Source organism: Chenopodium album, chromosome 14 (assembly GCF_948465745.1).
Source record: "Chenopodium album chromosome 14, dcCheAlbu1.1, whole genome shotgun sequence".
Lineage (NCBI taxonomy): Eukaryota > Viridiplantae > Streptophyta > Magnoliopsida > Caryophyllales > Amaranthaceae > Chenopodium > Chenopodium album.
The window spans coordinates 31806635-31878723 of record NC_137847.1 but is presented as its reverse complement, the minus strand read 5'-3'; the positions used below and the strand labels follow the sequence as shown (position 1 = coordinate 31878723).

The window sequence follows — 72089 nt, the reverse complement described above, 5'->3', positions numbered from 1 at the left end:
TGTTTTCCATGCTTCGGCCAGCAAGCCACGCATTGCTTGCGGGCTGCTAGGCCGAGGCCCAGCTTGCTAGGCAGCACGCAATGGCCCAGCCATGCTGCTGCGGGCTGGCGCGCCTAGCGTGCTAGCTGCTGCGCCATGGCTGCTAGCCAATGCACGCACAAGACAGCGCCCAGCAATGCGATGCTAGCATTGGTGCGCTAGCACGCACCAGCCAGCCTAGGCTCGGCTTGGTGCGCATGCTAGCCACCATGCTAGGCCATATGCCCCTAGCACTCGGTTTTCTAGGGGCATTCCGATGCTAGGGGTATTTTGTTCTTTTTTGATTTATTATTATTTTCACGTCTCGTCTTTGACTATTTTCGACTCGACTTCCGACGCTCGGTTTCGACGCTCCAAGCTCGAATTTCCGACGTCTAAATATTAATTACTCGGTCGACTTATTAATTAATTCTTAATTAATTCGTCGCTTCGGCTCGTTAGTTGCTTGGGTGTGACCCAAAGGGTTCAGTCAAGATTAAGCTGTAATATTAATTATGCATTAATATTACTGATCTGAAGCGGCCGATCACTTGACCTCACTGAAAAATCAGCTTTCTAATAATTTCGAACCCTCTATCGGAAAAATACACTTGTTCGAAGGACACTATTCCTTTCAGTCTCCCACTTGTCCTTCCGGACAAGTGTGCTTTTAGTGTATAGCCCTTTTCCTATGTCACTTAATGCCTCTTCATGAACTATAAGGTAAGATTAATTCGTCATCCTTATTACGTCCAGAAGTGTTTCTCGATTCCGAGTCCGACTGTCAATAAACAGATGATTTCTAAAATCCATCCGAGCACGGCCATACATTTTACAGTCTCGCTCTACGAGAGGCCTTGTAAACAACAAAGACATCTTCCCTATATTTAATAGGAGGACATTTCCAGTCATGTAATGTAGCTTCTCTTACTGAGAGGACCTAGCCGCCTGAGTGATGCCGTTATAATCCCCTGTTACAGCAGACGTTTGACAATCATCAAAGCGGACTAGTACTCAAACAAGAAAGCTCACAATACTCATGGTCGAGGAAAAAGGTTCCGATAGCAATAATGAGAAGTATACTTATGACGATTTTTAATCTCTTAAAGTATTCTCATAGGTCGATCCAGTATGGTTCTAAACCAATACCTGTGCAAATGATTCATGGCGATCATGTCCTTGTAGCACAAGAAGCGGTGCTATAAATCAAACTACACACTAATCTCAAATGGTCATTAATCGTCCATCGTTTAAATGACCTTGATTAGGGATAATTTTCGATTATAATATTCAATGTTCACTTAATAGGTGTTTCCTTACCCAGACTGGTCTTGATACCCTATTGTGAATATTCCAAGAATCAAATGGACTCGTTATTTAATTCTAAACCACAATTAAATAGCCAATGGAGTGATTTAAATCGCATGAAAAATTTAATTACTCCAAAACTGAATGGTTCATCATAGTGCTTTACATTAAAATTATCCAAAATTGATTAAAACACTAAAATAAGGAAATCAAAGACAATCTTCGATGTGCCTGATTCCCATTGCCTCAACGTGCTTGTTGTGCTTCACTTGAGGCAAAGGTTTAGTCAGTGGATCGACTACATTGTCATCCGTTCCAACTTTACAAATTCTGATTTTGCCTTCTGATTTCCATTCCCGAATCATGTGAAACCGCCGCTTGACATGTTTGACCTTCTGATGTTCTCTTGGCTCTCTGGCCTGAGCAATAGCTCCATTGTTGTCACAATAGAGGTCTATTGGTCCCTCGATGAAGGGTACAACACCAAGTTCGCCAATGAACTTGCGAATCCAAACTACCTCCTTAGCTGCCTCAAATGCTGCCAAGTATTCGGCTTCAGTTGTAGAATCTGCAGTTGTGCTTTGCTTAGCACTCTTCCAACTAAACGCTCCTCCATTGAGACAGAATATGTACCCAGACTGTGACTTGCAGTCGTCTCTGTCTGTCTGGAAGCTTCCGTCGGTATAACCCTCAACAACTAATTCATCACTGCCACCATAGACCAGGAATTTATCCTTGTTCCTTTTCAGGTACTTTAGGATATTCTTGGTCGCAGTCCAATGCGCCACTCCTAGGTCTAATTGGTATCGGCTCGTAGCGCTCACGGCATACGACACATCTGGCCTAGTACATATCATGGCATACATGATCGATCCAATTAACGAAGCATATGGAATCTAATTCATCCTTTCTCGCTCATCTGGTGTCTTAGGACACTGCTTCTTGCTTAGGGTTATGCCATGTGACATGGGTAGGTGACCTCTCTTAGCCCCTTCCATGCCGAATCGAGTTAGTACCTTATCAATATAAGTACTTTGACTCAATCCTATCATCCTTTTCGATCTATCCCTATAGATCTTGATGCCTAGTGTGTACTGAGCCTCTCCCAAGTCTTTCATTAAAAAACATTTTCCGAGCCAAGCCTTTACAGACTCTAATAACGGAATACTATTTCCAATGAGTAATATGTCATCGACATATAAGACTAGGAAGGCGATGTCACTCGCACTGACCTTCTTGTAAACACAAGATTCATCTGGATTCTTGATAAAACCAAACTTACTAATGGCTTCATCGAATCGCAGATTCCAACTTCTACTTGCTTGCTTTAATCCATTAATGGACTTCTTAAGCTTACATACCTTTCCAGCGTTGTTTTGATTGACAAAACCTTCAGGCTGTGTCATATACACATTTTCTTCCAAAATACCATTTAGGAAGGCGGTTTTGACGTCCATCTGCCATATTTCATAGTTGTAATATGCAGCAATCGCTAGGAGGATCCGAACGGATTTAAGCATTGCGACTTGAGAAAAGGTTTCATCGTAATCAATATAATGAACTTGTCTATAACCTTTTGCTACCAATCTAGCTTTGTAAATGAATACATTTCCATCTTTGTCGGTTTTCAACTTGAAAATCCACTTAAATCTGATAGGTGTGTAACCTTCGGGTAAGTCAACCAAGTCCCAGACTTGATTTTCAAACATGGAATCCATTTCAGATCTCATGGCCTCTTTCTATTTAGCAGAGTCGGTGCTTGCCATCGCTTGCTTGTAGGTTGCCGGTTCATCTCCATCCATGATCAGGATGTCCTGATTCTCGGTTAATACTAAACCAAGATATCTATCAGGTTGAGATCTCGGCCTTTGAGACCTACGTAGGGTAATGCACTAAGCATTTGCATTGTCGGTTCGACTTTGCATATTTTTATCACTTTGACCTTCGTCAACAGATGTTGTTTGAGCACTTTGACTGTCATTCTGATTTTGTTGCTCATCCACACGAACTTCGTCAAGTTTGATTTTCCTCCCACTTGTCATTATGGAAAGGTGTTCCTTCTCCAAAAAGTCACCATCGCGAGCAACAAACACTTTGTTCTCCGATTTGTTGTAGAAGTAATACCCTTTGGTTTCTTTTGGGTAGCCCACAAAGTAAACCTTATCAGATTTGGGATGAAGTTTGTCAGAAATCAATTTCTTGACATATGCTTCGCATCCCTATATCTTTAGAAAAGACAACCTAGTAGGTTTCTTTGTCCATAACTCGTATGGAGTCTTTTCAACAGCTTTCGATGGAGCACGGTTCAGTGTTAATGCCGCAGTTAAAAGTGCGTGTCCCCAGAAAGTGATAGGAAGATCACTAAGACCCGTGGTTGATCGTACCATGTCTAACAAGGTTCGATTTCTCCGTTCGGATACTCTGTTCCATTGTGGAGTTCCCAGAGGTGTCAGTTCTGAAAGTATGCCATGATCTTTCAGATGGTCATCGAATTCTTGGCTCAAGTATTCTCCAACTCGATCTGATCGAATTCTTGGCTCAAGTATTCTCCACCTCGATCAGATCGAAGGGCTTTGATTTTCTTGCCAAGCTGATTTCCCACTTCGCTCTGAAATTCTTTGAACTTGTCAAATGATTCAGATTTATGCGACATGAGGTAGACATAGCCATATCTACTATAATCGTCTGTGAAGGTGATGAAATATCAATGTCCATTTCTTGTGGCGGAGCTCATTGGTCCACATACATCGGTATGTATTAGACCCAATAAGTCACCGGCCCTTTCTCCCAACTTGGAGAATGGCTGCTTTATCATCTTGCCTAATAAACATCCTTCGCAATTCTCAAAAGATTCTAAATCGAAATAGTCAAGAACACCTTCTTGTAAAAGCTTCTTGATGCGTTTGATGTTAATGTGGCCAAGACGACAATGCCACAAGTAAGTTTGATTTGACTCCATGGTCTTAGCTCTTTTTGGTATCATAATAAACGATTTTGTCTAAACACACAAAAGTGTCATTTTCATAAATATGAACAAGACATGAAACAAAAGTCTTGTGATCAAGGTTAAAATGACGTCCAACGTCATGAGATCAAAGTATGATAGATAAAACTCAACAAGTTTTAGAATTTAGACAAAACACATGAGTTTACAAGCTTTCTTTGGGTAGATTATCTTCATCTTCCCCTTGTGTACTCATGTCCACTTGAAAAAGCACTGCTCACTTTGTTCCTGAAACAGGAACTTAAAGTGAGTCAATTTTCCGGTATCTAATACCTTATAAACTGCTTGTATTCAAGTGTTAAGATGATACCTGAGATTGAGGCTGCTTTTCCTCTTGGCTCATCTTCCAGATACTCGCTACATTCTCTTTTGTAGTGACCTTGCTTACTAAAATAGAAGCAGCGCATCTTAGCCTTGTTCTTGAACTCCTTCTTCTTGGGCCTTAGAGCAACCTTAGCCGCCTTGAAAGAATAGGTTTTTTGGAGCTCTTGGACAACTTCCTTGTAGGATAGTTTATCCCGATTGTTGGTAAGTTGCATCTTAATTGCAATGTACCCCGAGTGGAGTGAGCTTAAAAGCATAAGAGCCGCTTGCTCATCCTCCGCCGGCCTACCAATCAGTTCCAGATGGTTAAATAACCTTGTCATCTTTTGCACATGGGCTTGAAGCGGCATCCCGGGTCGAAATCTTGCACTATAGACCCTAGCCCATACTTCTTGCCTCTCTTTGCTGAGACAACCATCTTGCGGTGGCTTGATCCTCATGTTAGACAGTGACCTAGTCACTTCTTCCACAAGTCCATCATAGTTGCCCCTGTCGCTCTTTGTGACCCTCAGATTGACCACATCTTCTAGAGCCTTGAGGAGTACATCCGGAACATAGTTAAAAAATTTCTTCTTCCACTGTTCTGGGATAGAGTTTGCCATGAGTCACGAGACTCTCTTGCAATCATAACTCCACTCCTCATGAGCCTTATCGCTCATAACCCCTTTTGAGTAGAAACTCGGGATGGGTGTGTCCAAGATATGCTCTAGGTAGCAATTGCGGAGGGTCATACGGAGTTCTTCCTCCCATTCCTTGAAGTTCACCAAATTCAAGCTAAATGGTAACTTCTCGGGAAGATCTAGGATTATTAGATTGTTATTGATAGTTGAAGACATGATTCTACAATTGAAAGAATTTTAATGAAAAACCATTCATGATACTTAAATAAGATTGAATTTAATTCATGCATATTTCAAACTTATTTGACGTCTTATTTACACATAAAATTGTCCCTATTTTTGTGAAAATAAGTCGATTCCAAGATCCAAGGAAACAAAGAGTGACTAAGCATGCTTTGGCTTGTCTTAGCACTCAATCTCCCAAGGTAAGCAACGCTTTGCTAATGGCTCCAAGCCACTCTTGGTTGAATAAATCGTCGCATCTACTGCTCTCTCAACAATTTATTCACTTTGCCACGACATGTTAGGACTCCATCACTCATATCGTTAAGTACAACCAAAACCAACTTGCATACCCGGTATGCCTTATGAGTCTAGGGAGTAGTAGTGATGCCTTGCTTTGGCGTAGCCCATCACTACTCTCAATAGGTCAATAAGTGTTGATTTGGAATGGCAATTTTTACTCAATATTTTAGGGACCTAGGGTTTCTATGTTGGTTGATTTAACTGAACTTAATTAATCATCACAACATTCGAAATCCTAAACATGCATCTAACATATAATTCATAAATATGTAAAGCATAAGCATTTGATGCATATTTGGCAACTAGCATGACCCCTTGAATTCTTCAAGTCTTCAAAAGGTCTTCTTTTGCAACTTCATGGCTTTGTCTTCCAAGAACCTCCATCTTCAAGACTTGACCAAATTATGCAACTACTAGTATCTACGATTAGGACTAATCTAAATATTAAGGTACAAAAATACTCAACGGTACGTAGACCGTATTTAGATTTACAAAAATGCAGCACGGATTGCAGTCCGTATTTTCTATCCTAATCGGGCCCCACTAGTTGCCATTTTATTAAACCTATGAGAGAACATATATTCCATTCATCCATTAACTATTTGTGAATGGCCCATGCATTTTACAACGATAAAACAAGTAACAATGCATAAACACACGATGACTAGTAACTAATCCAGGTGGTTAATCCAATTAACACGCCTAATTAAAACTAGTCAAAGTTTTTTTAACCGATTATGTAAATAAGCGCAATTAATATTTGAAGCTCCCACTAAATTCCGCATCCAACTTAAATAATCCAATTAATTAAGCCTAAAATTTGCCAAAATTAAATTTTTCCAACGCCGCTCAAAACCGAGGCCTAGCCTCCAAAATTTTTAATTAAAATACACAAGATTAATTAAAATAAATAAACGGCTAAAATGCAAAATAACAATGCCTTAAAACCGGGGTATATGTGCTAATTAAGGGGAGGTGCGCAAAGCCGTGACCCACGCTAAGCGTCACACCCATAGCTTAGAATACCGCATACGCGTCGACTCTTCTACGGGGCGTGCAAGAACACAAGCCACGAGGCCGCACAAGCTTGCTAGTTATGCGCACCATGCCGCAAGCTCGCAGTACAGCCCACACGCACACACCTGTCGCACTAAGCCACACACTCGAAATGCTCGCACACCCTTCCGCACCACATCAGACATGTGATGCGCTACGGCAGCAGCACGCACGCACGTAGCACAGCCGCAGCATGCTGCTGCTTGGCTGGTGCTGCTGCGTTGCTACTGTGGCTGGGCGCGCATGCCACGCACAAGGCTGCACACAACCATCGAGAAGCCCCTTTGGTAGCCACATGCGGGCTGTTATGCAGCCCGGCTAGCCAAGAGAGGCTTTGCCTCGATTTGCGTGCCATAGCCTCGGGATTTCAATCCCAAATCTCGCGTGACAATTTATTAATTCTGAATTAATTTTAGAAGTAATTTTAATGAGCAAAAATTGAAAATTAAACAAGTCTAACTCAAATAAAATTCATCCAAGTGCATTTAACCAAAATTATTTCCAAGAACTATTCTTTAATAAAATTGGTTTAACTTGGTGTAACAAAATAAGGCAATTTCTCACTATTAATTTAATCAATTTAAATTAATCTTGAGATTTTGACAAGGTTAAAGGGAGTTTGGAAAAATGAACATAAGTTCAATAAAGATTCCAACTTTAATACTTGTGAATCCTTGAAAATTATATCTTCCAATATGAAGATAAACAAATTTCTATCACAAGTTTAAAACTTTATGATTCCAATCAATTTAAAATGATTAAATCAAAAATTCAACAAAAATTAATGGACTATAGTAACTTTAAAGTTTCAATCACTTAACATAATTAAAGATTGGATCTTTAGTACTTAGAAGCCTCAAAGAACAACAATTTCACACTTAATGCAATTAATTTGCAATTGTGTGAAAAAATGAAACCAAGCTTTCAAACACAAATTACTACCAAGTAATCATTACTAAAGAGGTTTAAAATTGCATATAAAATATGTATTGAACCAATTACATAATCACCATAAATATGCAATTAATTTTCAAGGTTAGAAAGACTTAAAATTTTTCGTCAAAACGAAAAATCCCTCGAAAAGTGCACTTCTGGTCGTTTTTTGGCTAAAAACAGAGTTTTAAAAGGGTAAAACCATTTCCAGAACGCCTTTTCCACCCAAAATTCACTATTTTTGGTCGAAATCTAGGTTCGGGAGCTGAAGTCAGCTCTAATACGAGGTTAAAATGGATAAAACGAGCTACTAATCTAATTAGCAACATAAAACCAGAAAAACTAAGCCATAAAACACCTTAAAAAATAATATGATTTTAAAATAAACGAGCGAGGCTCCGATACCGCTGTTGGGGTTTGGTGAGTCCGACTCACCGGGGAAACAAACCCAAAACCAAGACCGCACTCGCAATAAATAAAACCATAAACATAATTAACTTAATGACAAGATTAAGATAATAATTATACCTTTGACGCGTGCTTCGCCCGACCTCGAGGGGCTCTTACTTCGAAAGCTAGCCTCGAAAATACGACGACCTCCAACGAAAGTCCACCCACAACTCGAACACCGACTAGGTCCAATGCCTTGGAGTTAGCAAGGCCCGACCGAAACCCTAGTAATTGAGTTCAAAGGTTTTCACAATGGTGATGCCTTTTTCAACTCTTGAGTTCAAAGGTTTTCACTACTAGTGATGCCTTTTTCAACTCTTACTCAAGCGATTTTTCCAATACCCCAACTTGGGTATTTATAGGGAAAATCATGAGTGTGAAAAGCTCTCCCATCAATGTGGGAGAATTTGATTTTCCCATTTTATTTTAAAGTTAAAATAAAATTAATAATCAAACTAGTAATAAATCAACAAGTGGTAAGCTCATATGAGAGGTTAGGTTAGGACCATTTGGAAGAGGGGGAGACCAAACTTGCTCCCCACTCCCTCTCCCAAAACCTCACTACCCTTTCACCTTGCGCCACATGGCACCCACACTTGGGCATCAAGGCACCCAAGGTGGGCTGCCTTGCGATGCTGTCTATGCTTCGGCCAGCAAGCCACACATTGCTTGCGAGCTGCTAGGCCGAGGCCCAGCTTGCTAGGCAGCACGCAATGGCCCAGCCATGCTGCTGCTAGCTTCTGCGGGCTGGCGCGCCTAGCGTGCTAGCTGCTGCGGCATGGCTGCTAGCCAATGCACGCACAAGGCAGCGCCCAGAAATGCGATGCTAGCATTGGTGCGCTAGCACGCACTAGCCAGCCTAGGCTCGGCTTAGTGCGCATGCTAGCCACCATGCTAGGCCATATGCCCCTAGCACTCGGTTTGCTTGGGGCATTCCGATGCTAGGGGTATTTTGGTCTTTGTTGATTTATTATTATTTTAACGTCTCGTCTTTTACTATTTTCAACTCGACTTCCGACGCTCGGTTTCGACGCTCCAAGCTCGAATTTCCGACATTTAATATTAATTACTCGATCGACTTATTAATTAATTCCTAATTAATTCGTCGCTTCAGCTCGTTAGTTGCTTGGGTGTGACCCAAAGGGTTCAGTCAAGATTAAGCTGTAATATTAATTATGCATTAATATTACTGATCGGAAGCGTCCTCCACCCAGGCATTCCGATCACCTGACCTCACTGAAAAATTAGCTTTCTAATAATTCCGAACCCCCTATCGGAATAATACACTTGTTCGAAGGACACTATTCCTTTCATATGCTAATTTATAGATCACTCAATCGATTCAACATCACAAGGGACAAACAATAGTTGCAATCAAAGGAATCCAAAAGCTATCCCTATAAGCCAAGCTAGGGTTCACTATGAATGGCTAACAAGGAAAATCACAATCAAATTCAATCAATTAAAGCAATTCTCAAATCAAGGGTTCATGTCATTGAAATTTGCAATGCAATCTAGATTAATCTTATAGGTTGATCACTCCTAGTTTAATTAATCACATGCGCAACTATGTAAATCAATTTAATTGCAACATTCAAATCAATTTAGCATCATCAACTAGCAAAAATCATCAATCAAGCATGCTTCCCCTTCTCCCTAGCAACTAATCTACTCACTAATCATGGCGAAATTAAGGAACAAAAAAAAATCAATCAAATTCATATTCATTTAAAGCTTAATCAAAAGAAAATCAATCAATCAACAAATTCTAGAGCAAGGAAAGTAATCTCAAACAAAATTCAAGAAACTAGAAAGAATTGCATTAAAAGTAAATCAAAGAAAAGAAATCTTACTAACTTTCATTGAATTGAAGAAGGAATTTCAAGATCCAATTGAAATCTAAGATCAAATTCAAGTACAAACAAGTAAATCTTAAGCTTCTCTCTCTACTTTCCCTCTCTACTATTTCTGGAAAATTATATCTCAAGTTCAAAAGTTAAGTCGTCATAAAAAAGAAAGTCAAAAGATATAAATAGAAAAATCGAGCAAAGGGGGCTGCACAGGGCCGTGCGCACGCACAGACCAGCCACGCGCGCACAGCTGGGTCTGCGCGCACGCACCCCAGTGCCGCGCACGCACCCCTGTGTGGTGCACGAGGCCTTGGCTGCTTCGCTTGCTTGAACAAACTCCGCGCTCCCGAGCATCTTTATCATCAGTGCACTCGAGATGATGCCCGCGAGCAAGGCAGTCCCAAAATGAGCAAATTGACTTGATTATTCACCTACAAAACACAAATAAAACAAAGAGAAAAAGCATAACAAAATAAAACTAAAACTAAAACTATGAATTATCAACTAAAAATATGAAAAACTCGTAAAAACTAATCGAGAACCAAAGTGAATTATAAAAATGGAAAATCAAATAAAACTAAGAGAATTATATGAAAATGATGAAAGAAAATAAAGAAAATGAATCTAAATCTTATTCTTTTAAGCTCCATAAACGACGCTCATCTGAAAGTTCCTTTAGGTCCCTCCTGAATTATTATTCTGGTTGTTCCCATTAGAATTTTTGGAGAAACACTCGTACTCCCTATGCCCCAGCTTATTACAAGCACGACAAGTAACCAGATTGCCTTCACAATCCCTTCCAGGGTGGTTATTCTTGCACCTCTTGCAAAAATAACGCCTCTCATTCTTGTTATTCCCTTGGTTATGGTTTCTAGCCCCTCCATTGAAGTTTCGCCCTCCTTGACGATTGTTACCTTGGGAATTATTGTTGTTGTGGAAGTTGTTGTTATAGTGGTATTTCTGCTTCTTAAAGTTGTTCTGGTTACCCTGTTGGTTTCCAGAACTTTACCCCACCTCTTTTCTCTTCTCCTTCCCTTCCATCTCAGCTAGTTCTTTCTTCTTCTTCACCTCTAGTATATACAAGTGTGCGGCTCTCCCATACACTTAATCCAAAGTTTCAAACACTTGCCCACACAACTTCAACTGCAAATCAGTAGTCAAACCACTCTCAAACTTTCTAGCCTTTGCCTTCTTTGTAGCAACAGACTCTTCAGCAAAATGAGACAGCTCAATAAACTTTGTGTAGTATTCTATGACTGACATCTCCTCCATCTTCTGTAAGGTTTGAGAACTCAGCAACCTTCTACTTCTGTAAGAAGCTAGGGTAAAACTTATCTCTCACTTTCTCTTGGAACTTAGTCCAATTAAATTCAGGTAATGCCCTAATGGTAGCTTCATTTTGTTGCCACCAAAGGTCAGCTTCACCCCTCAGATAATAAGTAGCACAGCCCACCTTAGAATTTTCTAGGCATCCAACTGCCCCAAACAGCTTCTCAAACTCCCTTAACCAATTTTCCAGTATGGAAGGGCCAAGCTCTCCCTGATAGGTTGGTGGTTTGCTTTGGGCCACCTTTTTGAAAATCTCTCCTTGAGCATCCCCATTATTAGTTGAATTCCTTGCCAACTATTGGGCAACAACTACCAATTGCCTCACAACTTCACTCAGATCACCCCCATCATTATTGTTATTACTTCCCCCTACCATCTTTCTTCTCCTTAATTAAGAACAAGGGTCTATATTAGATATGGTCTTGGCTAGCTCTCAAGGCATACACTCATCTATTAATTAACACCCTTGAAACATTCGCAGTTAATTTGAAACTAACAAATTAGGATAGCAAAAGCTAAAATTCCTTAAATTTGTAGCTTTGTCAATCAATTATTGATTGCTAACCAACCATACAATTAATAAATCATCACATAGATAAATAAAAATAATTCCCATAAATTCCCATAGCTTAGAAATAATTTGTTGGAATGCTTTTGATTGAAGTTTGGCTCATTGGAATAGTGATATGAAATGAATTATTTTTGGGAAGGGAAATGAATTATTTGTCAATAATATAAATTAATTGCAAGGAAATAAATAGAATTTTTATTAATTATAAGGAAATAAAATAGAATTACTGAAATAAAAAAAAAAATGAGTTCTAAAAACTTATGCATTACATAAGCTCACTGACTCACTATGGTCATGCCACTTATTACCTTGAAAACTGAAAGAAATGATAAACTAAAAATAAAACTAAGAATCCTTAATGAAAAGAAACCATAGAAGTCTAATCCTTTCGAACGTTATCTCTCTTGTCGGCGGACTATTTGTAGCTACTAGGATCGAACTCAGGATCATCTATCTCCTCCATGGGTTCAGGTGACTCTGGTTCAGGCTCTACTAGCACGAACTCTCCTTCTTCCTCCTCATCAGATGAAATATCTATTATAATTGGAGTTGGAGGTGGATTTGGGTTAGAAATTTCCATGAGGAAACTTTCTCCCTCTCCCTGCTCTCCATTCTCTGCTTGGTCGCCTTGAGAAAAAGAAGAAGAAGAACTTCCTGACTCGTGACTAGAAGAAGGGGATTATTATTGACATAATAGTATTCAAGGTATGGAATGTGCAAACGTTGACAATAGGCTTTCTCGACCCTAATGAGATAAGTAATGAAAAATCTGTAGTCTGGGTACCATTGTCCAAAATAATCCTTATGCTTGTGGTAGTTTGGGATGTCCCCTGGAAGATAAAAGTCAGAAAATTTTGCTTTAACGTCGAGATAAGGAGGCTCATCCGGAAGGCAATGAACAATCATAGCTGAAATATGGTCAAGATTATCATAAACCCTGGCCCTTAGGACATTGCTCATGTAGGAACAGAAATAGCGAATCTTTTCTACGTAATAGTAGGGGTGTTCATTGTTTTTCTTAATGAGAGTACCCAATTGGGTGAATTTGCTAGGGAGAATCGGCATCCTATAAAGGAAAAGACTTAGAAAAGAATTCTCTTTCCCAAAGAAAACAAAATAATACAGTTCTTGCATGAATCAAGTTCAATGTTCAATCAAACAATTTTTCTTATTTCTAATCACATAATTACATGCTCACAAGCAATCCATTCACATGATTAAACATTCACAACCTAAATATTAATGCATACAAGAACATGATTATTTCTAACTTATATGCCCAATTCTTTCCTACCCAATCTCACCAACATGTTTTAAAAAGCTTTTAACACATAATACTTACCTCAATCCTTGCTTTCCTGCAAAATGAACAAATTTAAAAATATGTTTTTGACTTCTTTTAAATAAAATTTTCGAAATTAAGAATCAAATAGACCAAAAATTTTCGGACACTTTTTAAAAATTAAAAAAAAAAAATTCGGACCTTCCTTTTTAAAAAAAAAAAATTCGGACCTTGACATAAAAAAAAAATAAAAAATTTCGGGTTTTTAATTTAATCAAATAAAATATTTGATCTTCTCAAAATAAAATTAAATAAAATAACTCTCTTTAGAAATCCACAAATAAATAAGTACTTGGCCAAGTTTCAAATTAAAACACGATTTTGGTTTTAGTGGTAATAAAATCTCAATCTAAGCTCCCAGATACCACTTTGTAACACCCTAGAAATTCCTTTCTTTAAAAATACTTGTTTTGCTCTATTTAAAACTCAAATTAGGAAAATCTAAGACATTACCGCCACCGTGAAAACGGCTAAGGCAACTATCAAAGACACACAGCGGAAGACTCTGATCTCCTTTAAAATATTTAAAACGACTCAACTTAAAAAGTCAACCAACGAAAGTAAAGTCAAACTAAAATAAAATAAATCAACCTACAACTTGGAACTATTGTAGGCCCTTAACAAAACCGAACCGAATTCAAAACTTTCACGTTAGTCTCACAAACATTAGTATCATAAAATAATTAAAGCGATAAACATATCATAAACTTATGGAAACTAGCATGAATCGCTCTTCACTCAATGCCCATTATGAATATGCTTCATCACCTGAAAAGCTTCTCTCTACTTAATTCCACTACTCTCCATTAAACATGGGTCATCATAGGGCCAAGGTAAAGACAAGGCCAACAAACACACAAACACACAATCAGCAAAGCTGAGTACATAAGCGTAGTTAAACACACTAACATGCTTTTTACCTATCAACACACAACTTACCTTGTTCACCTGTTTACAAGCACACAACACACCACAAAACTTCTCAACTAAGTAACTAAATAATTTATTTAGTATTGATTACGCATCGAACGGGTTTCTCCCCTAACCTGCCCCAATAAAGGGGTACTTACACAGGAGCTAAATGTGCCAGTATAAAAGAACCACTCGTAAGTGGCGGAATTCCTGCGCATAATAATAAAAGGAAAATACAGTGTCCTATACTCCCAATAGAAGTTATGGTCAAATATAAAGTCGCATTACTCCCCCCATATGTTCATACTCAAGGTATATACGTTCCAAGTGTTTTGTTGCGTAATCTCTTTCACTTTACGTTATTTACATATTATTGAACTTGGTGATGACTCTCAAACCATAACGAAATCAATCATTATAACTATTCAAACAATTAAACATTCCAATTTAATTCTTGAATAATTAGTGACCACATAATATTTAATGTTGAACCCTTTTTAAATCTACCTTAGTGTCAAAGACACCTTAAACGCATAATGCGCCACAAGTCCTATTCCTCGGTGTTAAAAACACCTTAAGTGCACTAAGGCACCAACATACAATTTATTCCTCGTGTTCATAAACACTTACATAGCTCCTTCCTCATGTTTATAGCATCAATAAAAATTATATGAACCATAATAAAATTCCTTTTCAATATTCCAAACCAAATTAAACATTTAGTTTAATTAAACATTCTTTCTACCATGCCATAAATAAAAGTGTGGTTCATATTCAACATGCCAATCGATTATTTTCAAATCAATAATCCATCACAAATAAATCGTGCTTCATAATTCAATCACCAATATCAACCAAATCACAATTTCCAATCATAATCTAGCATGATACTACTTAGAATTAATTAATCATATCTAGCATGCTACTACATCATCAAAAATATGTTAATTACGCGAACGTACCTTGAATACAATCTTAAAATCGCCACGACTAATAGAAATCACTCACTTCAAAGTCTCCTACAAACCAAAATCATAATACGATATTAAAATCTACTCTACACAAATTTCCAGCAATATATACTCTTATTAAACCACTCATAATTTAATTAAAAACAAGCTGAAATTTTATTTAAAACCTCATACTTTAATCTTAATTAATGGGTAATTAAAATTCTTTCAAGAAACTTGATTTTAGCATACTACCAAAAATTCCAGCAATATATATTAATAAAAACTTGTTGTAATTATGCTTTAAAACCCTTAACTTAAAGGTTTAAACCACCCTAAATCATAATCCTTCAATAATCAATTATTTATGAATCTAAGGTTTCAAAATTGGGGCTTTTAATTAGAATTAAAATCTGAAAATTAATTTGCACCATACTTAATATCAATCATCATAAAATTAACACAAAACCCATAATTTATAATTAGATTTAGGATTTACACAAAAGAAAAACAAAAAGATTAATTTTTTTTCTTTTTTCAAAAAGAAGGTGGCCGGACAGTAGGCCGGCACCACAGCCGGCTGCTGCCAGCCTGCTGGTGGCGCCGCCGCTGCTGTCAGCTGGTGCTGGTGGTGGCCGGCGGCCCACCGGTGGTGGTGGTGGCTGGCGGTGGTGAACCGAAAAGGGGAAGAGGAAAAAGAAAGAAAAAGAGAAAAAAATAAAAGAGAAGGGAGAGAATATTTACCTTGGGTATTCTCCACTCTGGGCAAAGTTTAATTTGTCCAAGTGCTGAATATTTATACCCCTTTCTCTAGAAACCCTTCTTACCTAAACTTTCCCTTTTTAATCTTTCTTAATCCCTTTCCAAATTAAACTTTAATAAAATAAAACTTTCCTAAATTAAATTCCAACTTAATAAAATAATTAATTAAATAAAACTTTCCTTTTATAAAATATTTCCATACTTGTTTAAAATAAATAATTAAAATATAATAAGTAATTCATTTCAAATTATTTAACGGCTATTCCACCAAATGCCACTGAGTAATTTAAAAATTCACCAAATGTCATCGGACTTTTCAGAATTCACCAAATGCCACCCAGTTTTTAAAAAATTCACCGAGTGCCATTAATGACCAACGGCCGTTAACTCCGTTAGTCATTAGGGGTTAATCATGACACATGTCATGATATAATTGGTAAATTTATCTTAATTCATAAAAATTAAAAAAAAAACAAAAAATTAAAAAAAAAAACAAAAAATTAAAAAATAAAAAAACAAAACCCCAAAATTTTCCCAGCCACCCTCACCACCACCAAACCCTAGCCCCACCCTTATCTCGCCGGAAAACGGCCGGCCACCACCTTAACCATCAAAAATCGGTCGGCCGTTTTCCAGCGAGATAAGGGTGGGGCTAGGGTTTGGTTGGGTGTGGGTGGCTGGGAAAATTTTGGGGTTTTGTTTTTTTTTTTTTTTAATTTTTTGTTTTTTTTTTAATTTTTATGAATTAAGATAAATTGACCAATTATATCATGACATGTGTCATGATTAACCCCTAATGACTAACGGAGTTAACGGTCGTTGGTCATTAATGGCACTCGGTGAATTTTTTTAAAACTGGGTGGCATTTGGTGAATTCTGAAAAGTCCGATGGCATTTGGTGAATTTTTAAATTACTCAGTGGCATTTGGTGAAATAGCCGATTATTTAAATACCCCACAAAATACTTATTTTAAATAAAATACGGGGTATTACATTGGGGCAAGTTGCCAAACACCCAGTTGGTATCCATCTAAGATCTTCTCCAAGGCCAGATGGAGAGGGAATCTAAGACCTACTTGGATGGCTTCCTCATAGCAGCCAAAACATTCGTCATGGTAGCTAGACCCTTCTGGCCACACCACCATATCAATAGCGTCCGGGATGCTGAGAAGAAAGCCATGTCCCATGACATGGTTAGAGATAAATTTCCCAAGTTTATCTTTCATTGTTGTCGTCTCCCTTGGGGAACATGCTGATAGTAGGCGGCGAACTCCATTCTATACGAGGCAGACGGCTCAGCCCAGCCTTCGCCCCTCTCAACTGACATGGACTCTCTTGCTGTATCCAACTTAAAGTGCGCCTCCTCCAAATCTATGGAGGCGCTATCAAAATTAGATGATTCAGAGTCGTCGTCGGAGCTCTCGGACTCTGAGTCTGAATCGGGGGACTGATGGCTAGGGCCAGCAGTGTCCTCCTCCATCTCCTCATCCGAAGCTAAATCAATCGGCTCGAAGACATTTTGTTGCAGCTCATTCTTAGACTCCTACAAAATCGAAGAGCCCGGGGTACTAAGAGGAATGGGCGGATGGTTAGAAATTTCATCAACAGGCTCCCTAATGGAGCCGTCTAAATAGACTGTAGAACTTTCCGAATGGTATCAGGAACCATTCGGATTATACTTCCTACTTGTCTGCTTTGTTTTGGCCATGGTGTCCAGCACAGACACACAGATACGGTCGGATTCGGAGTAGTTCGCAAAAGGGAGTCCAAGAATGAGCAGTCGGCACTCCTAATTCTAGATTCAGCCGTCCTCCGTGACCGGCTAATTGCTAACCTTGGTCGTGTCGCACGCGTATGGGAAACCATTTTCAAAAGAAAAGAGAAAAAAGTAAAAACAAAAAGAAGGGAAAACACACGGTTACCTTACGTGTGAAGGTACAAGGAGCCGCTTGAAAGTCTTGGACGTCTGCTGAAACAGGCAAACTAGGTCATGAGTGGTGGATGCTTTCCCAGAATAGGACAAGTTCTCAAAGTCAAAGATTCTCTCTCAAAGTTTTTTCGTAAACGAGTGAAAATGAGGGGGAGTCAACTCCTATTTATAGAAAGGGTGAAAAATTTAGGGTTAAATACCCTAAATTTTTCATATGATAAATAGTAAAAAGCCGAACCAATTCCTAGCTGACTCTTGTCACAGGCGTCACATGGCATGCCACGTCACCCCCGTGAGGGGCAAATGATTTGGGTATTTTTACCCTGCCACATGGCCCAATGAAAGCGTAACACGTGTCACCTGAAAAGGTCTCCAAGTGGACCTTCCAGGGGCTGATACGTGTCAAGCAAATAAGCCCTCAGGAATTGGCGACCTTCAAGGCCCAACTCCCGAGGTAGCCTCAAAACAGCGCAGCCCAAGAACCTAGGTCCTCAAACTCTAGGACAAGGCACACATTTCTAGGACCTTATAAGTATGGAGATTCCCCCATTTATTGAGACACCTTACAATCATTATATCATTTATTATTCTCGAAAACAGAGAAAACACCTGATCTCGGAATCCGAGAAGATATTTACTTTCCACACGTTTTTACTCCGATCCCGTACTAACTTAACCATCGGAGGCGAACCTCCGAACATCCACAGTTCCGTTATTTTGCAGGTACAAGCGGCTTGAATCCAATTTGTGAGTTGTAATTCTCCCAAGGGACATAAAAAACCCCCTAAAACACAATCCACTTCTCTCCTTCCACTTAAACTGCCATTTTCTTTTTACTTCATCTTCTTCCAAAAAAAACTGCCATTGTCACTTTCTAATATTTTATTCCTTTTCAACTCATTTTCTCTCTCATATTTCATCAACACCTTAAGTTTTCTGCATTTTCGACTGCATTTTTCACTTTCATTCTTCTTGTTTCTTCCATTTTAAGAAATATCTTTCAGTGTTACATCATCGTAAATCCAAAACAATGAAATCAAAAATTGCTAATCAATCGTCGGCTAATAGTACTAAAAATTCCAATGTTCAACTCAGAACTTCAACATCTAACTCCGAATTTCACATCTAGGTATATACATTATACTCATTTCTTATGTTTTTTTAATTTTTTTTTTCGACTTAGGTTTTTCAATATGTTTATAGTGTAATTCAGTACATATATTATGGTTTTCCAAATTAGATTTATCAAATTTTGATTGTTAATGATTTTTTATATGGTAAAATTGGTATAAATCACCTTTTTTATCCAATTTTTTTTGAAAAAACCACCTTTTATGTTTTTTTATTTACTAAACCATCTTTTAAGTACCTAAATTTTTTGTTGCGCCACTCCTATTTCAAATCTAACAGATTGCATCTCAACCATTCACTTCCAAATCATCAACCATAGCAAAACTTTCCCTTCTATCTCAACCATCACTTCAATTACCTCAATTTAGGGTTTGAGAATAAACAAATACTACAATTTAATTTTTGTAGCAAAATTAGGTTTGGTATTTTTAGAGCTTTACTCAATTTAGTCATGCATTTATATAGAGGAAAGGGTCAAATGTTTTTGGGGTGAAAAAATACATGATTTAGGAGCGAAAGACACAAGTTGTGGGCCTTTTTGACATCTCAGTTAAATTTTTTGTCAAAATTTAAAATAGGGGTGATGCAATCAAGAATTTTGGTACTTAAAAGGTGGTTTAGTAAATAAAAAAACATAAAAGGTGGTTTTTCAAAAAAGTTGGATAAAAAAGATGGTTTATACCAATTTTGTCTTTTTATATTTGAAATTTCATTATCTCATATAAGAGTTGAATATATCGTTGTTGAGACAAATATTGTTTTTTACCAACAAGTCAAATACCTATCTTGTTCTATAGTATTAGGGGGCTGCCCCTCGAGTTACCAGTTTCAAAGATTAATAACCTTGCTAACATAACAAAACAAACAATAAGTAAGCTTTCCTAAATAAAGTAAAACAAGTTAGATGAAACGAGTGGATAAACATACGACAAAAGATTACAAATGCATTCCATTAAATAAAGAATAAAGTCAGGTCTACAATTGTATAAGCTAAAGAAGAGGTTATCTCCATAGACATACAATTAGAAAAAAACGAACGATCTTCGATACACGTGAAGAAAAACTACGCCTGGGCCTTTGGATAATATCAGCCTAGTTTCATTTACCCTTGTTTGTTGAGCTTGAAACCAATCATTGACTCTAAGGTCCAATTTACTTGGTCAATCAGGTCAAATCAAGAAAAAGGTTAATAAAAGTCAAAAATTTGATTTTTTGGTGTAACAATCGTTATCGTAATAGAGATATGTTTTATGTGTTTGATGGAGTTTTTTTATTTGATTGTTGATTATTTTATATTTTTGACATTTCATTTACTTAGGGTTGTAAAGATATCTTTACTGTAATAGATCATATGTTTTATGATTTTGATGAAATAATTTATCGATTTTTGGACTTAAAATTTTGATTGTTGATTATTTTATATTTTTGAAATTTCATTTTTCTTACTTAAGGTTTGAAGATATCGTCACTATAATAGAGGATATGTTTTAGGAGTTTGCCGAAATCATTTGTCCACTTATGATTTTTGAATTCTTTGTGAATATATGTTCCCTGTAATAGAGGTTATACTTCAGCGTTTAGATGACTTGATATTCCCTATAATAGAGGATGTATTTTTAATTTCTCAACTATCTGCACTTTCTGAAGCCAGAAAAGTTACTACAAAACGAAAATCAAATTCAAAATCTTGGCTTGTTTTTAACTTTCAATGAAACTTACTATTGTTTAAATGATGTCTTCTATTCCTTTATACAAAAATAAATAAATGACGTCTTTTATTCAATAGATGATATACTTCGTATATCATGATATATATCATCCTGCTGTAGGCTGATATAATCCTTTTATGGATTATATTATCATGTTGGTAGAGGAAATCAATCTGATATTATTCAGGTGTTGGATGATATCAGTCATCTGTTGACTGATATCGTTTTTTTTATTTGTTTTCCTCATATTTTTTCCTACTATTTCAGTAAATCTGCAAAGAATTCTCCTAGTGTGAAAACTACTAGTAGTGTGCCCAAGGTTGGGGAAAAAATTGTAGAAAGAACGTTTTGATTTGAAGTATTAGATTTTTAATTTTGTGTATTTTTTATTAACTAGAGACTAGTGATGTTCTGTTTCTATACTATTTTTTCCGTTTTAATATTTATTTGCTGTAAGATTACCTCAGATGATATGCCAGGTGTTGTAATTGCTAGTCAGTCAAGTGCTCCTTCAATGACCTATTTTGTTAATCTTTTAACAGAAAAACAAGTCTGATGTTCAAGAAATGGGACTTAATTTGGTGGATTACTGAAGATGTATTTGTCTAAAGATCTAAATAGATCGTGTACCTTGCTCTCAATTACCATCCTACTGCACTGATTTCGGTAGTTGGAGATCAAAAAGATCTCATTCAATAGTATTAATCTGCATAATGTGGTTGAGATTATTTCTCACACTTAAACTCCTATCATTTGAGCTGTCTAGAATGAAGTCTTCTAATTCTAATCCAAATAAGCATATAATGAAGAAATGGAGATATTATAATGGGTTAGGTCCTACTGAGGAACCAAAGATATTACGCACTGGAAAAAGAAGTTCAGTTTTGCATTTGGATTAACTAACTGATTCAGTAGTTTTTCGCTATCACATGTAATGGAAGAATAGTGTCTTTTTTGGTTAATAAAATTAGATTCACTTCTTTACCAATTAAGAGCAGAAAAATATCGAAGTTCAAATCAGCTAACATAAGAGGCTAACAATTGCTCTCCAAAAAACAAGGCTGCTGTAGAGTTTCAGATGTACAATAGCTTCAATAGTAGACTTGCCTATTCACATAATAAGAGGAAGAGCTACTTTCAAGAGTTGGATGTGCCCCAAAAAAGGTAAAGGAATCAGCTCATGACATACAATCCTTTGGGCCCTAAACTACACATACATGGCAGGTCAATGTGGTGCTTGGATGAGCTGATCGTTCAGCTGCTGTGCAGCATCATCAGCCTGTGGAACAACAGCATGTCTACGTTGCCACTCACGAAGGTAAAGAACCGCCAGCAGGCAAGCAAAAAGAGTAAGTATTGTTGCATTTCCTTCCTCCATGATGATATTTTCAACCCATGCTTCAAGTTTTGGATAGACTTCTGGCAGAGAATCAATTGTGTGCACCTGTAATAAACTACTACATTAGTGTTGCTGCCAACTATTATAATAACAAGGGCTTACATGGTATGATTAAGTAATCAAGGATTAGATTTAAACGGGAGAACAATACCAGGGAGCTAAATCAGGGGGACAATTGTTTATGGCTATTGTTTATTTTATGAGGTTGTAATAAAAAATAATACACTGGTTATTTAATCTGTTACAAAATTTTGAAGGAACTTTGATGGGAGAACATTACCAGCTTGACATTTATCACCTCATATGCGGATTTAATTCAAATGTATCATTTGCATCTTGATAAATTCAATTTAAATGTATCATTTAATTAATGACTTGTGGATAGTATTTCAGTGAAAGCAAGCAACTGATTAAACTCACCAGAAAACTGTTGGCGTAATTTTTCCGAACCCATAGGCTTGTAAGTGCAAGGGTGACAGGTAATTTTGCTGCAGAATCAATCTCCAGAGCTTGATCATAGTAGCGTTTTGCAAGATGAAGATCATAAGGAAGTCCTTGACCATGCTCATGCATGTACCCAAGATTAAATATTGCCTGTGGATTAGACTGAGATTTTGCATGCATATATGCCTCAGCAGCACGTTCATAATCTCTGTCCGTACCCTAAAAAGAAATCAAGATAACAATGATCAGCAATGAAAATTTTCAAACATAGACAACCTCCCAAAATTTAAAACTAAAAATTCACTCTTCCAATGCACAGAAAAATAGATTTACTCAGAGATACATACCCTACCATAATAGTATGCATCTCCTATCAACAACGCCGCATGTTCATTACCCTGCTCAGAAGCCTGCCACCATAAAGAGTGTGCACGTTGATGCCTTTCAGCATCTATGCATAGCCCAGATGCTCCAATACACATGCTACGTTCCCCAAATTTATCAAGAATCCATGCAGCATTACTTTGTGCTACCTCATAACCCAGTTCTGCCATCCTGGAGTACAAGAGTAATGCTTTACCTACATCACCTTTCAAGTATGCCTCTAATGCCCACCTAGATAAGGAATTCCATGGTCCCCGTTCAGCAACTACCTTGTACAATGCAGTGGCCTGAAAATCAAATTAACCCAACATTAAACCAAAGTAAGTTAAAATTATTTTAAGTGCAACCTGCACCTAAAATTATGCAGAAAAGAATATCGTAGAAACCAAAATGTACACAATACAGTTTTAGTAGGCAAAATTAGGCATAGAAGTCAATATTCTTTACTATCCTAAGAAATACATGTGGAAATAATCCTAATTGAAGTACAATTTCATCAGAATTCTGACAGACATTGAAACTAATTGGACCTCTGTAAATTTGAAACTCCCTATGTCTTATATAGATATGCCCGTATTTTTCAGGTGTCCCAAAAAATTGTGCTCATTTGTGAATTATTTCATTTTTGGGGTGTGGTTAGGACAATTTTTCGATTTTGCACCATTTCACATTTTCCCATTCATTCATACCATGAGTAATGCGTTAATATTGCAATTGCATAAAAATTAATACTATATTAACCAGATCTTGCCACCTTCACCTCATGAGAATATTCATCTACATCATGAGCTTATGAATCATAATCATACTAACAGAATTAATGGTGATCAAGTATTTTGATGGACGGATCAATTACAAGATCCACTTACCTGTAACCCTACTCTCACAACTCTCACTAGCTCACTTAACATTGGCAGAGGCACCTTTAACATGGACTAAGACAAGGGGCCCTCACAGCCCACAGCAGGTGGTTGCAGTAAAGAGGCTGAGGGGGAGGGCAAGAGAAAGAGAGAGAGAAAAAAAAAAAAGGTGAAGTACCAGTAAACGAATCAAGGTAACTAAAGTTGAGCAGTGATGTGGTTGGAGACAGCAGGAAGGAGTGGTTGGAGTGGGGAGAACAGAGTGTCAGTAGAAGCAGGAGAGGAGGAGAGAATAGGGAGGCGGTTTATTAAAAAAAAAAAAAAAAAAAGGAAATATGGGAAGAACTGAAGGATTGGATGAAAGTGACTAATAAGCCAAACCCTTGAATTTAGAAATAGAGTTCTAGAGCCAATGATTCCATCTCCCTTTATGACACTTTGCATGATAACAAAAACTCATACCACCTCTCAAATAGAACCAAACACAGATCGAAGTGTGATGGAAAGTGACGAAGAGAATAGCTGAAAAAGTCATGTCATGTCAGCAATTAAGAAAGCAAGCTAAATCAGCTTACCATTTGAAGATTCCTCTTCAGACCCACACCAGTATGAAACATCTTTGCTAACTGATAAAAAGCCTTTGGTTGACCAGCATTTGAAGCCATTATAAAATATTTGCAAGCCAGCTTCACATCTTTCTTTAGCCCCATTCCTTTGAGATACAATACCCCAAGATTATAGAAGCCACCAGAGTCATCATTATCAGCCGCTTTTTCAAATAACTCCTTTGCCTGTCAAGAGAAAGCCTTTGCCTAAGACAACTGAAATTCTTAATATAAAAACAGAACAAATAAATACCAACACTATCTAAGCAAAATCATCAGAATTAGAAAAGAGATGCAGGTTCCTGGCAAATTTTTACACTTGCAAATAAATAAATTGTTAAGATCATTAAAACTTACTCAACAAATTTATATAGCTTTCATAATTTAAATCCCTAATCCCAAATGCAGAAACTAATTGCTGAAACATCTTTCACATGACCAGCCCAAGTAGGATGGGAATTCTCATTCTGTCTCCCTTTCTTTCTTTCTTTTTTCTTTCTCTCTTTTTTTTTTTTTTTTTTTTTGGTGTTATTCTGGGCTTTGATATGGTTACTTGAGTAGTTTTCGCACGAAATAGTTACCGAGCAGTTTTGGTTTCTACTTTCAAATATAGAGGCCTTGAAAGGACCATAAGGTGTCTAGGCTCTGGAGATTTAGGTTACCTATAAGGCTATAATGAATCTAGGCACATAATGGCAGCTTATAGTGGCCTAGAAATGTTCTAATAGTCAAGCACTGCTGGATGGTAGGGATGGCAATGGGTCAGATTCGGATTTTGCATCCAATCCGAATCCGACCCTACAAGCTGTCAGATATTTAATCTGCCTCTAACTCCGATATCCAACTCCGAGAATCTGCTCTGATTTGACTAAAAACCTAGCATCCAACTCCGACCGGACTTTCAATTTTATTTTGACCCAATTATCAATAGCAACAAAATATATAATCAATGCCAAAGACCTATAAATCCATAAATAGAATAATCAAAATATATAAGTACAAGTACATATAAAAGTCGGAGTGTCGGGTCAGATAAGTTGGAGTCGGAGTCGGAGTCGGATTTTTTAAAACAGAGAAGGATTCGGATTTTTTTAAAACGGAGTCGGATTATTATATTTCAGATTCATCTCGGATTTTTTTCTTCGAACAGATCGGATAAGGGTCAGATCCAGAGTTCCATACTATATTGCCATCTTTACTGGACGGTAGTTGCGGGAATGCAATTGCTCAATGGCTAGCTAAAAAAACCACAAAATAAAAGCTACTTGACACCATACACAGCTAGAGCTATCGTGCACACATGAACATGCATGTTATGCCCCAGTGGCAGTTCTCTTTTGCACTCACGTCTGTTAACTATACTTTAAGGTACTCAATATAATCCAAATAAGATCGGGGGGGGGGGGGGGGGGGGGGTGTGGGCTGTGGAAGAAAATTCAACCATGCTGGTATGGATTATATAGAGACCTTCAACTATGGACACATACAGATAACTCTCAGCTAGTAAGATAAAAAAAAGCTAATGTGAGTGAATTTGGGTTGTCTACAACTCAACAGACACTGTACGCACTTTTCCAACCACATATACTCTGATCTAAAACAATTGAGCCACTAAATGCAATTAATTTAAATGGACTGACAGCTCAGAATAAAAAACCAGTTAGCAGCAAAGTTAAAAACCAAAAGTAGGTTCATGACAACACGCAGCTCATGGCAAGAAGATCTTACCTTCGTATAATTCTTCTTCTCCACCCCATAACCTTTGACATACAAATATCCAATGCCATTATAAGCTGAGTAAAGCTGTTGTTTAGCTGCAAGAGTAAGCCATTCCAGAGCTTTCGTATAATTCCTGTCCACCCCACTTCCCCTTACATATATCTCCCCAAGAAGCTCCATGGACCTGGGTTCTCCTTTCTCGGCTGATTTCAAGAACCAGGATAATGCCTTGGGAATATCACGACGCAATCCCCTGAGTCCAAAATAATAGAATATGCCAATCTTGTACATTGCCGCAGCATTGCCCTTTTGTGCCTGGTATTCCAATATCTGAAAATCTTCATCATCTTCCCCTCGCGACTTCCTTAAGGCTTCCTTGTTTTCCTCGGCTCCAACATGAATCCTTACTGACTCAACAACAGGCGAATCCTTAGATATCAAAAAACTATTCACCGCCACTTCAGCTAATTCACCATATAGTTTAGCTGCTTTGTCATACATCTGCAGCAACGAGACTACAATTAATCACTAGACAATACGAAAGACATGCAAATTCAACCATATACAAGCAAACAACTCCATACAAGTTACTCACCACATATTATAATAATATCAGAAACATGAAAATTGACTCCAACATATAAACATTTGATAATACCCAAATTAAACACAAAATTCAACATTCTATAGTGTTACATGTAGTTGCTCTAAACGAAACTATAACCCATGTTTCCCCAATGAACTATGAACATTTTCTTTGTAATAGAAACAACAAAGCATTGTAACATAAGCAACCAAATTTCAAAATCATCATAAAAACAATATACTACCTTCGTTTCTTATTAGTCGCCACAAAGGGTATTATTTGTGAGACACAAAAAATTCATTTGTCGCAACTAAAATCACAGATTAAGCAAGAAAAACCCTTACATCTTGACGAGCATAGAAATTAGCAAGAGCCATCTTAGACTGCAAATTACCCCCATTAGCAGCAAAATAATGGTACAAAAACGCCTTAGCTTTATTCCTCTCTCTACCAATACCCATATGATACAAAAACCCAAGAACAGACCTAGCATGAGGATCACCACTCTTAGCAGCAGCCTCAATTTCCGATGAAGCTTCCTCCATCAATCTCAATTCACCCGAACTTGCAGCACCCACCATCTTCGAAACCCCTGAGTAATACAATGATACATCTTGATGTCTCCCCACTTCGTCTTGTTCAAGAATAAATCGCCATGATCCAGAATCGAGCTCGTCTTCGGATTTTGGTTCAATTCCACCAAACTCGTCCCAGTCGGATGAGTCGGGATCGGAGTCAAGATTGGGGTGTTCTTCGGTGGGATTGTTGACGGATTCTTTGAGATCATCTTGAGTGAGAACGAGGACGTAAGGCCGGCAAAGGTAACTCAGAGGGAGGAGAGAGAAAATCACAATGAAGATCAGGTGCCTGAATCGTTGCCGCATTTTTTGCCGTCGATAGGTGGTTGAATTTGTTTTTCAATTCTTTGATTTTGATTAGTTTTGTAATGCGTGAGTTCATCCTGTTATGTTACCGATACTGCTATAATGCTGAATCTTTTCTTTTTTTTTTTTTTTTTTTTTTTTTTGGGGTTGTTCGTTATTGTTCTTTGTACAATGGCGATTTGGCGTGGCATATCCAACCAATTTTTGACACGATAGCTAACAAACAAAACTATTACTTCCTATAGAACTTCCTTCATTTCATAATAATCGCAACGCTATCATTTTACATATGTTTCATACTACCTTCGTATTTTAATAAGTGTTACAATTTGATTGGTATATAATTTTAGGTATATATGACTTAAATAAAATAAGAGATAAGTAGGGTAATTGGACCATTAAAAAAATTATAAAGAAAAATAATGAGGTTAATAATTCATTGAAAGCAAAACTTTTGTGTAGAACGGACTCACGTGAGTCCGGACTTGAGAACAATGCTGCTTCTTCTTCATCCTCATCCTTTGGGTCGATTCATTCACGCACCTTCGAAACTTTCATTATCTCTATCCTGTTTCGATTTTGGGAGAAATTCATCACAAATTCCATCAATTTGGTCCGAAAAAGAGGGAGAAATCATCACAATTTCCATTGATTTAGAATCATGAACAGATCTAGAATCCAATTTAGCTAAATCATTTATCATCCCACCTCTTGCTTCGATGGGGCTTAGATTGCTTCATCAACCCATATAGAACTTCAGAGACCTCAATTTCAATGGCGTCTTGTGTTGACGACGACGATTTCGGGGGCCGTTGTTGTTTCGGTCCATTAGCCGCCTTCTACACCGGAATAGAATAGAGTTAAATCCACAGAAAGACATACAAACATCACTGGAGAACAAGGGGATGAATAGAACACTAACAATAGGCGGTGTGAATCACATGGGTAAGGTATTAGATGTTCATTGTCATATGTTAGATTAGTATTATCAGACATTAGATTAGTATTGCCAGGTATTAGATTAATATTAACTGGTTTAACATTTGTCAGGAATTAGAAATTTTTAGTCAGGAATAAGATAATTTTTATCAAAAATAAGACTATTTTAGTCAAGAATAAGATAATTTTTATCAGAAATAAGACTATTTTAGTCAGGAATAAGATAATTTTTATCAGGAATAAGACAACATTATCGATTTTTTGTTGCTGAGTCCGGTCTCACGTGAGTCTGTTCTACGCAAAACCTTCTCTTATTGAAAAGTAATAAATATGAGAGGCAATAAAAGTAAGTACTCCCTCGGTTTTTAAATACTTGCTCCACTTTTCTTTTTCGCCCGTTTTTAAATACTTGCTCCATTTCCTTATTTGGAAAGGTTTTACAATATTTAATTAATTTCTCACACCAAGTGGATCCAACAATATTATTTTCATATTCTCTCTCCTTCAATTCTCTCTACTACTTTTGGTTTATTTTTTATTCTTCCACCAACCCCATTACCTCCATATTTTATTACTTTCTCTAATTTCTCCTAAAACTCCGTGCATGGAGAAATGAGCAAGTATTTAAAACCGAATGGAGTAATAAATAAAAAAAAGTAGTAGTGGGTTTGGTGGGGACCATGAAAGGATAAGATTTTTAATTTTTTTTTTTTTTTTTGGAATTTAGAGAGCCACGAGGGCAGGTGATGAGAATCGATCCCAGGATCACCTGGAATCGAGAGGGGAAGCTCTAACCACTTGAGCTATCCCTCACTCTCCCGAAGAAGATTTAATATTAAAATGTAACTTCTTTTGTAAAAAAAAATAAAAAAATAAAAAAATAAAAAAAAAAAGAAGGAAGTGTAACACTTATTAAAATACGGCCGCATTTGGTAAGTGTAACACTATTAAAAACAGAGAGAGTAATAATAGCAACACCCCTATAAATGGAAATGACCTATTATTATTTTATTATTTCTTTTTCTCACCAACCTCACTTTACTAGTACTTTCTCCGTTTTTTAATATGCAACACAATTTTTCACAGTATTTAAGAAATTAGGTCTCACATAATTTTTTTTTTTTTAAAAAAAATAGGGCTTGTTTCGGGTATTTTTGTGTCCCTTGGGAGAGTTACAACTCGAAGACTAGATCCAACAAAGCCGCCTGTACCTGCAAAACAACGAAGCTCCGGATGTTTGGAGGTCCGCCTCCGAAGGTTAAGTTAGTACGGGTTCAGAGTAAAAACGTGCGGAAAGTAAATATCTTCTCAGATTCCGAGATCAGGTGTTCTCTGTTTTCGAGCGTAATAAATGATGTAATGATTAGGACGTGCCCCAATAAATGAGGAAATCTCCCTATTTATAGGGTCCTAGAAAGGTGTGCCCTGTCCTAGGGTTTGATGACCTAGGATTTAGGGCTGCACCGTTTTTCGGTAGCCTCGGGATTTGGGCCTTGAAGGCAGCCAATTCCAGAAGCCATATTTTCTTGACACGTGTTGGCCCCTAAGAGGTCCATTTGGAGGCTCTCTAAGGTGACATGTGGCGAGCTCTCATAGTGCCATGTGGCGGGGTAGAAATACCCAAATCATTGGGGTGACGTGCATGGCGCCTGTGACAGGTGTCAGCTAGGCACTGGTCGGGCATATTACCATTTACCATGGGTAAAATTCTCAGGGTTTTTATCCTAAACTTTTCATCCTTTCCATAAATAAGGGGGCCTTTGCTGATTTTTTGGCTGAAATGACCAGGCTGGACTTGCAGCCGGCAGGGAATCAAATCTGGAAGGTTTATGTGGATGGTAGTGCCACGGCAACCGGGTGCGGCGCCGGTATCATTTGTCTGTCTCCTGAGGGGGATAAGTTTGAGTACACAAGGAGATTTCAGTTCCAAGCCTCCAACAATAAGGCCGAATACGAAGCCCTGCTGGCCGGCCTTAGAATGTGTAAGGCGGACGGGGCAACAAAAATTTATGTAAGTTCGGATTCTCAACTGATAGTCAGCCAAGTGAATGGTGACTATGAGGCCAGAGAGCCGGCCATGATGAAGTATCTGCAGATGGTAAGGGATGAGGTTGAGGGCCTAGAACATTTCACGCTGCAGCAAGTCCCCCGTTCAGAAAATCATCAAGCGGACGCGCTTTTCAAATTAGCATCCTCGGCATCATGTGACACTCCCAGATTAGTGTTTTGGAAAGTGAAAGAAAAGAGGAGTATTGATGTCGAGCCGATACAAATTATTGATGAAAGTTATAGTTGGATGGACGGATCACTACTAGAATCCGGGAAAATAGAGACAATTTTTCTACGACAGCTAGCAAAACTGTCGTAATTTTTAAATTTTATGATGGTTTTTGTTGTTGTCGCAATATTACGACAGTTTTCTAATCTGTCGCAGATTTACGATGGTTTTTTACCAATAAAACTGTCGTAATAGACATTAAAAATAATTTTAAATTTTTTTAATATTTACGACAGCTTTAAACTATCGCAAATTACGACGGTTTTAAATACCTTAAAATCCCACACCGCAAATTACGACCAATAAAATTGTCGCAAAAAACCGTCGTAATTTGCAACAGTTTAAAGCTGTTGTAGAGTTGTTTTTTTCAAAAAAAACATACAGGTATTTAAATACCCCAAAATCTCACACCAAACTCTAATAATGTATTGTCCGCCGTTTCATTTCTCCTCTCCCTATCAGTTTCTCTCTCCTCTTTCATTTCCTTTCTCTTCTCTCTTTCTCAGATCATCTCCCCTCCTCTCCTCCTCTCTTTCCTCTCTTTTTTTTTCTCCTCTCTCTTTCTCGTCCTCCATTCTTTTCTTTCTCGTACTCCTCTTTCTTTCTTCTTAATGCTGAGGTTTTTTTTAGTCAAATTCATGTTTTTAAGGTTCAATATCGTGATGGTGAGTTTTTTTAGCCAAATTCGACCATAAAAATTCCAGATCTGGAGTTTCTATGGTCTAATTTGACCCTTAAAATCCAAAAAAGAGGAAACTTTCGAAGGTATGTTAATTATTTTCGTTCATCTTCATTTGATTTTTGTTTAATTTGTTTGATCTTTCTATTTTGTCATTTATTTTCATTTGATTTTTTGTGGCATTTTTGTTTGAATTTTGTACTTTTTTTATAATTTCTGTTATTTCATTAACTTTTTGTTTGATTTATTCTTGCTTTTTGATTATTGGATGTATATTTGTATTTCTTGTTTGATGTTTGTTATTTGTATGTATTTTTGTTTTATATTTTCATTTATCTTTAGTTATTATGTTGGGTTTTTTCTTTGATTTTTTGTTTGTTGGGGTTTAATTTTTAGATCTTAATGTTCTTTTTTTGGGTGCAAGGTTAGGGTGTTGTTGGTGGTGGTGCTAATTGGTAAGGGGGAATTGTTGGATTTTAGATTTTTTTGGTTTAATTTCATATCTAAGGTTGATTGTGGGTTTATGTGTTTTTTGGGTTTAATTTGGTGGTTTTGGGTGGCGGTGGAAAGTGTGTGGCGGGGCTAGGTGGTTTGTGATGGCGGTTGGTGGTGGTTACGGGTTATGCGGCTAGGCTGTTGTTGGTGAAAAGGTTAAAGAAGGGATGTGGCTGGGTTGAGGGGTTTCGTTGTTTTATTTTATTTTATTTTTTATTTTTTCCGACGGCTTTTAGCTGTCGTTAAAGTTGGTTTTTGTGACAGTTTTCTTAGCCGTCGTAGTTTGCGACGGTTTTTAGCTGTCGCAGATTAATTATAACGACAAAAAATGAAATAGTCGCTGAAATTAGTACAACCGTCGTAAAAAAAGGTTTACGACAGTCAAACTGTCGCAAAAATAAAATTTTACGACAACTGTGATTGCGACAAACGGTTTATGACGGTTGACTGTTGCAACTATTTTTTGCAACGGTTTTTGCGACAAATTTTGGCTGTCGCAAAATAGCTTATTTCTTGTAGTGTATTTCCTACCTAAGGGATGGGATACTCCCGGCCGATCTGAAAGAGAGCTGGCTGATGAAGAAGAGAGCGGCCTGGTTCAAAATGAAGAACGGGGAGCTATTCAAAAAAGCTTTTGTGAAACCATACCTGAAGTGTATAACCCCGGAAAGAGGTTATGATGTGCTGGACGACCTCTACCAAGGACATTGTAGGTCGCATATTGGAGTACGAGCCTTAGTTGAGAAAGTTACTCACTTAGGGTACTACTAGCCGAGTTTGAATGCAGACGCCATGCAAATGGTGAAGAAATGCGACAAATGCTAGAGATTTGCAACCCTAATTCACCGCCAGCTAATAGCTTGTCGGCCATAAGCAGCCTACTCCCCTTTGCAAAATGAGGCATGGATATCTTGGGGCCGTATACGCCAGCGTCGGGCCAAAGGCGGTATGTGTTAGTAGTAGTCGACTACTTCACAAAGTGGGTCGAAGCTGAGGCCGTCCGATGGATTAAGTGGACGGACGTATCAGCCTTGATCTGGAAAATATCATTACCATTATGGAGTACCACAACCAATGGTGTTTGATAATGGACCCCAGTTTGAAACACAACAACTCAAGGATTGGCTAAGCGACCAGGGCATTACTCACTGTTTTGCCTCGGTCGGTCATCCTCAAGCCAACTGATACGTTCATTTTATATAGTATTTTACCCCGTCCCTTGGTCATAATTAGTAGTGCTTTTGGCTCTTTAGAGCCACTTTTATTACTAATATGTGTTTTCTAGTGTTTTCGTAGTTTTGGTTGAGTTTTACAGGGAATTGCACTCTTGGAGCATTTTTCCGGGATTTTATGAAGCGACTACGAGCATTGGAGGAGCACGACCATATTTCGTAGCCCAAGATCGGTTAGAGTCATTGAACCGGTGATTAAGGGCTCGACTTATGAGAAGATGAGGATTGGACTGAATGATTAAAGCCCCAAGGAGGATATTTGGTTAGGGCCGAGTTACAAGCCTAAACAAGGAGTCCAAGTAGCCCGAAGTGTCACCGCCCGGTGCAAGGGTCTTCGCCCGAAGGCGCGCCCGACCGGGCGCGAGAAGAGAAGCTCACGAAGAAAAAAAGGCAAGCCCGATCGGGCGCTTGTTTCTGAGGAGAAGTTTAAGCGTCGTTTAAGTTGTTTTAACTTAGGATTTTCGAGCTTAGTATATATACGCTTTTGTGAAGAGAGTTTAGGATTCTTTTCTCCCTTCCCTTAACTCTCTCTCTCTTTTTCTCTCTAACTTTTCTCTCTCTCTCCTCTTAAAACTCTAGTATAATTTTCTCTCTCTACAACTCTTTGTTTAATTCCATCTCTTGTTTCCTTCAACTTTGGTAACAATTTCTTCTCCTTTAATCTCAGTTATTTATTCTCTCTCTTTCATCATGACTTGTTTAATTGCTTTGTTTAGTTTATATTTAATTATGTGTGAGTAGTTTTCTTTCTAGGGTTATGGGGATCCATAAATAATATGAAGGGGTAATTTATTATTATTAATTGTCAATGCTTGATTAATTTCCTATTGATTGATTTAATGCTATGCGGTTAGATTTGGCCAGATTAAATTTGTATGATTTTACAAATATTGATTGAGATTCGAGAGATGAGAATTGATGTTTAGGCTTAGTTTCAATAGGCAGACTAATTTATAAAAGGTTAGGTCGAGATTCGAGAGATGAGATTTAGTACCGGTAAATTAACTCTGTGATTGTAATACGTAGCGAAAGCCCTTTATGATTTGATTAATTGATGCATTGATGATTGATTGTTATGTTTTACCCTGGAATATTATTTATTGGTGAACCTATGCCCTAGGTCTTTTATTATTTGATTTCTCCCTACTCATATTCTTCGTAGTATAGTTCCTTTAAATAACAACTTTTGGTTACTTAATAATTTAGATTATAATAATTAATTAGGAATAGAAAGACTCGTTTTCCTATGGATTCGACCCTACTTCCCTATCTATTATTAGTTAGTGGTTTTAGGAATTACTTTTGATTAGGTGATACGACTTTAGCCTGTCAAAAATTTGGCGCCATTGCCGGGGAAACGGTTTTATTTTTATTTCTGATTGTCTTTATAGTCTAGATTATTCTCTTTCGTCCCAGAGAACGTAAGTTCCTTGGGACTGTTCTCATATTTGTCGTCTAGTTCTTTATTTATTGCCAGGTGTTTAAGATTAGGTTACATTCATTTCGATCCTGAGATCGAGGGCTCTTTTCATAAACAAAAGAATTTATATAGGCAAATACTGGCAAGTTCTGGTGGTAATATTCCTAGCGGCCCTCCATCTGATTCAAGTGATTCAGAAGTACCTTCAGATTCAGAATCAGAGATGACGACACCTAAGAAGCTCAGTGATTATTCGCAGGCGACGCTTATAGATTTTCCACATCTTACTCCCACTCCGGCTCTTGATGGGGTACAATTCGAGATTAAACCCCAATTTATCACGATGATAGAAAGGAAGCAATTTAGTGGAGCTAGGGGTGAAGACCCAAATCTTCATATTGCAGACTACTCTCAATATTGTAATATCATCAGGCAAGCTAGGGTCACACAGGATCAAATCAAGGAGATTTTCTTTCCTTTTTCTTTATGTGGAAAAGCCAAATTATGGTATAATGGATTAAATAGAACTGCACTTGGCATTACTAAGTGGGAGACTCTTGTTTTAAATTTTTATAATAAATATTACCCTGCAGAGAGGACAGCTTTGCTAAGAAGCACAATTCAAAACTTTACCCAAGAGGCAGATGAAACTTTGTATGAGGCTTGGGAAAGATTTAAAGATCAGCAGAGGGAGTGTCCCCACCATAATTTGGCACAGTGGCAGTTAATCCAAGCCTTTTATAATGGGATTGGAAATTCATCTAGAACAATATTGGATTCTGCAGCTAGTGGGAGGTTTATGAACCTTAATGTTGATGATGCAGGTCAAGTTATCGAAGATATGGAAATCCACAATTCCGAATATGGGAATCCTAGAGGCTTTGCTAACAAAGGGAAACATAGTGTCGACTCTGTATCCTTTTTACAAGCTCAATTAACCTCTATTTGTCAAAAATTAGATAATCTTAGTACTGCAAATATAGCTAATGTTTCGGCAATTAATAATAATGCTAATGAGGCTTTCTGTGAAAACTGTGGAATTGTAGGTCATTGGGAGCAAGATTGCAAGAGTTCCGTGGAGCAAGTCAATGCCTTTCAAGCTTATAGGCAGAATGACCCATACTCTAACACCTACAATCCTGGGTTCCGGAATCATCCATATCTTTCTTACCGGAGCACCAATGTTCAAAATCCGCCACCTCCACAACAATCACAGGCGCCACAACAACCCCAGCAGAAATATTACCACCCCAATGCTGGCCAGAATTCCCAACCACAAACTCCTCCACCTACTGATCCTGCTTTGGCAGAAATAAAAGCGATGCTAGGAAGTATGCAAAAGCACATGGAGAGTAGAGATGCTCAAATTGATTCGATCATAGCACATAACAAAATAGTAGATAATCAAATTGAGCAGATTTCTTCTACTCTACAAGCCCGTCAACAGGGAGCCCTTCCAACACAACGAACCAGGCCTACGGATCAAGCTTTCGCAATTACTCTAAGGAGTGGTTCACACTATGAAAGGCCCCCTATGCCCAGAGATGATGAACCTGTTTTAATAAATAATGCTAATCTTGATTCCATTAAACCTAACAATGCTGCTAATAGCCCTATAGGGCTAAAAGGTTGTACTAATATTTCTGATGTTACATTGCAGGGTAAATCTCCAGAGAAGGTTGCAATTCAAGATAAGAGTAATGATGTTCAAAAGCCAAGTATCAAACTACCATTCCCCAATCGACATTTGAAAACTAAAGTGGATAAGCAGTTTGGTAAGTTCCTGGAGATGGTGAAAGATTTGCAGGTAACAGTTCCTTTCACAGAATTAATTACACAAATTCCTGCATATGCAAAATTTATGAAAGAAATATTGACTAGGAAAAGGTCTATTAGTGAGGTAGAGACTGTCTCTTTAACTGCAGAATGTAGTGCCGTACTACAAAATAAATCTCCACCTAAACTAAAAGACCCCGGTAGTTTTTCTATTCCTTGTCATATTGGCAATCTGAAGATTGATAATGCATTATGTGATCTGGGTGCTAGTGTTAATGTCATGCCATTGTCTGTGTGTTCAAAGCTAAATATGGGTAAATTAAAATCTACTAATATTACTCTGCAAATGGTCGACCGTTCTTTTAAATACCCCCTAGGTATTTTAGAGGATGTTCCCGTTAGAGTAAGTAAATTTTTTATACCTGTTGACTTTGTTGTTCTTGATATGGCCGAGGATTTGTAAACTCCAATCATTTTGGGTAGACCATTCCTTAATACTGTGGGAGCAATTATAGATGTACAAAGTGGCAAATTGACACTATCAATAGGGGATGACAATATTGTTTTTAATTTAAATAATGCCCCTAAAAGCCCCATGATTGAGGAGAAGTGTTTAAGCATTGATATGGTTGAAAATAATTGTTCTAATGAGCCCCAAGCTCTTGTTAAAGCTCCCTTGGTGGCGGTATCTTGTGTTGCATCTTCTACAGGTAAAACTAAGACATGGATGGAAGAAGTGGATGCAATAGAACGAGCTCTATATTGTGAAGGGCTTGGTTTTGATCATGAGCACGAGGAGCAAGGTGAACAGGTTGCGATAATTGAGCCCTTAATGAGAGTCCCACCTAATCGAGTAGTAGTGGCTCAGTCGAGTGGGGAACCAAGGCAATTTGAGCCTAAGGAGGTGCCCCTTGCAATTAATGATAAAGAAACCCCAGTACAAGCTACGGAAGATCCGCCCGACCGAGTGAAGTCGTGCTCGATCGGGCGCAAGAAGAAGAAAGATTGTGGCCTTAATTTCGCCCGATCGGGCAGGAGAAGAGATCCGTATACGACAAATTTCGCCCGATCGGGCGAGATAGCGCCCGACCGCGTGCGTGTAAGAACTTTATCGAGGACACAAAATCGCCCGATTGGGCGAAGAGCCGCCCGATCGGGCGCGAGGTTAACGAGTTTATGTCCTTATTTTCGCCCGACCGGGCGCGCCATACCCCCCCTTTCCCGCTTTATTTTTCTTTTTCCTTTTTCTTTCCTTTTTCTTTTTATCTTTTCCCTCTTTGCCTTGTCTCTTTCTTACAACCAGATAACGTTTAGCCATGCTAGGCTAATTCCTGAGCCAATGAGGACATTGTCTGATTCTGGCTTGGGGGAGTTTTCGGATTGAGGTATGGTTTCTTTCTTTTATTGCTTTCTAGTATAGTTTTATTGCTTTCCTATATGAAAAATACAAAAAAATTGAAAAATCAATACAAAAATACGTTCCAATGAATTGTGAATCATGCTTCCCTGTGCCCCATACTTGAAAAAATTTGTTTTGATTCTTGGTATATAACGATGAGCATTGTGGATTTGTTGATCATAACTTGAAGTTTGATTGCTTAGATACCTTAACATGCGTCAATTTTGTCTAACTACTTGTGAATATAGAGCTTGACTAGTTGATTTGGTTAGGAATGTGTGATAGTTCCTGGTATGTCAATAAATTTGAGTATTGGTTTGCAACTATGAGTAATGTTTATATGGCTCACCATTATGCACATTGTGGAGGACGAAGGCGTTCATTCTTTTAGGTAGTCTTCAGATGATATTAGATACATTTGTTCCCTTCTTGCTACCCATGTTGTTACTTGTGCCCTTTTGTTGTTTATTAGCCACATTACAAGCCTTTTTAGCCCCACTGGTTACTAGTCCCAAGCTTGGCTTGGGGGAGCTTTAAGTTAGTGAGGTGAGGGAGTTGTAGTGTGCATATAATTTGCACAATGTGGGAATATAAGATGAGTAATTTGTTCTTTGGTTTTGTGATTGGAAAAAATAAGAATTTGTGTTTCAAAGTTAAATTCCAATGTGAGATAAAAAGAAAAAAAAAGATCAAAAGAAAAAAAATGTTTCAATGATCAAGTGTTCTATGTGAGGGTTACTCTAAAAAAAAGAAAGAAAAAAAAGTATCAAAATTGAGTTTAAAGTTTGTTTGTTCACTCTAGTTCTATATTATCATATCTTTATGAGTGAAATTTGTAAGTGTTGGGATTGTTTGATATGTTTGGAGTTATATTTGGTGAACTTTTGTTGGAGTTGGGTATGTTGGAGATGATTGGTCATTATTTATTTTTTACCTTGGTTTTATTAGGATTTTCTCCCTTAAGCATGGCTTTTCTCTCACATTTCCCAAATATTTTCTACCCTTTACCCTAGCCTTACATTACAAGCTTTAAAGACCTTCCGACCCTGTGCATAGAGTCGTGCGAATGTGAAAGTTTTGCCTATCAATGCAAGGAATGATTCGACATATTCTGAGTCGACTACTAGGTTGAGTGCTTGTCTTTTTAAACACACGAGAGTGTGAGTTGGGAGGGCATTGTTCACATAAAGGGGTTGGGATGGAGAGCGATCGAGTACATCTTTTACTCGCCACATAAATGAGAGTTGAGTGTGTGAGCACTAGTCTTGAATTCTATATGCTCTTGTGGTTAGCTCTACTCGATAATTGTTAGGGAGGATGAGTGATTAGATGGATGAGATTGGTGGATGTTGAAGTATGTTTGTTAGATTTGCCTTGAATTGTTTGGTCTTGACTTTGATTATTTGGGGTGAGGCATGTTTTATTTATTCGTTGATGAGCTCTTTGCTTAGGGACAAGCAAATGTTCGGCTTGGGGGAGTTTGATATGTTTATTTTATATATTATTTTACCCCCGTCCTTGGTCATAATTAGTAGTGCTTTTGGCTCTTTAGAGCCACTTTTATTACTAATATGTGTTTTCTAGTGTTTTCGTAGTTTTGGTTAAGTTTTATAGGGAATTGCACTCTTGGAGCATTTTCCCGGGATTTTATGAAGCGACTACGAGCATTGGAGGAGCATGACCATCTTTCGTAGCCCAAGATCGGTTAGAGTCATCGAACCGGTGATTAAGGGCTCGACTTATGAGAATATGAGGATTGGACCGAATGATTAAAGCCCCAAGGAGGATATTTGGTTTGGGCCGAGTTACAAGCCTAAACAAGGAGTCCAAATAGCCCGAAGTGTCACTGGCCGGTGCAAGGGTCTCTGCCCGAAGGCGCGCTCGACCGGGCATGAGAAGAGAAGCTCACGAAGAAAAAAAGGCGGGCCCAATCGGGCGGTGCCTCGCCCGATCGGGCGCGTGTTTCTGAGGAGAAGTTTAAGCGTCATTTAAGTTGTTTTAACCTTAGGATTTTCGAGCATAGTATATATACGCTTTTGTTAAGCGAATTTAGGATTCTTTTCTCCCTTCCCTTACTCTCTCTCTCTTTTTCTCTCTAACTTTTCTCTCTCTCTCTCTCCTCTTAAAACTCTAGTATTATTTTCTCTCTCTACAACTCTTTGTTTAATTCCATCTCTTGTTTCCTTCAACTTTGGTAACGGTTTCTTCTCCTTTAATCTCAGTTATTTATTCTCTCTCTTTCATCATGACTTGTTTAATTGCTTTGTTTATTTTATATTTAATTATGTGTGAGTAGTTTTCTTTCTAGGGTTATGGGGATCCATAAATAATATGAAGGGGTAATTAATTAGTGTTAATTGTGAATGCTTGATTAATTTCCTATTGATTGATTTAATACTATGCGGTTAGATTTGGCCAGATTTAATTTGTATGAGTTTAGCAATATTGATTGAGATTCGAGAGATGAGAATTGATGTTTAGGCTTAGTTTCAATAGGCAGACTAATTTATAAATGGTTAGGTCAAGATTCGAGAGATGAGATTTAATACCGGTAAATTAACTCTGTGATTGTAATACGTAGCGAAAGCCCTTTATGATCTGATTAATTGATGCATTGATGATTGATTGTTATGTTTTACCCTGGAATATTATTTATTGGTGAACCTATGCCCTAGGTCTTTTATTATTTGATTTCTCCCTACTCATATTCTTCGTAGTATAGTTCCTTTAAATAACAACTTTTGGTTACTTAATAATTTAGATTATAATAATTAATTCGGAATAGAAAGACTCGTTTCCCTGTGGATTCGACCCTACTTCCTTATCTATTATTAGTTAGTGGTTTTAGGAATTACTTTTGATTAGGTGATACGACTTTAGCCTATCACCAACGTCCAAATTGAAGCCTATAACAAGCTGATTTCTAATGGTATCAAATGTAAGCTTGAAAAGGCAGGTGCTCTGTGGGTAGATGAGTTGGTCAATGTGCTATGGTCCATACGAACAACAGCAAAGAGTTCTACAGGTGAAACCCCATTCTTTCTAGTTTATGGTGCTTAGGCAGTACTCCTAGTTGAGATGTTTGAGCCTACTCTCAGAGTAATGCTGTATGACGAATCAGCCAATTAGGAGCCCATGAAGACTGCCCTGGACTTCCTTCCTGAAGCCATGGGCAATGCGGCGCTTAGGCACGAGATCTATCGTCTAAGGATGACAAGGGCATACAATCGCCGAGTGTCTAAGCGTCCGCTGAAGATGGGGAATTTGATTAAGAAAGATGAAAGCGGTGGGCTGAGCCAATGAAGATGGAAAGCTAACCCCGAACGGGACCCTACCGAATCAGAGAAGAAGTGCGAGATAGGACGTACCGTCTCGAAGCCTTAGATGACCGCCCTTTTCCTCGTACATGGAATACGGACAACTTGAAAAGATATTATGTTTAAAGCTTATGAGCCAATTGTTGCATCTAAATCTGAATGACCAAGTAGTGTACCTAAGCCTTAATGGCCGAGTGATGTAACTAAGCCGAACGACCATCAACAATGTAAAAATGTGACAAATATTAATGAAAAGTCAAGCATTATTGTTAAATTCTTTGTTTTTTAAATTTTAATGTCTATATTGTTAAGCAAAATGCCGAATGAAAATAACAATAAGGTGGCTCCCAGCAATGCTGGTCGGCCACGAAAAGATAGACAAAGCCGCCTAAAAAGAGATACAAGTGCTGCTACAACATAGTAGCTCGGTTGCCTTGAAAAAGGGCAAAGAGTAGGGGCCGAGTAGAAACTCACTAAGAGCATGCCAAAACAGACTGGCTCGGTCACCCCTACTTGAACGAAGATGCGCCCAAAAGAGGGGCATCAGCCGAGTAAAATATTGAGCAAGAGTTCCCCTAGCAAAGCTACTCGGCCACGAGTTTTACAATAGCCGAGTAAAATGCTAAGCAAGGGCTTCCCTAACCAAGCTACTCGGCCATCAGTTTTACAATGGCCGAGTAGAATGATATGTAAGGGCATTCTTAGCTAAACAACTCGGCCATGGACCATTTGTATTAAAATAATTCCAATAGAGATGCCGAATACAAGGTGTACCTAGGGCATACTATGTTCAGCCGCTCGGCCTACTAGCCTAAGAGGCCAATCTTGTCATTCGGCCCTACCAGGCCGAACGAAAGACAAACAGGAAACCATAAATTTGCCTAAGGCATATATTGCCCATTTAGGATGAAGACTTCCTAGGCGAACGAGCCCAATAAACGGAAATTTGCAAGTTGAGATAATATATACTTGAAGTTTCTTGGGTCCGTCCGAACGATAGCTTCAACGGACGACTCAATCAAAGCCAATAAAAAGGCCGAATTCTTAATGTTGATTTGGCGTTCACCTAGTCCAAGGGCAATCATTATATATGATTTGATTAACTTACTAGTATTCATACCGTTCAAGGTATAAGATCTACTAAGTTAATCAAACCACTTAGAATTCGGACTAGGAAAACGTCGAATAAAGGGGCATACCCCCAGTTGCTCGTACAAATAGCAGAAAATCGTACGAATAGTAAAAAAAAAAAAAAAGGCATAAAATAGCTAAGTATGAAATTGCATAAAACCGCTAAGAAGGCAGTAAAATTAGCATAAATAAAAGACTGCTAAGAAGGCGGCAAAATATCTTTACAAAGACCGCTCAAAACAGGCAGCAACAAAAAAAAATTGTTCAACTGAAGCAGAAAAACAGAAGACATAAAGCTTAACAAGCTACAGAAGAGGTATCCTCACTTAGCCGCTTCCTCACCACCATCGCCAGCATTGGCCGACCCGTCATTGTCGGTCCGGGGAGGTTCCTCATCCTCGGTCGTCTCCTCTTCCTCGTCCTCCCTATCTTCAGCATCGCTAGGGGCAGGGGAAGGAGTCTTGACGAAGGGGGAGACGAGCAGCCCAATGGCCTCGCACTCATCCTTCATGGTGAGAAAGTCCAGCCGCCTAGTGAAGCGTTCCAGATAGTAACCGAGCTCGTCCCACTCCACCATCATTGAAAATGCATCCTCAAATCGGTTTTTGAGGTGGGTAAGGGCCGACTGCTCGATCTGGACAACGTCTGCTGCAGGAATTGGCCTTGGAGCATTAAGCTAATTTCTCAGCTCCTCCACTTCTTTCCTTAGGCGCTTAGCCTCTTGGATGTGCACGTCCACAACCTGAAGCGTTGTGTTCAACGCCTCCTTGTTGGTCTCCAGCTTGGCCTTGAGCTTCTCAGAGGCCTCGGCCACCTCCTGCCGACTGGCTGCCAGATTGATCAACGCCTCCCTGTTGATCTCCCAGAACTTATTCTGAGTATCGCTCGGGACGACCTACTAGATAGCGTCCCGGACGGCCTTGCGTTCTATCCCAATCAGAGAAGACCCAAGAAGCCGAGCGTCCATCTCTTCAGAAATTTCTACGAAATAAAGACAAGTTAGAATCCTGAATAAAAGTTAATTAACACAGAAGAAAAGATGAAGATGTACGAGTACCTTCTAAGAGATGAGGGATGTGTGGACGCCTCTCAGGAGTGGGCGTCGGTAGAGGCTGCTCATCCGCTTTGCGCGGAGACAACTGCCCTTCTTCAGCTTGGGAACCAGAGGCCCGAGTCCCTAGATACTCAACATGCGGAGTTGCGTCATGGTCGGCCGTGTTGTCCAAAGTCGGTTGTCCCTCCCCGTCCTTCTAGACGGGCTCGTCTCGGGCCACCTCGGACGGTTATGGCTCCGAAGGCTTGGAGTCCCCATTAGGTCTCAGCTGGGGTTGCTCTCCTTTAGGTTGCGATGGCGCAACCCGCAACCTTGCCCTGCTACCAGCGTCCCTGAGGGGGTCTTGGACGCCAAAATTTGCGAGATTTGGACGACCCCTCGTCCTTTGAAGCCGACGCCGGTCGCTTCCTCGTTGTCTTAAGCGTAGCTGACTGAAAAACAAGAGGAAACATTCAGTAAGGCTACCCTGTTCGAGTAGAGATAGAGGAAAGAACCTCCGAAGTAAATCCACTCGGCAAATTTGCGAACTCTCCCCCGACCGAGTAGGAGTAAAGGAAAAAACCCTCCAAAGTAAATTCACTCGGCCAGGAGAGAAGACGTATGAACCGTCCGACTCAGGAAGAAAAGGATCCCCCTCCAAAGTGTGGAAGATCAGACACAAAAAAAAAATAAATAAAAAAAATAAAAAAATAAAAAAATTAAGGCAAAGGAATAAAGAAAATTGTCGTACCCCTTTTGTCTCTTAGTACTGCTGCCTCAGGAGCCGATAACGCTCCATGTTGAACTCGTTCATATCAACCTCCCCCTTCTGTGCCGGGTCAAGGTGAGACATGGCTTGTTCTGTTAAGAGTAAAAATTGGGAGTTAGAGAATTCTCAACTCAAAGAAAAATCAAGAACGCATGTTACAAAAATCCACCTGGAGTGTAATTTCGGAGTAGGCCGAACGAGGACATGTCCAAGGGATCCCTTAGCCAAATGACTAGTGGAATCCACTTGGGGAATATGGCCACTCGGCGACCCCCTCTAAACTCCCTCTTGACCGAGAAATAGTCAAGTTGATGGGAGTGGTCCGGATGGATTGTAGGACAGGTCGGTCGGTGATCCCCTCGTCCAAGTTGAACAAGGGAGGCGTTGAACTTGTTCATTTTTCTGTTAAACGCTCGATCCCAGTCCGGATAAGGTAGAATCTCTGCTTCCAGTCACGCCATTTAGATGGCTTATGCAGGACTACCATGTATTCTGGCCGGGGTGTTCAGCCCTCAGTTTCACCATGCTGTGCATGGTGCAGAAGACCGGAAAGTTGGGGGTAAAGCCCATCCTCAGGCAAGTCACCAAGTAGCCAAAAATGTTGGCCCTACTATTCGGCACCAGTTGGACCATAGCAATCTGATATTCGTCCAGCAGCTCCTGGACGAATGGATGAAGGGGAGAGCGGAGGACGACCTCCAGGGCCGCCTTATATACATTGAAGCCCCAGCAGACTACCTTAGGGTCGTCAGAAGCGGCGGCCGAGCCTAAGGTTCGAGGTGGACTTATCTCAAAGCCCTCCCCTAGCATGAGGAACTCTTTCCATTCCTCGAACCGTTTGTTGAGGAAACCCAAGGCGGTTTCCCCTATCATGCAGCCATAAGGGCTGCTGAAATCATTTTCCTCGGTCGGTTGAGGTTCGGGGGCCTTTGTCGAACCAAAGTCACGGGACAGAACTCTGTCCAACTCTTCTGCCTCGGCAGAGCTACCTCCGACCGAACCCTGCCTGGATCGGCCAATACAATTCCTTCGGGCACCAAGGGGGGCCTTGCCCTTGTCTTTCTTTCCATCCCCCGAATTGTGATTTCCAGATGGAGCGTTATAGGGGCGGTCGGTCGGCTCAGCAGATGGACCGACCTGATATGTTGAGAAAAGGGAGGAGGAAGACTTTGTTCGGCTACCACAGAAGCCTATGGCAAAGTTTGGACAAATTGATCAGGAGCGGCCACAGAAGCTTGTGGCTGATTTTGGTCAGATTGACCTGCGGCTGTTCATGATGAAAAGCGGGGCAAAGAGGTTGGCAACTCGTCCGGTCCAAGGATCGAGTTAGCAAATAAAGCACGTGATACATTCGTGCTCTGTCCAGAAGTAGAAGTGTCTAGTTGATTTTGGCGCTCCTCAAAAGAGGTAGTCACTTCGTCCGCCGAGCATTCACTACCACCAACAGTAGTGGCCGTATTTGTGTTTGTGTTTGAGGTTGTGGTCTCCACGTCGGTATTATTCGGATCATAGGAGGCCAAGGGTTGGACTAGGCTACCATCCGGATTTCTTGTAGTAAGAAGGTCGTGCATTTGCCTCGTACGCGCCATGTTCGGCTGCAGGGACATAGAAAAATAGGTAGGGTGAGTTGGTACACACTAGAAATGGACCCACTCCATAAAGACGAGGACTCGTCCCCATCCACTCTAGATTCCTCAGTCCTAGGCGAACAAACGACCTCATGGGGAGAAATGGACGAGGCCGAGTGTTGATCTAGGATGTTCGTAAAAATTAAACAAAAATAAAAAGAAAATCAAGAATAAAAAGGAGAGTATTCGGTTACCTTCATTCGAGTAGAAAGTTGGAGGACTTTGAAGCTCTAGGATGAAAGTTGACCGGAAAACTCAACTGCTTGATCGGAAAACTCGAATGCACGACTAAGCTCTTGAAGATTCGAAGCAAAGTAACTTTCTCTCTCTAGAAGCTCTGACCTCTCTCTAGAAAGTTAAAAATGCAAAGTAAAGAAATGAGGTCAAACCCTCACTATTTATAGGCAAAATTCATGGGGGGTAAAACAGTAAAAACCACCGTTCCCGCCTAAAGAATGCCAAACGGTTAACATTCAAAAAATTTGACCTAGAAGTCAAACTTTTAAAAAAACCGCCCCGTCAATTAAGACGGAATGAGAACGGGTGTCAAGTCAATTAAGATGGAATTTGAACGGACGTCACAAATTCAACACTCGCCTCGGAAGTTGAACCCTTTTCTCAAAATAATGGAGGACAATTGGTTGCTTATCAAAAGGCCATTGGCCCATCCCGTCCACCTGACAATCAGACCAAAGTCCCTCGGGGATATCAGGCGAGTCAAACAAGGCATCCAGCCCAATTGGACGTACGTACGGCCCTATTCGACCTCCGCAAAATACCCTGAAGTGCTCAGAAACGCCTACGTACTCAGACGAGTAAGATCAGAGGAGGCGGCCCGTAAAGGACGAGTCACCCCCTCTGAGGGGCAAATGTTTAGGGTGAAAAATACCTTACCTACGTGGTCCAATCCCATAACGACACGTGGCCCAATCAAAAGGTAACACGTGTCCAAATAGGAGGACGACACGTGTTAAGCATTAGGGCACCTGAAAAAGAGAGTAAAGGCCTCCTGACATCAGGAGGCCCAAATCCTTGAAAGCCGCAAAAGCGGCGCCTCAGAGGGACACGTGCCCTACACTGGTTGCGCAGCCAATCAGAGCACGAATTCCTAGGTCACTAACCTTAAAGAGGCACTGTAGACACCCAAATGTGTCTCCCCAAAACCAAACCCAGTGATGAATACCTTTTGCGTCGAATGATAATCGAACGAGGTGAAAGTGTGAAAGGTCAAGTGTTGCGGTTGGTTTTTATTAAAAATTCTTTCTTTCTGTTTTCGAAAAACAACTCTATTTTATGAAAAAAGCCAATCCAGTTTAGTTTGGTCCACGAAAAGGGTCCAATAATAGTGTAGTTGGATGGGACTTGCAAAGAGCTTTCCAACGATATATTATAAGCCCAATTCCGATGAATAATGAGGAAGTTATGGCCAAAATACTAAACTGGGCCCGGTTGATCTTTACTTACGGCCCAATGATCTAGGGGAGGGCCCGATGTTAATTATTATTCCTAAAGTTATTAGAATTAATTATAGTCTTCTAGAATTCTCTAGAAGGTTCTTTTAAATCCTAATAGAATTAGAATTAATAATTAGATTCTGATAAGTTTTACTTGGAATAAAATATTATTTTATGAAAAATACGATTTCAGTTTTCATACGGACTTTACAAGTCAATTTTTATTGATAAGTGGACTCCGTGTTTGAAAGCGCGTAGGAATCCAGGCTGTCGCCACGCGACTAGACTTGTCACCAAGCGACAAGGTCGGTTTTGCAGCGACAGCGTGGAGTTTTATTCCTTATCAAATTCTACCTATTTCCGGACTGTTTTCTTATAAATAGGGTCCTGAACCTCCATTTTTAATCAATGAACAATCATCATCTCTCTCTAAAGCTAGAAGCTTTCTCTCTCTATTCTTTTTCTAAACCTTCCCTCTAACAAAATTCTGCATTCACGAGATTTAAAAACACCTAGCCAATCGCCCTAGACGTGAAAGGTTATAATTTCTGAGGGTTTGGTCCCTAATCTCGATTTCAATTATTTGATTTAATTGTTTTACACTTTTCCTTGAAGTTACTAACGCGTGTATTTTGTTATTAGAAAGAGGTACGAGGCATCAAAGTATGTAATCTCATTGCTCTATTCTTGTAGAAAGCATGTTTAAATTTGTTTAATTCCTAGTATCATGTTAGGATGTTTTTATTGCTTTCTAGTAGCATGTTTAGGGTGCCTTTTACTCTTTTCTAATATCATGTTAGTACCATGTTAGTACCATGTTAGGTTTAAAGCTTTGATCTTTAATGCTTAGTGACATGCTAGGATTTGTTATTAATCTTGTTAGTATCATGCCTAAGATCTTGCTATTATAGCTTTATTATTAACATGATTATGATTATTATGATTATGATTATTATGATTATGATTATTATTATGATGATAATTATTATGTTGCTTGATGCTTATTTACTGTTATTGCTTGATCACGCCTTTTATGCATGTTTAAAGGGAATTTGTACTTGTAATCACGCTTAATAAGATAATTAATAATCTTGTTTAGGGCTAATATGATTATAATTCAACTGATCGCCAATAATAGATTTATCTGTGCATTAAGTTCAACCAACATAGATAAACAGATTTAGGGTTAATCTATTGTTTGCATGCTAGTCAGAAAGCGCACATGAATACGAGAAGAATGAAGTAGAGACCTATTTAGGGCAGGTTCAATCTCTTTTAGGTTGGATTTGTACCTTCATCCCCGAACCCTATTTGGTTCAAGACCTTTTGGAGTTGACGATCTCATGGATCGTTAAGGGGTGTAATCTTCACCTTGTGAACGGTTTACAAGTTCCTAAAACTTGGTGGCGACTCTTTTGCTCTAGCTTCCTTCCCTTTGGACGCCACCATGCTTAAGTGTATGATCACAGTGGAGTTCAAGTTTGGGGTAATGCTTGAAATATTCCCTACAGGCACAAATCCCCACCCCTATAAATACCTCAATCATTTATGATGGGAGGGGAATTTGGTGACATAACCTTAAAAAGAGCATTAAAAGCTCCAACTTCTCTCTACTTTCTCTCTCTAATTTTTTCCGTTTTCCAATCTCTAACTTGATCGTCGAAGGCGGATCTCCGATAAACCAGAGTTCTGTTGTTTTACAGGTGTCCGAGTCTACTTGTCGGCAGAGCGTGACCAGTATCCCGAGGGAATCCGAAAAACCCCTGAAACAGGACCAATGGAAGAAGACCAATAAAAGTGGGATTATTAAATAATAATCTAAAGGCGGGATTATTAACAGCAAACCAAGTAAAGGTGGGATTATTAGAATCAATTTTATCTGTTTGTTGTTGGGTGAGAAGTTTATTTGTTGTCAATGTGGCAAGTAAGCAAACATATTAGAGGTTTGTTTTATTGCTATTGCTCTTACATTTCATAATCACATATTCACATGATTCTAGCTTAAAAAGTTGATCTTCACTTTCAATCTTTTACTTTTCTTTGTCTTTAACTTAAAAAGTTGGTTCTCTCTTTCTCTCTCTTAAGCTTTGTCCCACTTGTTAATAATCAAAAGGTTGAATTACTAACATTAAATTGGACAAAAGTTGGATTAATAAAATCAATTTTTCCTTAATTTTTTTATTGCGCTCATAAGGCGAAAGATAGCCTGTATTCACTCGCTCAATTTAAATTACATACACTAGTTATATCTATAACATAAGCATAAAACAACAATGCTAAAAATAAGGGTCCATAATTCATGATAAAAATTAATAGATTTTTAAAATGACTCCAATCAAGGTCTTGTTTGGCTCACCTTATTTTTGCTTTTCTAATCTGATTTGATTTGAACTTAATTTTCTTATTGGATGTGATTTTGGCTTATTGTTTAATTTGAGTAAACTTCAACATTATATAACCCTAATAATCTATAAAGAAAATTATATCAAAAGTGGGATCTTGTAAGATTCATAATAATGTTTATTTAATTAATATGTTATTTTTCATAATCAAATTAAAGATATTTAGAGTTTAAAAAATCGTACATAAAATGATTAAGTATATTCAGAACTTATTTTTCTATTTTTTCCAATCTGATTTGAAAGTAATAAGGTACTGAAATAAGGGAACTTTACATAGCCTAAGTTTGATTCAATCAACTATCAAGTACCATATCAGTGTATCTTACTTCCTCCACATTTTTCTTAATTTCACCCACCACCTTTTTACACTTTTCCCTTTCCTTCTTGTTCACATAGTAAATGTTAACAATATTATTAAACAAGAGGTAGTATATTAAGTTATTAATTCATATATCGGGTTCCAAAACAAACATATCCAAGTCCATTTATGCACATTCTACAATTGGTCACAGCTGCAACTGGAAATTTTAATTATGAAGATCAGCAAAATTCATCATAGCAGTGTTAAGTTAAAAGCTTGCATATGTATCAAACGAACACAAAGCCGAATTGCCAATGACAATAGCACACAAATTTTATCAGACCTTGGGCGATAAGTCCTGCAAAATTTTAGCCATCAGCGTGTGTGTTCTCATCAGCGTTGTAAACTTGGTCAGCGTGGTTAAGAACAGTCTCAAAAAATTGCTTGCAGGCATTTGAAAATTCTGTCAGTTTTTCAAAGACATGCGGGAGGCTTTTTTGCAGTTTACTTAAGGTCATGGCCCTGCTAATCTGGATTGAACTCAAATACCTAGCCTTCTCATTTTCATGCATCTTTTGTAAGTCACCAATTTTCGCACGTTTGACAGATAATGGATGGTTCTGGCTTAAACCACATTCCATATCTGCAAACCTATTGCTTACTTGAAGCTTTTTTTCAATCTCACTTAGTGACTCTAGTTCCTTCAGCCATTTCATCTCCAACTTGTCAACTTTTTTCTTCAGGTTGAATTCTTCCTGTTGCTGCAATCTTATTGATCGTATAACCTTAAGAAAGCTCTTAATGGCCTCTGAAAGAACCTGTCATTTATGAATGTGTAATTTGAATAACATTAACAAACTCGGACAAATCACCTGCAGTTTGTGTTGTATAAAACTGAACCCAAATCTAATATGTAAATGACACTGATTAACAGCCAAGTACCTGAGCAGGTAGTCTATCAAGGGCAAGCAGCCAATTCTGGCAGAGTGCGCGGACCTCAGAAGGACAGCAGTTCTGATTTTCACCGTCTATAGCACAGTCAGTAAGCTGAATCCACTTGCACAGGGATTCTATGTAATCTCTTTGGGACTTTGTGAGTCTACAAAAACTATTGTACCAAAAGCTGACCCCACCCTCAAGCTGCATAGCTGCTTCACAATGATTTTCAGTGATTGGTTCTGTGTTGTGACTGGTTAGAAGTAGCACCTGCTGGGAGATTTGAAACTGAACTTGATGGCATTCATTCATTGTTTTCCACATTTGAATGAGCCTGCAAAATGTCATAAATTAGTTTTCTTTTGAGGGAAAGGAAATCACTTTTATACGAAATATTTCTATGCTTTAACATTCATCAAGAATCGACAAATGGTCCACAATTAATAGTATCATATCAGAACAACACTTTTTTTTCCAAAATTCAGCCAAATAAACTCAGGGAAGCTCTCCACATCTCTCTTTTGAATCCTTGAGTTTCTAATCAAGATGGCCGTGGCCCTTCTAGGATGGCAAGTTCAAGAGAACTTATTCGTGTTTTAAGGTGGCGACCAACAAAGGCCAGCTTCTTAATAGTCAATGGAAGTGATTAAAACATACAAAATAGGAATATGAAAGACCATATTCTATTTGCTAGAGCAAGATAAATGATTTCCAAGTTGAATGGGTTTTTCTTTCAGGACTCTTTAAAAGATCCTTTTTTTTTTTTACAACAAATCCTCAATGCATAAAATTTCCTCTCCTGTAGACACTAATGTTCACTTTTCTGGTGTAAAATGTTCCATAAGAACTAGGTATCCAAACCTGAATTGAATCAGAAAGATATAAACAGCAGCTAGAGTCTAGAGAGGAATCCTATCAGTGGCATCACCATTTGCAAAACAAAAAATAGGAAAAAATCCTATGCCAGAGGTAACAAATTTTGAAATGCGTAGAAATACATGCACATTTGAATGAAGATGATTTGAATTACACCAAATACAGAATTTACAAACAACCCAATCTCACTCTAAATATGAAATTAACCACTTATCAGTGAATATAGAGTCAAACATATAATCTACGCCCCAATATATATAAATAGAAGCTACTTAAGAAAACTGAAGAGTATTTTACAAAAACAAAGATTTTAGAAGTATTGCATCAAGCAAACACCATTTGAAATTCAGTCACGATCCACTAATTTTTTGATTAATTCAATCTTCGAATACAAATCAAAGTTCTGAGCTAATCAAGAAAAAGAAGGGTGCACTGAAGTTATCAGAGCTCTCTCACCAGCTTTCGCATGTGACTTAAAGGTTATAAACTGTAGAGGATTAAGAGAGTTAGTAAGAAAGAGAACTACTTTATGAAGATGGATCACTTAAGCAGAGCTTATCAGAATGAACTTAAAGCAAGTCAGGACATGTATAATTCCTGAACTAAAGAAATTGATCCATCTATGTGCCTCTTCTCTCAAAAAGCTACCTAGCATTAAATCTCAACATATTGTCTGGAAGGCAGGGATTGTAGAGGTGATAGTGAAATAATGTTTCATGTCCCAAAGTGATGCTAACATTGTGATCTGCATTATTGCTATTTAGGAGCAGCTAAGCATGGCTACTCGATGTCTCATATAGGGAAAAAATTATTTGCTTGTATACAGCAGATACATGTGATAAGGGGGAAAGAGTTTCCAGATAATACAGAGAAGAGAAAGAGGGAAGAAGAAGAAGAAGAAGATCAGGGAGAGAATTTAGAGAGAGAGAGAAGTTGCTGTAATCATCATTAATGTGTGAAGAGTAATTACAACAAACTAAATAGACAGCTAAGCTCATTACAGCCATACAAAGATTCCCTTAATCAAAACCGTAACAAACTAGAAAAAGACAAAATAGCAAAGAACAACTTTTCCCGCCAAAACTTAAATTGATCTTAACAATTAATCAACTTGTAATAATCTCCTATATCAACATGTAAGATACAATAGAAAACATGGGAGCTTATAAATACATTCAGTCCCTTGAGACCGAAAGTAGCGTGCACTTATGGCTTATAAGAGATATCCCCTTTGTCCCAATTTAGCGTTCCCCTTGTCTTTTTTGTTTGTCCAATGTAGTTTGCTCCGTTCTATTTTTGGCTGTAGCACAATACTTTTTGAAACACTTCTTTCTTTCCACTACTTAAAGCTATGGACCCACACTCTATCTAGTCCAATTATAAAAATACCCCACCATCTTCCGTAATACCTTTGATTTCATCAAAATAATAATTGGTAACTACACCACAGCTTATTACCTAAAACTATGCGCCAATTAAAACTTTAAAAGCAGACTAAAATTAGGTAATTTATATCAGATATCAACCATTTAAAGATGATTACCCAGTAAGTAACGCAATAAGCTGAGGATGCAGCTCCTTGTCTATGATTGTTAATATTGTTGCAGATGTCCTTTTCACTGACTCTTGCAAACGGACAATATCAGATTGCAAATTTTTGACAGCAGACCGCGTTTTCTCTATCTTGTCCAATTCACCATTATCATCTTCTAGCTTTCGTAATGATAAAGATTTTCTCTTATGCTCCACTTTTACAATCTCCTCTTCCTGCATACATTACAGCATTATCATTTAAACTCTTGAATGAAATGATGGTTCCCCCCCCCCCCCCCCCCCACCTTTTTCTTTCTAATTTTTGATAAAAATGCTGGTAGCCATGGTTTAACATTAGTATGTGTTTATCTGTACAATCATTTTCAGTAATTTGCCTAAGATAAGGTCCATTTCAGGGAAGCTTATATTTATAATCTTTGTCATTCCATAGCGCTAAAGAAAGTTTTAGGCATTTAACAACAGCACATAATCAAACTAAAGTGAACAGTGCAAACTTGGGAGTCTTGGTTTTAGTTTCTTCCTCTAAGACTAACAGATCAAATTCTCAGTCACAATCTAGACTCGATTATACAAATGTATAATACTAACAGAAAAATCAACTAAATTTTATTCTCTTTTATCTTGAAAGCTAAATCATACATGGTATTATTAGTTTTTGTTACCCCGAGTTTAGCACAACCTGAACACAGACAGTTTGGGTGTCCTCCCTTTTGCCTTTAGAAATCATTTGATCTTTGCAAATTGATGATTTTGGTCACTTTTTTAAATTTATCCCACACTTCAAGTGTCCCAAAAACATCAAGTATTAGTTGAATCATCCAGTCAGTCACCTAAGATTACTAAAATTTATGTATGTAATATGTTTAGATTTTACCCTTACTGCCGCGTAGAGTGTCTGCTCTTCAGCATAAATTTTCTCAAGCGTGATGCAGTGCGCTCCAGGCTTGCAAGGTTCAGTTACTTCAGTAGGGGTGCTAGGCTCCAAATCATCCTTTGCCACTTGTAGTGATCTAGATGACAAGTTCAATGGAAGAGAACTCAATCGAGCAGAGTTGTTCTCCTTCCCTGAAGCAGATAGAAAAACACAAGACAAGTATTATTAACTGTTTTTTCAGTGCAAGTTGAATTGATAACTCATGATAGCTTACTAGAGATAAAACTAAATGCTATCAACGATAATGTTACAAAATTCGAAGAAAAAGGGTTTATTATTTTGATTCAATTTGCTACATAATTGACATTGAACCTACATTAAAAACAGTTTTCCAAATGGGAAATATCATCCAGCTGACAAATGAAAGTTTGTCAGAGCAAGTTTATCAATTTTCACTGAAGCTAGTTTTGTCTTCAGACTTTGGAAAAAAAAAAAAAAAAAATTCAGTTATGCTCTGCATATCATCATGCATGTCATGTAAAATTGCAACAGAAAATTACAACAAGTCATCTTATTATTATTATTTTTTTAAGCTCCGCAATGTTCAGAGGTCAATGCCTTAACTAGACAGCGAGTTGAAGTATCAAAATCTGATCCTAGTTTGTTGTACCATGACTTTCAAGTACTAATCCTTCCAAATAACTAGCTACTTCCGAAATTACTTAATCAAAGTTTTCCAGCTACTGCTCTACCCAGAATCAGCTGTTGGCTATTGCCAACTGGACACTGCAGTTTTGACACACAAGTTGCACACTTCTAGTTCACTTCCTAAACCATGATTAGGAAGCTTTTGACCATAAGCCTACTTTTCCTGTGAAAAGTGCTAATAGAAATATCACCCATCTTATTATATGAAGTAGTTCCCAGAGGTGGTCCTCAATCAATGTCAAACACAATCATTCTTTTAAGCTACTATTACAAATAAACTAATAAAGGCTCTCATAAGATGTCATGCAACTGAACCACATTCTGAGTAACTTGTACTTGTAAAAAATTTTGAGTTGCGGCAAGTATAGGGCTACCAAGACAACCTAGGAATTCACTTATGTAATAGAACAGAAAATTTTGTGTCTAGATATAAAGGAAGGTCATTCTGGCGCAAGTTCCCATGTATATACAGGTTTTAGTGGTCAAATTATTCACCGAAATTTATCCTAACTCTTTTCAAACATGTCCCTTTCAGAATCAAATTTGTTACAAGTCTTACAACTGGCATTTACTCTGGAGAAAGGATATTATATAGTGGCTGATTATATGTCCAAACTTCCGAAAAGAACAAGAAATTGAAAAAGCAACCAATTACAGTTAAAAGGGAAAATAAAGCATACTTTCAAACAAATAAAAGCAAGCTTGGGAGGCAGTAATTCAGGACCTGAATTGTCTATTATGATTTTACAAACGAACAAATATGCATATGTATTAGAAGTGAACTGGTTGAAATGCAAATCAGAAGCGATAAGCTTATTGGCATGTAGGAGAAAACTCAAACAAGGTTGTCAGAAGTAGCAATATAGTAGAGGATAAAGACTTACCCTTTTTTCCTTTCAAGTTGTGATGCAGGGAAATATTACTTGTGCTCATGTCTACTAAAACTGCTATCTCCTTCCCACCTGCAGATGCTTTCAAGAAGTAATCATCAAGCTCCTTAACTATGCCCGATAATGTCTTTCTCTTCCTCCACACCACCATGGGTCTATCTACCATATGATTCATCTTTCCAGTCACCAAGGAAGAATTATCATCAACATTTGGCGAATTTGCTCTAAGAGCATCAGAAATTTTATCAGATGTAACATGCACCTGATCATCTTCATCGAACTGTGTTTTTGCCTCTGCCCAATTTTCTTCATCCATGTCTTCAACCAACACACTCTCTACTTTATCTTGTCCCAAAGAACTCTCAAGTAAGTCACAGGGATCCCACAGGCAGAGAGACAGTGGAGGGGGGCAATCACTACCCTCACCAACCTCAGTGATCTCTTCTTGTGCTTCCTTGCCATTTTGATTATCTTCAAGCTTCTTTGAATCAGGACTATCAATTGGAGGAGGGCGTGGAGGGGCGGGTGGAAGAGTGAGAGGTGGAGAAGATCTCACTTGACTCTCAAACTCCAGTGACTCTAACTCAGTGTATTGTCGGAGGGTTATGCCAGTGTCTTTTAATGCCTTCAAGTATGCTAAAATGGCACTGGCAAATTCTTTCCTGTATCCTAACAGTTGTTTCACAGTCCTCCTCCTTTCCTTACAAATCCGTACTCTTTCTTCGTTATCAAACTTTGATGAACCACAACCCATTATGCAAATGTTTCAAGTTGATCTTTATCACTTCTACATCCAAATAATGAGGAAGGAATCATAAATAGAGAAAATGCTTCACATGTTTTCCACTTCTTTAATGTCAACCCAAGGCGACATGGTGTACTAAGACTTACAATACTTCCTATCCCTCTATCCGCCACAGCAACAGTAATTTCACAGAGAATAATTCATAATGAAGCTGCAAGAGAAAAAAAAATTTTGAACGAATGCTGTTATCTAAAGAATCTCAATACCAAATACCAAACCAAATAGCACCATTAGAGCAGTATCTCCTTCCATCTTTCACAAGCCACTGCTTTTGTCAACATCTTGAAAATTTGTAAAACACCAAGATTACAAGAGTACCAAAACTAAAAAATCTTCTCAATTAAAAATAAAATAGCTAGTAGCCTAATGTTTCTATACAAGTGCTCAAACTTTCTTACATATTCAAGCTCATAGCCAAATTCACCACCCAGGGGCGGATCATAGTTGATGCTCGTAGGTTTCCGGACCACCTAAATTTTGTTGAGCTATCATATATACTTCCTTCGTTTTTTTAACATGTGCAACAAAGGAATATTTTATGTCTCACAATTAATATCCTTTTGTTGCCAATGGTAAGGTTCAAACTTCGGCCCCTTTTATTTTCCGCTGGTGTTTCCACCCCCACCCCCACCGCTACCCCTGACCACAGCATTACTGCTCTTTTGGAACGAAAAGAAATAGAAGGGAGATTCCCCATAGTAAATACAAACCATTAGCAGATTACTCTTTTCTTTTTCTTTATTTTTTTCTCCTAGATTTTGTTTTCTATCTCCCTTAAAAATCAGTAACATTTTTTTTTTTACCAGAAGCATACGAGTAGTATTAAAATTAATAAAAGTTCACCTTGTCAGCTAGGACAAGGAGAATAACAGAGGATTCACATTCCTCCATCCAAATCCTCTCCTCAGAATACGATAAGGAGAGCTTTGCAATGGAGTCAGCAACCTTATTACAACATCTAGGATAGAAAGAAAAAATAAAAGATTCAAGCTTGCTAATAACATTAAGAGTATCAACAGGCCCAGCCCTTACCATGTGCAACATGAGTAGCTGCACAGGGCCCAACATAAAAGAAGGCCCATTTTTATTCTTCTTCTCTTAGAGCTTGTAAATATCGGTAAATGTAATTTTAAAAAGGTTGCAAGTTTGCTTTCGTTATTCTCTTGCTCAACATTAACTCCAATCAATAAATATTCCAATCAATTAATCAAATCTTGCATTTTCCCATGAATAAACGTGCTATATTTATAATTTTCAATTAATTTTATTTGACTCCTCATATTTTCCTTAAATAATTCAAGACTCCTCCCCAAATTCAAAGAGTCGGAGATTTGGTTATGCTAAATATTTGATAATCAGTTTCATATGGCTAAATTTCTCTAAATAAAATTATCCAATTTCAAGCTCATTTTTATTCTATCTTAATATTCACATAATTGTTTTATATTTGGGGTATTTTTCTGATTTTCTCATAAATAAAATTGAACGATTTCGTCAACGCTTGTTCCGTTGTTCGTCACAAACTCAACAATAGTAATGAACTTTCAGGTTTGATTCACATAATTTATCTAATATGAATGTTAATTAGTAATTATAATTAATTTGTTTTAAAAAAGATGATAATTGTATTCTTTATACTGTATATTAATGCATATAGTGTTACTTGACTAGTTTGTGTAATAGCAAAGAATTTCATCATTAGAGATGAGTATTTCTTATTTAGAGGGCCTCGTTTTTATATTTGCACAGGCTGAGTATCAAACACGATCATCTGCACAGGGGATCTCTCATGTGGTTGTGATTCAAGGAGCTTTTATAAAGGGAGGCAATCAGTAACATTAGAAAACGAGAGAGATGCTAATTTGCTAAGCATACAACACATTACATTAATCGAACAAAAAATACCCAAATACCAAATTTAAACTACTTCAGAGGAAACCAATTATATAATACACTGAAGGGACAGTAAAACAGGAACACTGACAAAAATTATCTACTATGTGATTTTTCCACCATTAATAAATAAACAAATCAACAATTATTATTTTTTTGGTGAAAACAAATCAACAATTATACATATTAACAACACCCCAAACAAAAAAGTACAAAAAAACTAAAAATAAAAAATAAAAGAAAAGGAGCAAAACCAAAATCTCAAACAATAAAACCAACAAAACTAAACAAAATACTTACAATAGAATGTCAGGAAATATACCATGGGTGGAACTCAAACCCAGAAATTTGAATCCTTAATACTAACATTTTTGTTTATTTATATCAAAGTTTCCCAAAAAAAAAAAAAAAATAATGGAAGAAGAGTGTTTACCTGGGAAATTGAAAAGGTTTTTGGAGCTTTGGAGAACGAAGAAGAAGAAGAGAAAGAGAAAAGACATGAACTTTTTATTGCTCCAGCTGCATGTTGTGTTGTACAAGAAATTTTTCTTTTGTTCAAAAGTTTTATGAAGTTTCAGTTGTCACCACCTTAAGGTCCTTGCCTTTAAGGCTGTGTTTTTTGCAACTCTTGGTAAAAGGTGGTGTTCTGTGCTTTTAATTCTGTTTTATAGGTTTATAGTATATCCTGCTGTGAGTGCTTTTGTTTTTATTAACTTTTGAAGCACACTTTTTCTGTCTTTATTATTTTGCTTTCTTTTCTTTTAGTTATTATATGAGTAGGGTGACTAGATCTTATAATGCGGGTGTATGGAATTTGGTGGAGGAAGTTGAAGAAGTGACCCGTGGTGTGACATGAATTCGTGGAGAAAAGCTAGAGGTACACATAGTGTACAATATTCTTTTGTACACCACCAATTAAATTATGCCAAATTAGCTAGCTTAAGAGGGAAATTAAAAATAGAAGAGGGAAGCTTAGGCAGGGATTTATTTTACTCATTTACCGCTTATGCAGACTGTGTCGGGATTATTTTCACTTGGGCGAAAATTATAGCAAATAATAAATGTGGAATAGAGAATTAACTTTCCCAAAAATCTTATGAACATCTCAGGCAACATTCATCTTCTTCCCTAAAATTATTTTCGATCAATATAGCAATTTGAATAACAACTATACGAAGTGAAAATTCTACTATGGTCGTTTTAACATTATGACCACCACTATACTGAATTATCATTGGACGATTTTTTAATTTTTTTTTTAACCTTGGTCAAACACTATTTTAGTATTTTCCTTTTTTAATTCAATTTTTATTTTTCAAAATATAATTACTGAATTTTCGAAAATCATTTTATAATTTTCGAAATTTATTTATTAAAATTAGTTTTTAATTAAATCAAAAAATTGTTCATCAATGTTCTTCATAGTTCATCATTGTTCTTCAAGTTTGTTCATCCATGGATGAGATTAAACACGAACACATGATCTATGTCCATTAAATTCACTTGCACATCAAAAGCGATTAAAAATATGGCCCGATTATAGAGCAAATGCGAAATTTTAAGATATCCAAAATTTGGGGTCGTAGCGAATATGGGCGGCGATTTAACTCCCTAAATAGGTTTTGATTGTACAATATCAGTCAACGTTTGCAAAAACGGCGATTTTATGTAATCGAAACAACAATTTTTAAGTTTTTCGGTAAACTGGGTTTGGGAGGAAGAAGGAAAAAGAAACTGCATCATTTTTATTCGAAACCTTGTTTGATCCAAAATATACGGAAATCGAATTAGAAATCTTGTTTGTGTTAAATGTTTTACCCAAATAAGGATAGGACATTACCTGTTATGAAAACTTTAGTTAATAAAAACATATGACTATAGGTTCTTTTGGACATTACCAATTACTGATTTATAATTCATTAATATATTGTTATCTGCTTAATTGGTAGTAAATATGACTGTAGTCTTCACTGGACAACCACAATTCATGTTAACTAAATTTGGTATAAATGGTAACTAATATATGTTTACAGTAATTTACTATTATGGTTTGTTTTCTGTATGCATATACTTCAATATTAGATTAAACACCCACAACATTCACTTTTAGAGAAATTAACACTATGTTTTTTTTTTTTTTTTTTTTTTTTTTGTATTCCCTTGTTTGATCCCAAAAAACTAAGATTGAAATTTAAACCTTATTTATGCACAAGTAATTTACCAAACATCCAATAGGGATTTACCCGAGAAATCAAATTAATTAAATATTGGCTATCGCCATTAAATGTTGTGGATATTACCAATTGCTAGATTATAATTTGTTAATATCTTGTTATCTTTTTTGTCTAAATAGTTTTGCATGACACATATGGGAATATGTTTGTATCTATTTTGTGACCCAATGGCTGTATACTGTTTTATATAGTCTCAACACTGTTATTAGTCACACTTTTAAAATCTGTAAATTAGTAAGAAATATTTTTAGCGGAATAATGGTCTTAACATTACTCATAAAATGGAAGTCTTATTTTTAATTAAAAGAGCTAAACATGTATATATAATTTGTTTGTCACACATGATTTTTACATAATGATAATTGTATCTAGATTATGGCCCAAATGGTTATGTACTTGATTGTTATAGAAATTAACCGAATTTTTGTTTATTTATACATAAATGGTTAGGCATAAATTGGCTTTTACTTGTTAAAATTTGGAGAAGGAAAATAGTTTAAATACAAATGGGTAATGACATTCAAATAAATATGATAAATCATATTATAATTACATGTAAAAGCATAGCTACGCGGTATCTTTTTTCAATTAAACCCTTCATTGAATTTTTCAAATTAAATTGAATTCAAAGTTTTGAATTGACCGCCCATGTTTTTCGGTTGTCAGTTACAAAACTTCAATTTATATCCTTGACCTAATTCTTTACACATAACCATAATAATAAAAAATAAAAAAATAAAAAAAAGGGGATTCACTATATTCTGAAGGTTCATCTTCAAGTTTTGGCGAATTCATGATGAAATGTGGATGTAGTGTTCCCTCTAAGATTCGAACTGTGACCAAGCATAACCACAACAGGGGAAGGAAATTTCGTGGTTGTGGAAAATTTCTAAATCCTTTCGGCATTTGTTAAATGGTATAAAGATTGGAAAGTTATTTAAATAATAATTTATCTAACTTTAACAACGTTAATGAATATGAGTACATGTAATATTCTTTCACTAGGGTTCCAATTACAAATTAGGGTACAAATTGCAGGAGGCTGATTGTGGATTTTTCAAATGGTTGTACGATGATGTCGATGGATAAGTAGAGTGTGAGATGATGTCAAAGAGGTTGGATGGAATTGAGAAAGAAGTTGAATCTCTAACTATGAAGCTAAACAAAGTGAAGGTTAAAAAGTCACAATTTCATGAACAAATATGCGACTTGAAAAGCAAGTTATGTCAATCAAATACGAAGAAGAACAAACAAATTGTATACACAACAACGACTTTGTTTGCGCTGGTTATGTCATGGGCTATGTTTGTGGTCAAATATTGTTGAATGATTTAGCTAATGCTAAATACAATTGAATAAGACTCATTGTGAAATCATTTGTTTGGGATTTTGTTAATGCTAAATATTATTCCTGTTATCTACCAATTCAATTTCAATTTTAAATATTACAAACAGATCTTACTTCAAAAAATTTAGTGTTGTTAAGATCATTAGAATATCATATTATACGAGGAAATTATAAAAAAATCAGTTGATGTATTGATGCCTGGCAATTATTTTAAATTATGCCTTTTATACATCGAGTTGTCATAGAAAAATTGCTTATTATCAATAAGTGGATAATCAATGACCTTATATAGTTGTAGAATTAATGGAAAAATTGCATATCCAGATTAAGTTCATAAGATGGGGATATCATGTTTTCCATACATAACACATTTTAATTTAATTTGGTAATTAACCTCATAATGTAGGAACATACCATACTTAAATACTTAATAAGTTACATGCCATCAGTAGAATTTTGCCACAAAGGGCCCAATATATTTTAAGATCTAGAGTACAAATGACTTAAATTGTCTTCACACCGCACTTGAAACAACACATATACTACAACCAAAAATAAATAGTTCCCAGGTATAGATACCTTTCCAAAAAAATCGAAAGCCTAAACATAAAATAATAATTAAAAAAACAACACAAAGTTCGATAGCTTAATTATCATCAAAGCTGGCATTTCCAGAATCAGAATCAGAATCATCATCAGCGGGTGCACCACCAGTAGGCCTGTCTCTTCCCCCAGTGTCGTCTTCACCTTCATCAGCAACTTTCAAACAATGAACAAAAGTAATACAATTAGTTTTCTTTAATTGCTAGTATAAAAAAGATAGGTAATAACCTGATTTATATTATGTCATTACATATTAATGTGTTAAATAGAAAGTAGATAACATGAGTTCAACCATATAGGTAATTACCGACATATAGATAGTCAATTACCAATTTAATAAAAACAGAGCATAGGCAATAATCAACAAGGTATATGGTCATAACATATGAACTCTGAGATAAATACCATAATGTAAATTAAAGAATTTTAAGTAGAATAAGTACCTGCAGCCTCATTACGAGCGTCTATTATAGACTGTGCACTCTCTCGGATGTCACTCATAACATCATCAGTGAATATGTCCGGCCTCATCCGCTTAAGCATTTCTTGCACAATGATGCTCTCAAGCATGACAGCGTCTATAGATGATGCGTAATGGCTTCCTTCACCATCTTCATCTTCATCTCCAATATCTGCCTCCTGCACTTCAGGAAGGCGCGTCCGTTTAGGTGCACGCTTTACCCCTTGATTAACCCACTTGTTTGCCTCGATATCATAAAAGCATTACTAACGGTATTATCGTTAAAGGTTGCTTTGGTCCAACTATCACTACTTCATCAGATAAATCAAATTCAAAATGCATAAAAACCTTGGTCAACCACATCCCATAAGGAAGGAATAGACTTTCCTTTGATGATATTTGAGTAGTAATCATGTAGTCAATCATCATCCTCGGCATATTCATTTGATACCAGCAAGTACAAAGTACATGACCTACATGTCTAGGTATGTTAATGAGGATAGCCTACCATACGACAATTAAAGGACCTGAAGAGAATCAGATGAAGAAGACGCGTAGGCAATGGCAGTTTATAAATTTCTGGTTTCTTATGCCTACCAGAGTCTTCTTCATCAAGCACAAGATTGAGACTTTTCTTAATATCAAATTCCTTAACAGTGCTCCATTTCTTACCCGGGAGAACGGCACGCACCCCTACTCGAGGGATCTTCAATATTCTGCTCAAAGAATATTCATCCAACTTTATCTCTTTTCCCTTTACCCAAGTGTATATTACTCCCTCCTTTTTGTTTGCATGGTCAAAGTGAGTGTAGAATTGGCGAATAAGGTCGAGGTATATAGGGTGCTTTTCTGTCAGCAACTTGTCCCATTGTTGGTGCTTAAACCACTGTCTTATAAAACCAGCATGGACTTTGTCAAGCGAATCGAAGTCTACATGTCGGCATTCACAAATATTCCTACCAGTGAATGTCTTGTAGTACATCTCACGGTAGATGGTCGACTTGAACCGTGGATCCGCTTTTGGTGCTTCGTCACTACTAGTACCTACTGCAGCTGGAGAGGATGGTGTAGCAGGGGTGGAAGCTTTCCTTGTTGATTTTCTTCTAGGAGGGGTAGTTTCTTCAAGCCCAACGATATTTGCCCCTCTTTTGGGTCTCTTATTTGGTTTCGTTGCTACCTGCTTATATCTGACCATTTTGCTACAAATAAATAAATAAATAAATAAATAAAACAAAAAGTTCATTAGGAAAAATCAAATCATAATGCAATTTGAAATTGCCAGACATAGTGAACTAAAATAAGGGTCAAAAGTACACATACAGAGAAGATTTGAGCTACTAACATATTCAAATAGGTATTAACCAAAACAACAAAGAGTTATTACAAAACCAAGTAAACAGAACATTATAATGGTCATAGGTATTAATCAATCCAATAAATGGATAATGCATACTCAAATCAAACTTCCATTTGAAATGGCCAAACAGTTGAGCAAAAAATAAGGGATTTAGGAAGACAAAAACATAAGCTTATATCGACTGTCAAATTCAAAAAGGTATTAACCAAAACAGAAAATAGTAATTATAAACCTAATAATGAAGAACACTATACTTTAAATACATATGCAATCTTGATAAAACTTAGCTGATTGGATTACCTTTATAATGAAATTAGGTATCAACCAATACAATAAAAAGTCATTGCAAAACCAAACCAGACTGCCATTTGATATGGCCAAACAGATTGAACCAAAATGAGGCTCATCATAGGTAGACATAAAACATAAACTTTGATCCACTATCAGATTCAAATTGGTATTAATCAAAACAACAAAGAGTAATTACAAACCCAATAAAACAAAACATTATACTTTGAATACATAGGCCAATTTCAAAAACCCCAACTGAATGGATTTCCTTTAAAATGCAATTTGGTTTTACACAATCCAATAAGTGGTATTGCAATAAAATTATAAAAAAAGGACATTTGGGTATGAACACATAGGTAAAAAAAAATAATTATACGCAGGTTGGTATTAACCAATATAAAATGGGCCATTACAAACAGAATGAAACAGATTTATAATTATTTAGAAAAAACAGAGTGCAACCAACAAAACCAATAAAAGAATACAACTTAAATATGCATTTTATTTGAGAATTTCTCTAAAATTGTACTTAAAGTTCATAACTTATAATTGAACATATGAATTAACATATGAAACATAATACAATAAGTAATAATGACAACTAAAAGCATAGTAGTTCATAAATCAACAATTTAAACAAAGGATTCCAAATCAAAATGAAAAACAGACTACTTTTAAAATACATGAAACTAAAAAACTTAATACCCTACTTCAAAAAGTTAATTGAAATTCAATTAATATGAGAATAATACTAGTGTTGATTCTCACATAACCAAATACACAAAAAAATAACAATTGCAAACTAAAAATAAAATAAATTAGACATGCGTCACCCGAAAATTAAAGAAAAATAAATTGAAATACTCAATAAGCCAAAATGAATCAAATCAAATCAAAAACCACTTGTTCGACACTGTCATTGTAAGCAAGAAACATAAATTTTAAAAAAAAATAAAACAAAAACTTTAAATAATTAAAGAGAAAATAACTTACTAGGATTTCGCTTAGGAATTCGACAGTATTGAGTTTGTGATTGGAGTTGGAGAAAGTCGAATTGGAGAAGAAGAGTGAGATAAGTTTGGAAATTGGGGTTTTGAAAGGCGGTTTTGAGGGGGTTTATTTCTTACTTTTTTTCCCCTTAAATGAGTAAGTTATTATTTTGTAATTTTGTAATTTTATTTTATTTGTTTGTAATTTTTTTTTCACCCTAAATGAGGCAAGTAAAATTTTGTGGATGGGTATGGTTGAGTGTGTTGGTTGATGTGATGATCATGATTACATCACAATAAATGTGTATTTTTTTTTACCTAAATCTATGAATTTAAGGAGTTATGCTTTTTTTTAAGACATCACTTTATTTGTAGTATATGTACTTATGCATTTTAGAATTTATGTTTTTTTTTAATACATCTCTTTATTTTTATATTTGTATGTAAAACATATTTTATGTATGTAATATTGTTGGTTATTAAATTCACGATACATGTTAATACCTAATTATGTAATCCAACCTCGATATCACTTATTTCACAAATGGCCATGAACAAGCTTCAACCAAGAACTGAATACGTGTATACTTGTAATATATAATTTCAGTTACTTAGCAATTTGCACGTACTCTTCAACCTTATTTGTTACGGAGTACTTTGCATAATGAATTTTTTTATTATTTCTAATTACTAATCGCATAATATGTTAGTACCAAATGATTATTCAAACCTAATTTTGTTAAAATGAATTGGGTGATATATTTTTAAATTTTATATGAATTCAATAATGTAATAAATGTTTTGTTAACACTAGTTCAAAGTGTGTTCACTAACAATATGTATATAACAAGGGGAAATAAATTCGAATATATCATGAAAAAATAGCAATCAAGCATATATACTAATTAGGATGATCTATTTCTAAACGCGAATTATATGCGTGGTAAGAAAAAGTATAATTGCTAAAAACGTACTCTGTTTGTGATATGAATTGACATATCATATGGTAACAAATTTCCAAAAAACAAAAAACATTAACATACAAAAAAAAAATATGCTATACTTAATTATAAGAGGCTGCCATGATTATAAAATCACCCACAAAAAAACGAATCTTACCATACATGTGTTTTATTTTGTTAGTACGGTATAGATAAAAATAGCCTTATACGGACTATCTGCCATACATAATCCAACTTTAAATCTTGCATAGTTGATATAAATAGAATTAAATTATAAATTTTAATAAAAACCTACAATGTTGTGTATTTATGTTAGTAGTCTAATACAGAATATTTGTCAATATATCCTTCTTTTAATTAATTAATGCATTCTTATAAGCATTAACAATGAAAAAAAAAACCAACAACTAACAGTTTTTTTGGTTTACCCACGTTCATATTTATTAAAGATTTTCATTAGATTTAAAAAATAACAGTAATTTCCCCCCACTATTTAAAAATACAAAAAAAAAAAAAAAACTGAAAGATTCAAGTTCTTATCTGCAAAAAAACGGTTTACATAATGACACCACAATTAAAAAAATAAAAAAAAAGGGTACAATTTTCTTCTATATAAATCATTCCATTGTCCTTGTAAAAATTTTAAAACAAAATAAAAACATTAATTAAGACACAATGGAGATCAAAGAGAGTAGTTCAGACAAAATGGAGGAGGAGCAAGACAGTATATGTGTTAGATATGTTTACATAATGGATCTTATTTTAATATTATTGAATTAGTTAGACTATCATAAATCTATATAAATATAGTAATAATATCTTTCATTTTGTTAATATCGTATATGATGCATTTTCTATATTTGATACATTTTCTAAAGCATATATAAATAGAGATCATATAATGACTTCTTAAAATGTTCATTACTTGCATTTATTATATTTGATGTTTTTCCTAAAGCACATGGTAATATAGATCATATATGTTCAATTCTTGCATTTAATTTTTTTACACTGTTCTTTAATATGATATTAGTTAGTTAAGTAGTTTATGATATATTGAACGCTTTAAGTTTGAAACTGTTTGTAGGGAAAATGAATACATGTTTTGATCTCACAATGTGTAATGTCTTAAATCTGTTTTGGTTATTACATTTGTAGAAGTAATCGTTGATGATGACTAAAATTTGATTGACAGGATTTTCGTAGTGAAGGCAAAAGGCCATTAGACGATGATGGATGCAATACATCTTCTAACAAAAAACAAAAGACAGATGATGTTTCAAACTATGATGAGTGACAGTTAAAAAGACAGAGGATAATTGATGAACAACACGGACAACCGAACACTAGAGTTTGCAACTGTTGGGTTTTGATGAGTTCGACTCACCGCGAAAATAAAACCCGAGCCCATGAACAAACTCACAATTAATATAACAAAATGCATAAATAACAAGAATAGAGAAAATACTAAATTACCCTTGTAGCGTGCTTCGCTCAACCGGAAGGAGCTCTTACTTGAGAAAGCCGAGCCTCACAAATGACAAGGACCTCCAACGAAGTCCACCCACAACTCGACCCGACCGGTCTACTACTTGGAGGTTAGCCAAGTCCGACCAAAAAGACTACCCGAGTAATTAATGAGCTTATAGGTTTTCTCTCAAGTGAAGATGTCTAATTGAGCTCTTACTCAAGTGAACAATCCCAAGGTATGCCTTGACTATTTATAAGGAGTGCTTCCTTGTGAATTCCACTCATCATTCAATGTGGGACTTTTTCACAAAAAGATCCCACATGTAAAGAATGTTGAATTCAATCAAGGAATAACTAAGTAACAAGTGTCACATGGTTAGGTGAGGAACACTTCCTCACTTGCTCCCCAAGGCAACTCGCATGCATTGTGAGCTAACCATGTGGCACCCAACCTTGAGCCCCAAGTTGGGTTCAGTTGGGCCGCCACCCTTCGGCCCGCATCCATGACCCGTCACCCGGGTCCGCGGCCCGTTAACACATGGCACTGCCAACGTGGCACGCTGCCACATGGCATGCTTCCATGTGTGCTGCCGCGTGGCGCGCTTCCCTAGTCTTCGCATGGCTAGGGTTTTTACTTGTTACTTGAAGCATTTTCCCGTCTCGCCAATTCCTAAATTTTAGCTCGACTTTTGAGATTCGGTTCCGATGCTCTAAGCTTGGAATCCGACGTCTTTGTTCATAATACTCCGGTGACTCATTAATTCATTTCTGGATTAATTCGTCGTGTCGGATCGTTAGTTTCTTGGGTGTGACCCGAAGGGTTCAGTCAAGATTAAGCTGTAATATTAATTATGCATTAATATTACTGATCGGAAGTGGCCACCACCTAGGCATTCCGATCACTTGAACTTACTGAATAAATAGCTTTCCAATAGCTCCGAACCCTCTATCGGAATAATACACTTGCTCGAAGGACACCATTCCTTTCAGCAACTGTTTACAGAATATAGCAGAAGATAAAATGAAGGACCCTAAGTGGTCTGTTCCTCCGTTACCAAAAGCATTGTACTTTCAATTATGCACGTTTCATGATGTGTTACCTAATGATCCAAAAAGTCCTTGTGTAGGCAGTGTGAAGACCGTGATAGAGTTAATTTGGTCAAAAATGAGTGAAAAAAGGGTTTCTCAATCAATGCTTATCTGTCGTGAATGGGGGAAGGCTATACCATTCTTTGTGAATGATTCGAGAGTGCGTCGGAGGTGGACTTGGTTTCATGACAACCCCAATGAATACAAAATCAAGAGGCCAAAGCCGAATTACTTTAAATTTATGACTTTGCCCTGTCTACGTCAAAAAAAAATAAATAAATAAAAATTACTAAGTAATAATTATGTATTAGTTGTTTTTTTATCTTACTTAAAATATTTTTATTAAATGTAGTTGTGCTGAACAATTACTATGTAATGAGTTATGTCCTGAATGATAATTACTAATATTGACATCTAATATTGTGTTTTTTTTGTATGTACCCCCGAGTTTAACTGTAGCTGTACTTTTGTTACTCCTTATTTTTAACTTTGTTTTTTTTTTTTTGGGAAATTTAAATATTTCTTTTTTTATTTGTTTTATTTTTTGTTACCGACACAAATAAAAGACAAAACATATATCCTTTTGTCAGATTATATAGTTTTTATAAAAAATATATCCTTTGATATCATGGTACGACATAAAAACATGTTAACAAAAAATGTGAACATGTTTCCTTATTGATTTATAAATCTCACTTATTATTTTTGTCACACCAATCCGTATTATAAAAATAGGAAAAAAAATATGCTATACCGTGATTTTACAATTTGTCAATAAGGAGCTATAATTATGGTAAAAACTTATACAATAATATCACATACATGGGAGAAGATTTGACTATTTGAATTATTATTGTTATCTTATGCAATCAAATAATATGATTATTTGAATTTCTATTGCTATCTATTGTAACTGCATAATTTATCAATATAAGATTACAGTTTCTATATTGGAAACCTAACATATATTATCATATCGTTTTTAAAATTTAAATCACAAAAACAAAATTTACATAACTGTAATTGTTACGTATATTCATAAATTTCGCTTCAGGATAGCAGCATATCTTAAATAATCCACATGAAGTGCCTAGAATTATGGCATAGTTGTATCCACCACTAGCACTTTGTTCATTAGTGGTTATCATTTTCCCTTTTATTTTACCAAAAAGAAAAAAAAAGAACTTCCTTTTTAAATCGTGTGAACATGTATGAATATATTTGATTTATGATTTTCGAATATTATCCTTTTTATCTCCAAATTTATTTACTTTATATTTTTTTCAATAAATAGATATAATATAAAAGGTTTGACTATAACCCCTATTAATATGATTGATTTTAAGTTTATCAAGGATGAAAAAGTCAATATGTAATACATAATGATTGTTTAGGTAAATACCAAAAATTTGAAACTAGTTGTTGATAAATATATATATATATATATATGTATATGTATATGTATATGTATGTATGTATTTTTAACTTAATAGGTACTCCCTCCGTTTCATAATGTTAGTCCCATATGGAATCAGTCACATAAAATAAGAAAAGAAATATATTTGGAATCTAACATTAAAGTACAACATAATTCATGATTAGTTTACCTTATTTAACTTTTTTTATTTTTTATTTGGAAAGCACAAGTCATAATTGCATAATTTAAGGTAAAGATTTCCTTACTTAGAGTCATGTCATCAATACACAACCAATTAATTCCAAAAAAAAATCAAGTTATAAATGAAATATATTCAATATGGGTAGATCTTTTTGAAACAACCAAAATAGTATATGGGACTAACATTATGAAACGGAGGGAGTATTATTAATTGGTAAAATGCATAAAAACTCATATACCTATAATATACACAACAGTTTTTTCAAGACCAACATGTAATGTCCAAATATAGTGTACAAATTGACAAAATTATATACAATGTCAGACATGCCTACATAATATCTTATTTTGTTATGGCTGAAATTGATTATATTATACTTCGTAATTAGCATACTCAAACCATATATGGCTTGGCCAAATACAATATATGACACGACCCACTATCATTCTTTTTATTTTTTATTTTTTTATGTAAACACGACCTACTGTCTTTATTTATAGTTGTTTAGTGTGTTATCTAGTATATTTTATTAATGTTTGTTATACAGCTATACATGTGTTATTATTTTGTATTATAAATTTATATAACAGTCGTATGTATAATCATTTAAGTTAGGTAAAGTGTGTTATATTTAGCGAGAAGCTAATTGACACCCTTATTTTACTAGGTAACTCCCACATTTAAATATGAATAGACAAACATACTCTCGCGTGTATTTCATGTTCTTAATCAATCTAACATCCTCTCCTCTCAACAAACCACCACCAACCGAGAGCAAGGTCATCGGACACATCGCCGGAACTAAAATCGTTTTTTTTTTCTTTTTTTTTTTTGTGGAGGGGGAAATGCCTAATTTTTTTCAAAACTCTAGGGATGAAACGCCTAGAATTTTCAAAAGATCATAGAAGATTCGAAAATTCTAGGCGTTTTACCCCGTAGAATTTTCCAATTTTTTTACATTTTTTATTTTTATCATAACTTTTGATTCCAAACTTGGATTAAGGAAAATAATGTATCATTGGAAAGCTTTGGAAGTCTACTTTCCAACCTATTTAGAAACAAGTTAATATCATTTCTAGATCTTAATATATGATCGAAATAGTGTAAGGGTATTGATTTTGGACCAAACTTAGTATTTTATCCATATCTTAAGACATAGAAATGATATTGATCTGATTCTAATTGAATTAGAAAGTAGACTTCTAGGAATTTCCAACGATATATTATTTATGTTAATCCGATTTTTGGATCAAATCTTATGATAAAAACAAAA

General features: G+C 36.7%; 2 protein-coding genes and 1 non-coding gene across 4 annotated transcripts; all 3 read right to left on the bottom strand.

The window, feature by feature from the left end:
• Positions 1 to 21674: 21674 nt before the first annotated feature.
• Positions 21675 to 27711, bottom strand: LOC145580197 (ERAD-associated E3 ubiquitin-protein ligase component HRD3A-like). The gene is made up of 6 exons (XM_081637600.1): positions 27066 to 27711; positions 26145 to 26636; positions 24387 to 24602; positions 22915 to 23238; positions 22544 to 22786; positions 21675 to 22168 (listed from the first exon to the last, which is right to left on the bottom strand). Exons 1-6 carry the CDS (start codon positions 27603 to 27605, stop codon positions 21950 to 21952), a joined length of 2034 nt encoding a protein of 677 aa, XP_081493726.1. The 5' UTR covers positions 27606 to 27711; the 3' UTR covers positions 21675 to 21949.
• A 7541-nt stretch (positions 27712 to 35252) lies between these two features.
• LOC145580506 (small nucleolar RNA R71) lies at positions 35253 to 35359 on the bottom strand. Its single transcript, XR_014099531.1, has one exon. It is a non-coding gene; the product is annotated as a small nucleolar RNA R71 (small nucleolar RNA).
• A 14433-nt stretch (positions 35360 to 49792) lies between these two features.
• LOC145579144 (protein ALTERED PHOSPHATE STARVATION RESPONSE 1-like) lies at positions 49793 to 59009 on the bottom strand. Of its 2 annotated transcripts, none has more exons than XM_081636410.1 (6): positions 58828 to 59009; positions 55691 to 56652; positions 54099 to 54289; positions 53214 to 53437; positions 50801 to 51128; positions 49793 to 50676 (listed from the first exon to the last, which is right to left on the bottom strand). In XM_081636410.1, the coding sequence occupies exons 2-6, from the start codon at positions 56448 to 56450 to the stop codon at positions 50227 to 50229; spliced, it is 1953 nt and encodes a 650-aa protein (XP_081492536.1). In that variant the 5' UTR covers positions 56451 to 56652; positions 58828 to 59009; the 3' UTR covers positions 49793 to 50226. The 2 variants fall into 2 exon arrangements, with proteins under 2 accessions (XP_081492536.1, XP_081492537.1); XM_081636411.1 differs by lacking the exon at positions 58828 to 59009 and adding an exon at positions 58695 to 58813.
• Positions 59010 to 72089: the final 13080 nt, after the last annotated feature.

What these genes read in the sequence shown, in the direction of transcription:
- LOC145579144 (XM_081636410.1), bottom strand. Translation starts at nt 56,450, where the DNA reads ATGGGTTGTGGTTCATCAAAGTTTGATAACGAAGAAAGAGTACGGATT. An exon ending in CAACTTGAAAGGAAAAAAGG is followed by an intron (nt 54,290 to 55,690) that starts GTAAGTCTTTAT and finishes TATCTGCTTCAG; the next exon opens with GGAAGGAGAACAACTCTGCT. An exon ending in TTGATAGACTACCTGCTCAG is followed by an intron (nt 50,677 to 50,800) that starts GTACTTGGCTGT and finishes CATAAATGACAG; the next exon opens with GTTCTTTCAGAGGCCATTAA.
- LOC145580197 (XM_081637600.1), bottom strand. Translation starts at nt 27,605, where the DNA reads ATGCGGCAACGATTCAGGCACCTGATCTTCATTGTGATTTTCTCTCTC. An exon ending in AGAAGAAGAATTATACGAAG is followed by an intron (nt 24,603 to 26,144) that starts GTAAGATCTTCT and finishes TTCTCTTGACAG; the next exon opens with GCAAAGGAGTTATTTGAAAA. An exon ending in TGAAGAGGAATCTTCAAATG is followed by an intron (nt 23,239 to 24,386) that starts GTAAGCTGATTT and finishes TTTGATTTTCAG; the next exon opens with GCCACTGCATTGTACAAGGT.